The sequence below is a fragment of the Astyanax mexicanus genome, chromosome 16, assembly GCF_023375975.1.
Source record: "Astyanax mexicanus isolate ESR-SI-001 chromosome 16, AstMex3_surface, whole genome shotgun sequence".
Lineage (NCBI taxonomy): Eukaryota > Metazoa > Chordata > Actinopteri > Characiformes > Acestrorhamphidae > Astyanax > Astyanax mexicanus.
This window is the reverse complement of record NC_064423.1, coordinates 10375553-10447641: the sequence shown is the minus strand read 5'-3', so window position 1 is coordinate 10447641 and position 72089 is coordinate 10375553. Positions and strand designations below refer to the sequence as shown.

At 39.5% G+C, this 72089-nt stretch overlaps 1 protein-coding gene across 1 annotated transcript; it reads right to left on the bottom strand.

Annotated features, from left to right (window-relative positions):
* Positions 1-16831: 16831 nt before the first annotated feature.
* minar1 (membrane integral NOTCH2 associated receptor 1) lies at positions 16832-69751 on the bottom strand. Its single transcript, XM_007237229.4, has 4 exons — positions 69484-69751; positions 66691-68978; positions 47327-47581; positions 16832-19558 (listed from the first exon to the last, which is right to left on the bottom strand). The coding sequence occupies exons 2-4, from the start codon at positions 68932-68934 to the stop codon at positions 19361-19363; spliced, it is 2697 nt and encodes an 898-aa protein (XP_007237291.3). The 5' UTR covers positions 68935-68978; positions 69484-69751; the 3' UTR covers positions 16832-19360.
* Between the last annotated feature and the right edge of the window lie 2338 nt (positions 69752-72089).

The following is a 72089-nucleotide window of genomic DNA, read 5'->3' as shown; positions in this document are numbered from 1 at the left end:
CCACAGGAAACAGGGCAAGGATGTGACATAGTCCTGACATAACTCCTGAGGATCATCAATGTGTTTTGTGGTCAGTGTAATTAATCGTAGTTAATTTATGGGGAGGGCAAAGGGCTAGTTTGGTTTGGGTAGGTTTTTTTTGTCCCCTTAATAAATGAAATCATAATTTAAAAAGTGCTTTTTTTATATTTACTCAGGTTATATACTGTATGTCTGATACTAACGTTTGTTTGATAATCTGAAAAAAATTAAGGATGACAAAAATGCAAAAACAAAAGAAATCTGTAAGGAGGCAAAAACTTTTTCTCACCACTGTAGATGGTCTACAAACACTAAAGCCTACATTAGATTCCTCTTCTGAAAGCCAAGAACAGAAAGCTGAGGCTGCAGTGTGCACAGATTCACCGACACTAGACTCTGAAAGATAAAAGAAACATAGCTTATTGATGAATCTAATGAATCTCTATTTACTCTGAAATAAATACAGTCTGAATTTGGTGCCAACAGAAGAAACCCATAGAACCATCCTTAGAATCTGGTGTAATAGTTTATATAGTAACTATGATACCACTTTGGTCCCACAAATAGAACATAATCTCATTATATATAAAGATATCATCCATATGAGACACATGCGTGACCACATGTCCTAACAAGACATCAAAACAAACGCATGTGTGTGTGTGCTTGTTTGTGTGTTTAGACAGGCATAACCAGAAATACATGAATACAGATGGTCCTCTATAGCGTCCAATCTCTTGGCTCCAGCGTCCAACACAGCCGCAGCATCCAGGAATAACTGAGCGAAACGCATTTAGATTGAATATTACCTTTAACAGGCGGAGATGCTGGAGGACAGATTAGGAGGAGCGAGAGCACGGAGAGAAGATAAAGAAAAGAAAAAAAACAGGACAGAGGAATGTATGTGGTGAGGTAATGTAGCACAGTGAAATGTGTGTGTGTGTGTGTGTGTGTTTCTGTGTGTGTGTACTGACTGTGCAAATCCCGCCTCTCTTCCTGTAAAGAATAGAATAAAAGGGAAATAGAGAGCAGAGACGTGACGGGGTGGTAAATCAGTGATCAGCTGAAAAGAATCGAGATGAGCTGCAGAAGAAGAAGAAGAAGATGCTCAGAGAAAAGCACACAGCTGAGACTTCACTGTCTGATCTGTAGTCAGTTCTATGTATATATGATAATAATAATAATGAAAGTGATGAGACAGATGATCTCTGTGTGGGTTTATGTTAGCTTAACCTTTTCTAGAGCTCTCCTGGAAGAAGGCTGTATTTATTTGGGTTTATTCTAATGTTATCAAGAGTTTATTACAGGTATAGACACAAATTTGGGCAACCCCTGACAATTTGAGGATTTTTCTTCATAACTCATTGGCTGTTTGGATCAGCGACTTCAGTTAAATACATCATACATCAGACGAACACAGTAAAGTTTGAGAAGTAAAATAAAGTTTATAGGATTTACAGAAACTGTGCAATAATTCTTAAAACAAAATTAGGCAGGTGCACCACAGGTCGGGCGCCCCCTGCTGTTCGGTTGCAGAAAGCTGTGTAACCCCACCCATCCCCATAGGTTTCAATGGCAAAACAGACAACTTTCAATCATGTTTTTTTTTCCCAATATACTGTAATTCTACCTCCATTATTTAAATGCAACTGCTAGTGTAACCTCTGCTTATGCTGTCATATTTTTATATCCCCACAGAATTTGATTTTTAAAACGTTATTCAGCTCTATTCAAAAAAGTGTGGTTACTGTAAAAGGGCTGGGTTAAACCAATCATTGGTGGGACCAATGACTGTATGGGTGGGACCATAGACTGTGTGAGCTCTGTGGAGGCAGCCCTCAGGGGCGGGGTTATTTAAATGAGTAGGCGGTCTCTCCACAGTCTTTCTCCCTCCTCTGGTCTCTACTGCTCAGACTCGGGTTTCAGGATCGCCAACATGGCGAAAGATTTTGGCTTCATTTTCATTGAATGAATAGGATCGGCGACACGGCATCCATCTTTTTTACAGTCTCTGGGGCATCCCAACATAAAAATGACATCAATATTAAGTAGATCCTCCTTTTGCAGAAATAACAGCCTCTAAACTCTTTCCATAGCTTCCAATAAGAGTCTGGCTTCTGGTTGAAGGTATTTTGCACCATTCTTCGTTACACTGAAAGAAATGATGAGTAAAATTTACTTTTAAAAAGTTTTCTGCATTTGCTGTTTTTTTAACGTGAATTAAATTTCAGATAAATTTAAGTACTTTTAACTCGCTTTCAAGACATAAATGTTACATAGAGTAAATAAGTGAACTTCATTTATTTTCTGAATCAATCCTTTCTTTTAGTAAACTTTACTTATTTTCTGCATACAATATTACCTAATTACAATTACTTAATTTATACAATGCTAATCAAATACTTTATGATGCACAATATATTATAATTCCTAAAATTTAAATATTTTAGATAAAAGACACTTTTAAATATTTACATAATGTCAAAGATTTATTTTGTAAATAGACCAAATCTCACTGTCTCAACACATGGGTGGCATGTACAGAGAAGAAAATATTACGTGCCATCCATGTGTTGAGACAGCATAATATGTGTATTTTAACTAAAAATATTTAAATATTTAAATGAATATGTTTTGTATCATAAAGTATTTGAGTAATATTGTATAAATGAAGTAATTTTAATTAGGTAATTTTGTATGCAGAAATTAAGTAAAGGTTACTAAACGAAAGGATTGATTCAGCAAAAATAAACTGATCATACAGCCCCACAGCATGATGAACCACCACCAAATTTTACTGTGGGAAGCAGTAAAGTGTTTGTCTTGCAATGCTGTGTTCTTTTTCCACCATGCATATCTCCCTCCAAATAGCACCTTTGAAATTTTTTAGTTTCATCAGTCTACAGCACCTTATTCCAAAATGAAGCTGGCTTGTCCAAATAGGCTTTAGCATACCTGAAGCAACTCTGTTTGTGGCGTTTTTAAAAAGGAAAAAAAAAAATCATGAAAATGTCCAGGGGTGCCCAAACTTTTAAATCCGCTCTACAGGAATTGAGTACAGTGTGTGAAATTCACAAAGGCAAATGAGTTCGAATTGAGTTTTTTTTTTTGTTTGTTTGTTTAAATGCTTAAATGCCTCAATTTTAACATCTGAAGTGTGCACACAGTTTTGATGATGAAAATGATTGGTGAGATACAGTTCTCATGGTTGACTAGGATCTCCATCCAGAGCTGTATAGATGTATTTGAATGTGTGTGTGTGTGTGTGAGTGCTGCTCGGTTTGCTCAGTGCTATATTAGGCCCCTGACAGTGAGATATTAGCTTGTTATTTAATATTAATATCAGCGCTGTCATACTCCCACTGGGCTGCATTATGATATTACTAATGAAAGAATAACAAGGCTGAGCTCAACCCACACTGAATCAAATCAGACGCGCGAAGCTGAAGATGATTAAAACAGCCTAAAGAAAACAGCAGCAAATGAAACTCTGACGAGGGAAATCTAAAGCTGTATTAACTGAACTGCCGGCAGACACCGATTAGATATTTACAACAGCGTGACAACAGGTTACACGTCCCCTTAAAGCTGCACGCAATATCGATTAAAATTAAACATTTTTAATATTTAATTATCTGTTGCATCTGAATGCATAGCACTGCTACCATGACTGATGGAGCTCATAAAAGTGCTGTGATTGCTTCAGACAACTTTTGCTTACATAAGGTTACTGTACACTGTGTATATTCAGCATTTTTGCTGTATATTTTAGATATACACTCTCACTGATCGTTGACTTTACGTTTATTTGAGTATATTCTAATGTTATATAGAGTTTATTACAGGTAGACACTCTATCACTGATCACTGACTTTATTAACGTTTATTTGGGTTTGATATTCTGATGTTATATAGAGTTTATTACAGATAGACACTCTCACTGATTACTGACTTTATGTTTATTTGGGTTTAGTATTCTAATGTTATATAGAGTTTATTACAGGTAGACACTCTCTCACTGATCAATGACATTATTAATGTTTATTTGGGTTTAGTATTCTAATGTTATATAGAGTTTATTACAGGTAGACACTCTCTCACTGATCACTGACATTATTAATGTTTATTTGGGTTTAGTATTCTAATGTTATATAGAGTTTATTACAGGTAGACACTCTCTCACTGATCAATGACATTATTAATGTTTATTTGGGTTTAGTATTCTAATGTTATATAGAGTTTATTACAGGTATACACTCACATATCTGTGAAATTTTGCTTTAGATAACGTTGGTTCAATAGTTCAACATGTGGTCTGTGTAGTCTTGGGAGACTTCGTTAAACTCATCTTCAGAAGTAACACATCCCTTTTTTCAGTCACAGGCAAAACAGGAAAGTGTAAAGATGCAAGACATGAAAAATGCAGATGAAAAGAGCTGACTTTGGCACTTTGTGGTGTAAAAAGTGGCTTTGTTCTGCTTCACCAGAGGAGCTGAAGAGATTTGGGGTGTTTGATGATCAAAGTGAGCCTGAGTGAAGGTGGGCTCAGTTGGGGTCTGAGTGTTCGCATATTCCACACACACTAAACACTAATACTAATATACTAATATATATATATACATATACTAATACCTGAGTAATGAATATGAATATTTTGACAACAGGTTGGTCAAGCTGGTTATACTTGTGGACCAGTGTGGTCAGATTTGCTGGTCAGACATGCTGCTCAACCAATCAGGTTGGTCATAGTGGTTGACTAGCTTGGTCAAATTGGTAATACAGGTAGGCCAGGTGATACATAATGCTTGAACAAAACGGATTGATTTTTTTTTTTGAAGTTTGATAGGACTGTATCAGCTGAAGTAGGTCTTCAGTTTTTAGGAAATTCACAGCAATTTTGGGGGAAAATGAAATATGTTTAAAAGGCACCTGCATTAGAGAGGCCAGATCGCTCAGAGATGAGTAAAATCTCCCTGATGCATTAAAAAGCCCTTCACCGGCACTCTTTATCACAGTAATGTGCTTTTTATGTCATTTTTGTACTGAGGTGAGAAAGTTCCCCAACAGAAAAGTTCTGCTCAAAAACTGCTTATGCACCATTTCCTGCACTTCACAGTTTCAGCATGAATATATAAGTGCTGTGATTGGAGGCTTTTTCATCTAGTGGAATCAGTTCAGGATGTAATTTTAATTTTCTCCATATTTGTGATAGTGTAATTCTTGTGCCTTATATTACTGAATAACCAGCAGTCTGTTTCTTCTGTATTTTACTAGTAATAAACTCTTTATAACATTAGAATTCTAAACACTAATAAACATAAACTCACAGCCTACAGGATGCTGCCCGCAGGACGCTGCCCACAAGACATGGCCCACAGGACACAGACAACAGGACACTGCCCACAGGACATGGCCTACAGGATGCTGCCCATGGGACATGGCCTACAGGATGCTGCCTGCAGGACATGACCAACAGGATTCTGTCCACAGGACACGACCCATAAGATCCTGCCCACAGGACATGGCCTACAGAATGCCGACCATAGAACATGGTCTACAGGAAACTGCCCACAGGATGCTTCCCAAAGGACACAGCCCAAAAGACACAGCCTGTATGACACTGCCCACAGGACATGGGCCACAGGACCCTGCCTACAGGATGCTGCTCATAGCACACGACCTACAGGACAAGGTTCACAGGACACAGCTCACAGGAAGCTGCCCAAAGGATATCGCCCACAAGACACAGCCTATAGGACACTGCCCATGGGACATGACCTACAGGATGCTGCCTACAGAACATGGCTTACAGGATGCTGCTCACAGGACACGGCTCACAGAATGCTGCCCACAGAACCCTGCCCAAAGGACACAGCCCACAAGACACGGCCCACAATACACAGCCAATAGGATGCTGCTCACACAGGATACTGCCCAAAGGACACACCCACAAGACACAGCCTATAGGACACTGCCCACAGGACATGGCCTACATGATGCTGCCCACATACACAGCCCACAGGTCTCTGTCTACAGAAAGCTGCCCACAGGATGCTACCTGCAGGACATGGCCAACAGGATGCTGCCCACAGGACATGGCCCATATGATGCTGCCCACATGACAAAGCCCACAGTACACTGCCTACAAGAAGCTGCCCACAGGATGCTGCCCACATGACACAACCTACAGGACACAGCCCACAGAACACTACCCACAGACACAGCCTACAGGACACTGGCCACAGGACATTATTGTCAGGATTGGCATCTATTTTCAATGTATGACGGCTAATTTCTTTAAGTGGTTCAGTATGCTACTCGGATTTGTCAGTATATCTTCATTGAAAGGCAATTAATTCCAATATGAGCTCTTAATAAATCTCCCAAATATGGTGCTGAAGTCTCGTTGCAGATTTTCTGTCCAATCTGCAATTAATCTGCTGTAATTCATATTACTACAGTGATTATGCCTCTTTATCATTCCTCCCTGTTACTTCTCTCCTTTCATAAATCCATGCACTTTTGGACGGGCACCAAACAGGCCCCGTCTGGAGGCCCCACCCAGCGCAGCGTGGGAATAAATTTAGCTGAAATAGTGCAGCATAAGCAGGAAAATGTTCTCACAGAGTCGATGTGCCGGGTCACTACAGCCAGGGCCATTTATTTCTCCTTTATTCAAAACACGTATAAACAAATTTGCAGATGAATAAATATTGCTGCGCTGTTTATTTTTCCGGTTTATCCCCTGGATATAATACATAATACACACCTGAGTCTATTTGCATGCTGAAGACAGCTGCCGAGGATTACCTGTTCTAGCTGTTCTACCTGTTCTAGCTGAGAAGTCTGCAGACTTTTATTAGAACTCTACTGGCACCATCATCAGTGGCACAATGCTCGCCTTAATTTAGCTGCCATATCTTCTTTGGGCCCTTTGGAGGGCTCTTGCTAATTAGATTACTTTTTTTTTTCTCCCCATGAATAATAATAAATATGCATGAGGAGCTGTGGATTACTCTTAGTAAGTAGGCCGCTTTCAGACTCCGACACTGTGACCCAGATATAGAATGAAGTGACAAATGAATCAACTCTTCAACCAATTATGCCACTGAAGGTAATGTGGGCCAATGAATGCTTCAAAACACTCTCAAGAGGCCTGTTTGAGTGACGGGATCCAAACCGTAAAACTGGTTGGATGGACAGAGCGCTTTTTCTGGCAACCCATTATATGAAGGCTGTGTTGTTTCTGGCAGGAAACCGCAACATATGCACAAGACGCAAATAAAAATAGAGCTAAAGCGCTTTCTAATCTGCCCGCCTGCCAACTGCTGTCTTTTCTTCACAGCCCATGTTGGTGTGTAGTGTTCTGAGGTAAAGCAATAGAAAATAAGGATTCAATGCTGCCAATTCTATGCATTTTTAATTAATAAAAGAAAAAAAATAAACTGGCTGTTTAAGCTTTTACTTGTAGTTCATTATTTTCCCCATTCAGTTCTGTATGTAGTCACTTTTATCAAACCCCATATCCCTTACATATTACAGCCAAACCCCTTAAATATCACATTTCCATCAAAATCACAACCAAGCTCCACAAACCATAACCACACCCCTAACAAATTACTCCCCTATCACAACCATGCCTCACAAACCATAGCTACACTCCTCAAATATAACATTCTCCATTACAAATCACAACCACTCCCCACAAACCAGAGCTACACCCCTCAAATATCACAGGTATTTCACAAATCACAACCACACCCAACAAACAATAACTATACCCCTCAAATATCACAGTCCCATCACAAATCACAGCCACAATCCATAGCTACACCCCTCAAATATCACATTCTCTATTACAAATCACAACCACTCCCTAAAAACCATAGCTACACCCCTCAAATATCACAGGTATATCACAAATCATAACCACACCCCAGAAAACATAGCCACACCCCTCAAATATCACAGTCCCATCACAAATCACAAAAATGCCCCACAAACCATAGCCACACCCCTCACAAATTAAAACTACACACCTCACAACTTAAAGATCCACCCATGAAAACCCATAGAAACACCATAAAAACATGTTTGGCCACACCCCTAAAATAGCACAGCCACACTCCTCAAAATCACAACCACACCCCTTAAAATCACAGCCAGACCCTTTAAAATCACAACACCCCTCAAAATCACAACCACCCCCTATAAATTACCACACCCCTCAAAATCACTGCCACCCCCTAAAAATCACAACCACACCCCTCAAAATCACAACCACCCCCTATAAATTACCACACCCCTCAAAATCACTGCCACCGCCTAAAAATCACAACCACACCCCTCAAAATCACAACCACCCCCTAAAAATCACAACCACACCCCTCAAAATCACAACCACACACCTCAAAATCACAACCACACCCCTCAAAATCACAACCACACACCTCAAAATCACAACCACACACCTCAAAATCACAACCACCCCCCTAAAAATCACAACCACACCCCTCAAATTCACAACCAGCCCCCTAAAAATCACAACCACACCCTTCAAAATCGCAACCACACACCTCAAAATCACAACCACACCCCTCAAATTCACAAACACACCCTAAAATCACAGCCAAATTACAAGCCACACCTTTCAAAATTACAACCACAGACACACCTTTCTCAAAGTTTGACCACACCACTAAAAACACACAGTCACACTATATAGTCTAGTTAGACTACAGAGAAATGTATTTTTTATATTTTAATAGATCCAGTGACAGAATATTCTCAACAACCGTGAACTAGCAGAGTGGAGAATCCCTCTGGTTCAGATGAAGAATGAAATGTCAGACTGTTTGCTGACATTTCTGCTAAAAGAATTCTGAATGCGGGCAGGTGAAATCCTGCAGTGCTCAGTCATGTACAACAAATCCTGAACTTTGATGGAAATGTGTATAGAGAAATACCTGCATGTGTTCACTATGGAGGATATATATGGGAATGCTAATGCTAATACAGTATATTGATGATCTCACTGCTTACTGTCAGTGCATCCTTGTTGTTGTGAGGCAGAGAAATACAGATTTTAAAGAGTTTGTGTAAGTAACTAGAGAATACTGTAATAACTGATAGTTTGACCTATATTTACACAGATTTAAAATCTGCCATAAAAATGAAAGCTTAAAAAAAAACATCAGACAAAGACCTGCTGCCTTAAGGTTGTTTAGTGTTGGAGATACATCTTGTGAATTTATCTCCACTGATTCAAATCAAATCAAATCAAATTTATTTGAATAGCGCTTTTTATAACTGGTGTTGGCACAAAGCAGCTTTATAGAAACATGGTCACAGGACAAAGAATCAGACAAAACATTAAACATAGAAAATACAGAATACAGAACCGGCGTGGTGGTCTGAAAGTGAGAGGTATGTTTAGGTAAATTTCTGGCATATTGCAATCTTGGCAACACATGCGCTTGGTGCATGTACACCCCTGCGCATTACAGTCCATATTTACACATGGACTTACAGCAGTGCACAAACACAACTTTTATATCAACAGTAAAAAGAATACACAATAAAATATAACATTGCTGTTCCCATAAATGACCTGCTTGCACACCTTCACAGCGTTAATGCGCAGAAGTGGTGCACCAATAAAATATCAATCCGCCAAAGTCACAGCACACCTGACTTTTAAAGAGAATGGCAAGTGACACACTGATTGGGTTATTTCACATTACACCAAAAACACGAGCCTAGTAAGGTGTACTTTTCCTGTCGTTATGACAGCAAAGACACACTGACACACCTTTAATCAAACTCCATGATTGATGGCTTGCCTATAGATTAACTATAAAATTAAGCCCTTTTTTTCTAAATAATTCCCTTAGTTTTACTGAAATATCCCAAAATTTGAACTGCAAGAATTATGTACTAATTCAAGCCAAAGCTTTGATTACATTAAAACACCTTATTTTCTGCAAAATTAGTTATAAAATTAGTATTTTTTATTCAGATCACTATTATATATCACCAGTGAAAGGAAGCAGTTTATAATTTTACAAGGTGAATATCAATACCTAATAGCAAAATACAGAACTGCAAAAACACTTCATCCATATAAATATGAAATTTTGTGGATCTGAAAAAAAAATAGAATACAAAAAAAATAGTCTGAAAAGCGCCTGTATTTTTTTCTTGTTTTTACCATATTTTCACCATTACATGTTCAATTGAATTAATTTAAAATTATTTTAAAATTATTTTTTTTTTCAATTAATTTTGTTAAGGCTTCTAAATAATATTAATTCATAAAACTGCCTCTTAATCCTTTAATATTAGAGTGAAAAACCTTCAAATTTGGTATGTAATTTCAGGTGGAAATAAAAAAAAGTTAACTACTATTTTAATATGATCTCTGTACATTTACAACACAACCTGGGACTTGCCATTGAATTGAATTGTGCAGCCTGGAAAATAATCTAATCTAATCCACTGTTTTAAAATGTCAATAAAATTAATTTAGTAATGTATTATATCATTAAAATGTAAATGTAATGCAGAATGAGCATAAAAAGAAACAGAAATATGTTAGCTGACGTTTTCTATACTTCTCCTGCCTGCAGTAGCAGAGGCGTTTCTGAAATGTGGATTCAGCTAAAGCTCAGCGTTTGACCTTGGATAGAGCAGATCCGGGGGTATATTCCCTCACTGTGGATTTCTCCATATTGACTGAGGCTTATAGTCCCGGCGGAGCGTATCTCTCCCCCTCTGTATTGCAGTGTATAAATCCCCATCAGCAGCAGACAGGTTTATTACATGCTGAAGCTCTGACTGCTTCACACTGCTCTGCTGGTTAGCACTGTGTAACGATGCTCAAAGCTCCACAGCAGGGCTTAGAGGATGAAGAAGAAACTGGGATTGGTCTGGTAGATTTAGTGATAGGTATGTTTTTGCTGTTTTCATGCAGCAATTTTGAAATCAGGAACTGCAGAGGCTCTTGGTAGGTGAAAAAAATATTGGTGGTGTTTTTTTTCTGATAAGAAATAATTAATTTGATCTTCTGAAAAGAAATTGGCAGGGAATACTTTGAATCACTACAGTAACACAGTCTTAACTCTGTTTGTGTCATCTCTACCAGTTATTGAAGACAGCATTGATTTAACTCAACCAGATATTACCATTTCTACCAGTGTTTGAGGACCGAGTTAACTCAACTCAACCCAATTGTGTCATCTCTACCAGTGGTTGATGACCGTGTTAACTCAACTCAACCCAATTGTGTCATCTCTACCAGTTGTTGATGACCGAGTTAACTCAACTCAACCCAATTGTGTCATCTCTACCAGTTGTTGATGACTGAGTTAACTCAACTCAACCCAATTGTGTCATCCCTACCAGTGGTTGATGACCGAGTTAACTCAACTCAACCCAATTGTGTCATCTCTACCAGTGTTTGATGACCGAGTTAACTCAACTCAACCCAATTGTGTCATCTCTACCAGTGGTTGATGACCGAGTTAACTCAACTCAACCCAATTGTGTCATCTCTACCAGTTATTAATGACTGAGTTAACTCAATTCAACCCAATTGTGTCATCTCTACCAGTTGTTGATGACCGAGTTAACTCAACCCAATTGTATCATCTCTACCAGTGTTTGATGACCGAGTTAACTCAACTCAACCCAATTGTGTCATCTCTACCAGTGGTTGATGACCGTGTTAACTCAACTCAACCCAATTGTGTCATCTCTACCAGTTGTTGATGACCGAGTTAACTCAACTCAACCCAATTGTGTCATCTCTACCAGTTATTAATGACTGAGTTAACTCAATTCAACCCAATTGTGTCATCTCTACCAGTTGTTGATGACCGAGTTAACTCAACCCAATTGTATCATCTCTACCAGTGTTTGATGACCGAGTTAACTCAACTCAACCCAATTGTGTCATCTCTACCAGTGGTTGATGACCGAGTTAACTCAACTCAACCCAATTGTGTCATCTCTACCAGTGGTTGATGACCGTGTTAACTCAACTCAACCCAATTGTGTCATCTCTACCAGTTGTTGATGACCGAGTTAACTCAACTCAACCCAATTGTGTCATCTCTACCAGTTGTTGATGACCGAGTTAACTCAACTCAACCCAATTGTGTCATCCCTACCAGTGGTTGATGACCGAGTTAACTCAACTCAACCCAATTGTGTCATCTCTACCAGTGTTTGATGACCGAGTTAACTCAACTCAACCCAATTGTGTCATCTCTACCAGTGGTTGATGACCGAGTTAACTCAACTCAACCCAATTGTGTCATCTCTACCAGTTATTAATGACTGAGTTAACTCAATTCAACCCAATTGTGTCATCTCTACCAGTTGTTGATGACCGAGTTAACTCAACCCAATTGTATCATCTCTACCAGTGTTTGATGACCGAGTTAACTCAACTCAACCCAATTGTGTCATCTCTACCAGTTATTGACAACAGTGTTACCAGGTTTTTCGAACTATAAGGTGCACCGGATTATAAGGAGCATTATCAATAAATGTATATTTTCACAAATAGTCCTGTTTCTGTCTTTTGTAAGTAGCACACTTCTAGTATACTTCGGTTGGTATGAAAATACATTTTAATATACTGCACTACAATTTTTAGCGTGTTACAAACATACTTTAAATATTTTATGTGACATTTAAATGTTGTTTAGGACTGTGTCCTATAATTTACTTATATTTATATTTTCCTAATTATAACTACAGAGCATTGAAATACATTTAAAACTGTTATATTAATGTAATAACTAAATATATTTTAAAAAGTATTTTACCAATATAGTAATTTACTTTCTAAAAAGTTACATGATACTCTGTACTTTAAGTAACTTACTGTAACAGTCATTTTTTACACACTTTGCTAAAAATGTACAAAAGTATTTTTTAGTATTCGTAAATAAATATTTTAGAAGTTCCTTTTAAGGAAGTATGATCAAAGTTTACTTTCAAACATTTGATGAAAGCATAATATTAATGTACTTTTGATATATTTTAGTACATAAATCTAAATTAAGTACATAAATCTAAATAACTGTTATTTACAGGATATTTAGACATTTCTTAATATGTTTTAAGTACAATTAAGTATATATATTTTTCACCAGGGTAGACAATACACATGACCATTTGGTTGATCTTCTCTCTTTTTCACTACCCTGCCAGATTGGGGTATGTATGTCAACTTTTTGTACTGTGTCTTCTAATGTTGTGTTTATGAAAGTAATATAATAAACACAACATTAGAAGACATCGTAAAAAAAAAAAAAAAAAAAAAAATATATATATATATATATATATATATATTTTTTTTTTTTTACGATAAATTATCAATATTTGTCAAAAACAATTGTCAATTGTTAATATTGTGGGAAACTTTGTAATGTGAAAATCCTATTAATAATAATAAAACAAAATATTAATAGGGTTGGGCGGCTGATTGTTGTCTAGGTTCATTTCAGTCAGTGGCGCACTCGTGTTTCTTACTGCCAAGATAGAAACACACCAGATATTTACCTGAACATTTCACTTCCAAACCCCCACACCCATCAGTGTAGATTTATTCCTAAACTCCTACACTATTTTAAAGGCACGGGCGCAAGGCTTGAAAATAGACTGTTGACTGGGTGTAAGATAGCAATGAGCATGGCAACCCTGATATCTTCATTGGTCCAGAGCTCCTGCATTGAGCTATTTCACAGTATTTACCATCTTAGCATCTAAAACTATAAAATATAGTTAATATGTTCGTTAGACAAAGCAATTTGGAATGTATGGATACCCCCTTTACATTCCACCAGTGCAGTCTCTTTATAAACCATTTTAGAGTTTATTTACTGCGCCTCAGAGGACCCAGTGTCTACAGGCACAAACCTTCATTATCTTTATTGGGCAGAAATACAGTGCAAGTAGAAGCATTTTTAATACTTAGCTGAATCTCAGAAGAATCGTGAGCTGCAAACAATGGACTGCGTGGAGAAAAGACAGCTAAAATAAAAACCTGAATGCTCTGAATGCTTTTGTTTTCACAGTGTGCATCACATCATGAGGTCTGCCTACCAGCTCACCTCTCTGCTCCCCACCTGCTGTTTCTGACACTGCGCTTCTCTAACAGCCCAGAAGGTCCACTCTGATTAACCAACACCTCTTGACAGATTCTTCTTCCAGAAAAAAATTGCACTCAGTTTGTAAGATGATGGTCACGGAATAGACATTTAATTAAAATCACTTCCTTGTTTCTACACTCACTGTCCATTTAATCAGCCCCAAGAGTTTTGATTCAGTTTTAAAATGTGATTTTTTTTTACATATTATACAGATGTATTAAACACAGTGATCTTTTTTAAGCGTTTATTTATTTTATTGATGATGATTATGGCTTACAGCCAATGAAAACTTGGAAAATTAGAATATTGTATTAATAGACCAATTGGTACTTTTGGCAGTGATGGCAGTGTGCCAATTCCTGCTGGAAAATGAAATCCGCATTTGCGGAAAGCACTGCACTGACTTTGGACTTGTTATATCAAGTCTAAAGTCTTACAGCACTTCATGCTTCCCTCTGCTGACAACTTTTATGGAGATGCGAATTTCATTTTCCAGCAGGACTTGGCACACTGCCCACACTGCCAAAACTACCAATAGGTCTTATTTTAATATTCTAATTTTCTGAGACACGGATTTTTAGGTTTTCATTGGTTGTAAGCCATAATCAACAACAATAAAATAAATAAACTCTTAAAATAGATCACTCTGTGTGTAATACATCTATATAATATATGAATTTCACATTCTAAACTGAATTACTGAAAGAAAGTAACCAGTATTCAAATTTTTTGAGATGCACCTGTAAATGGCAAAATACGAACAAGCTAGTTCACACTTAACTGTGATAGAAAAACATTATTTTAATGTACTTACATCTCCATTATTATCCCTCCCTAGTACAGGCCAATGTACTTAATTCGTTTTAGGCACATTATATTTGTAAATACTCTTGACTTGGATTAAAAATCAGATCACATTTCGTTACAGATTTATGCAGCAAACTACGAAATTCCAAAGCATTCCTCAAGGCCCATCCAAAACCTCTTCTTTTAGAGCACATGCTCACTCTCTTCAGTTCCTTGATGTCTTTTGAAGTGTGTGGCAGCCTGGGAATAAATCTGCTGTGGAATCTTGATGCGTCTGCAGAGACAGGATGATACCAGTTCTGAAAACGCCTGCCCCTCTTTCATACTGGTGTTTTACGATGTGCCAAGCCAGCTGCCCCACTTCGAAGGCCAGAGCATTAGATAGCCTACCACATTCATTCAGGAATGGAGGTAGCACTGCATTTGGAAAAAAGTATTAGCACTCATAATTAGTGTTTGAATAGACAAATATTATTCCTGTTAAGGAAAAACTGAAGGGAAACCAACCTTTTGTGCTATATATGAATTGTTAGTATATTAACTGACAAAAAACAAATAAATATTGGACCTACATTGCTGACGTTGACATTGCATTACGTTGACTGCTAAACATGCTTTTATGATTTACCCAAAGACATATTACTTACTTGACAGAGAGAGAGAGTTAAGAAAACCTGAGAGAAGCATTGAATCTATGTTGTGCTTGGGATCTGATGAGAGTTGGGTTTGAATATGGAGGACTTGTGGTGAATTCTTTAATTCTGCCATTGGTAGGAAGTTGACTTTTTACCCCAGCTTCTAGTCTGATGATCCTGGGAGCTATTACCTATGACAGCCAGTCACCTCTATAACTGATATGAGGGGCAAAGGTTTCCTTAGCTTGCCTGGTTGCCAGCTTTATTGGCAATCAAGTATTTAATGGGGCCAGCTGGGATGTCAGCTTCAGTAACCTTTGAGTGAGCAGGATCTACAGACCCTACTGCAATATTGATGGGCAAACAGGATGCAGGACGCCATACAGAACCTCTATGCCTCCATGTCAAACAATTTGTATCTCATTTTGTATCCAGGTTAGAGGCATCCCAACATGGCACTAGAGCCAGTTTTCCCAATAAATTCCCATATATATTATTTTATATTTATTATATATTATATTTACATTATTTATACAAAGTTTCATTTGTATGTGTAAAGATGTGTATTCACCATGTATATGCATTTATAAGAGTTTACCAGCCGTCAGTGTTAGCTTGTACTAAACGGTAAAAATCACGGTTAACTCCGATAGAAACACCAAACTCGTTATTGAAAGTACTCACATCTCCATCATCTGCTGACAACCAGCAGGCCAAAATGGAGGATCTTCAGATGGTCTAGTGGGTGGGGCAGGTGGGGGTTGACAGGTGAGGGGTGGTGCCAGGGTGGTTCCATGCAGGTTTCCTTATTGTGACATCACAATAGTGGAGCCATCCAAACGGCTCATGGAAGCCAATGGTTTCTAACACCAAAGTTTCATTCCATTCCAACGTTTTTTGCTGTGGTATTTTCTTTGTCAACAAGTTTCATTTCCTTGCCATTTTCCTGATAATGTATAGTGTATATGTATAACACAATAACCAGTCCTTCAAAGACTATGAGCGAACAGTAATTGTTTGGTTAAAACCATTTTTTACCCTTTTTAAAAGGCCACATTTTTGCCATTTTATTAAAAGCTCTGATTATTCATCATAATAACCCATAGAATACTAATCTACTCGATTATGTCAGCCCTGAAAAGGACAAAGCATTGAATCACCGACTTACCCAACAGTCTGAAGGGAAAAGGCATGCCGAAAGCCGTCAACAGTCAGAACAATAAGAGTTTTATTAGAATATTATTCCAGTTACATCTCTTTTACATTATGCACTTTGAACCTGAAGTTGTATGTACAGGATCTTACAGTGTACTAGAGCTCACAGTTCCTGTGGTAAAGGCAAAGTCACCCGACAGATTTGTAATCCATCTTACGAAAGTCACATTCAAAACAGCCTGTTGTTAATCAGAAGGTCAGTTGACGATTAGAAACAACAATCAAAGAAAGAAAGAAAGAAAGTGAAGGCTGTTGCCAAAAGTGCTGTGTCTCACTCCTAGCTGGAATTTTTAGAATTTTAGAATTCCCCCAGTCCTACTGATATGCTATAGAGCGAAAACAGACAAGCAGATGCTCTAAAACCACATATGAACAAGTGCAGCGATTTGAACAATAAGTGGAAGTGTCATTTTGGACATAGAGTCACGACTGTAGTGGGTTATTGTTTGCTCTTCTGTTTCAAATTGACAAAAGTGACAGTAAGTGTAATCGTTGAATTCCAGTAAGTATTGAGCAGACTTGATCATTGATTTTAGAGCTCTGCATTGAAGTAAGAAATGCATCGAATTTGCTTGATTCAAATGAGTCTATTACATCGATTCTATTTCATTTTACTTGACTTTTCCAGGTTGGTCCTTATTTCATAGCTGGTGTTGTGTGGTTTGACAAGACAGAATCTTTTTTGAACTAACCACCTGATTGACAGGTTAAGGGACCTCACTTTTTAACATTCAATAGTAAAGAACTTGATTGCAACTGGGCAGGAAACTTGGGGCTACTGGCCTAAGACTTTGCGTACACATGGATAGAAAAGTAAGGGGCTGTGTATTGTAAATTCAAGTGCCACTGAGCAGGGAACTTGGCAACACGGTTCAGGGAATTCAAGTGTCACTGGTAAAGGAACTTGGAGACAAGGTACACTAAATTGAATTGCCATTGGGCAGGAAACTTGGGGACACTGTTCAGGGAATTTAAGTGCCACTGGGCAGGGAACATGGGGACACTGTTTAGGGAACTTAAGTGCCACTGAGCAGGGAACTTGGGGTCTGAACACAGAAAAGGGAACTTGGATGTCAATAGGAAACTAGCTGGTTAATCAGCATGACCAGCAACTTAGAAGAAAACATGAGGGCTACTTGGCAGGGAACTTGGATTCCCCTTGAAATAGAACTTGGGGGCCACTGGCAAGGGAATGGGTTTCCAATGTGCAAAGTACTGTGCACTGGGCAGGGAACTTTGGGGCCCCCTGGCATGGGTCTTTGGGTTCAACTGGTGATTGTACTTGGGGTCCACTGATCAGGGAACTTATAGGCCACTGGACAAAGTACTTTAGATACTTTTTTAAAACAAGGATATAGAGTAGAAACCTTTCTTAAATGTTATACTGTACAGTTTGCTCATGTGGAATTACATTTGAATCAAACAAATTGATCAAGCTGCTGATTATTTGTGCGAACGTGAGTCATAACTGACCTTCTTACCACCTGGCCATTGGTGTCCAGTGCTCCCAAGGGTTCTTTGAGTGAAAGGTTACTGAATGCTACATCCCAGTAAAGACACGTATAGACACAGATGACGTTGTCCTAACTCCAGTCCAAAAACTCCATCCTACTCTGTATATATTGAGCTACTGGAACTGGAAAAAATGAGGAGCTTCAAGTAAATAAAGAGCAGTTCTGAAAGAACAAGGCAAAGAATGATCACAAAAGAAGCAGTAGGCCTACTGAGCTGTTCCACTCGCTTCCTGAACTACGAAGCAAGTATGTCATTGATTTGGAGTTACATGTAGCTCAGCACTAATTAAATAACATGAGTAAACATTAGCAGAGGAATTATTTCACCCTCCTCGTATAATACACAAAGGCCCGTCATACATTCAGTTCATCTGTCACGTTTTCCTTTCTTCAATATATATATAGAGCTATTTCTTCATCTGTCGTATCTCGGTTTCTTGCTTAGGAAAAGAAACATTGCACAAAACCCAAGAAAACGTTCCTGATTTGTAAAAAAAGATAAACCTTTCTCTGTCGCGTCACATTCTGTTTGTGAATTCATTGAAAAATAACTCTCATAGAATCATAGTAAAATTAAAAATATAATACACTTCCTCCGGTGTAGTGTCTATTGCAACAAACATAAAGGTGTCAAGGATTTAAACAGATCCATTTAGTACATTAAATATGGGCTATAAAACGAGAGTACATTATCTATATTCCATAAAAGTGCTCGTCTAACAAATTATTGTTCAAGTCAAATATCGTCTACTGGAAATAAAAAAGAACAAACATCAAAGAGTAAGTGTTTAGATTAGTGTTTTTCCACAACCATCCTGTTAGACACTAAGGCCAGTTATTTAGGTCTTTTCCCCTGAATCAAGCCAAACGTCCTCTTTGAGTGGTCATCCCCCATTGGAGTTCCCGTTAAATCCACAACGCGGCTCAAGCTAGGCACAAAAAAATAAGATCCCTACTAAACTAAACAAGACCGCCTGTGTTTCATTGGTAACGTAGAAAAAAGACCTCAGGACTTCATAGTGCAAATGGGCACCACGATGACCAGTATCACAGTGCAGGCTGCCGCGGCGATCAGAGCACCAATCTTGCACACTTTGGCCCTGCGAAACTCTGCCTCCTTGCGTTTCAGCAGCGAATCGTAGCCTGGTGTGTAGATGTCCTCCATCCAGTACTCCAGATTGTTGGGATTGAGGGACTCCTGGGTCTGTAAAAGACAGAGAAGACATGGCAAGGCTGTTAAAGCCATATTTATGGCACATTTTTTTGAAACACAACACGGACAAAGATAAAGTTGATATAAGTAAGTAAGGAAATTTGTTCCACCATTGGGGAAGAACTCTGTAAGAGAACAGTCTGAATTGATTTGTGTGAATGTTTGGCAAAGCAAGGCGACGTTAACTGATCAACATCACATCTAGGGTGATCAGCACAGGGCATCTGTGAGCTGATGTATAAGAACAGAGTCGCTGCGATTTCCTACAAGTGCGCTGTGATGCTACTCAGCAATGCTGCATCAGTAGCAGTTTGAAAAGAGGCAGTGGCTGACTTCACATGTATCAGAGGAGGCATGTGCTGGTCTTCACCCTCCTTGTGTTGTGGCATAGCGATGGGAATATACAGCTGACTAGCACCTAAATGAATGGGACAATTGGCCTAGCTAAATTGGGAGAAAATGGGAGGAAGAAGCATTCTATCTATGGCTAATCATGTAGTGAGGATAATTAAATTAAACATTTACAAAACTAAATTCAAAAATCAAGTGTATCCCTGTATCAGTCAATGGGATAATAAGAATCTTACTGGTGCCACAACAAGTGGCCCGTGTCTCCAGTCCCACAAGCTAGTTGAACAGATCCCAACAAATCATTTTTTTCTTAAAATCCACTCTCTGGAAAATGCTTGTTGTGGCTCAGAATGATCACGAGAGCTTAGTAATCACAGAAAAACAAACCAGCAAACAGGGAGAAATAATCGTTAAAGTTTGGTGAAAAGCCCAGACTTTTCTGCTGGCATGAATGAGGCTTTTGCTTCTGTCATCGGCAAAAAGAACCGTTCAGCCCTGCCATCCATCCCACCTAAAGCATATTACATTCCTGAGCATAAAGATGAACATAGAATTATAAAATGTATAGATCCCATATTAACTCTAATGTATGTACAACTCCAACAATATAGAATGAAAAAATATAATTTTTTTTTTCATTAACTATGACTTTTATTTGATTGCAGACAAAAAATAGTATGAACCCAAGAAATGTCATGTTTTATCTGGTCAGCTTAATTTTATTTGTTAATATACAAAACTTCCTGCAATTTAGGCCTTAAATACATTTATCAAGCAATAATATCATTAGACATATTTGAGGATTTGGGAAAAGTACTAGTACAAGTCCAAAGCCTGTCAAGGGTCTGTTATGATATGAGTGTCAGTACACTTTTGTAATGCAGTATTAATTAAGGTGCAGAGACCTTAGAGAAGGGGGAGAAATGTAATGGGATGGAGTGCTACAGACTAGTAGCTCTCCAGCCCAGAGGGTTGTTGAACCCAATTGCAGAACAGTTGATCTCAAAGCAGGTAAACCCAAGAAGAAAGGAAAAAAGAAATAAATAAACACACCGCTTCTTGCGCTGGATTGGGTCTCTGGTTGTCAGGGTCGCAGTCTAATACACTACAGCTGCTCCGTCTGCGTTATATTAAGTTCGAAGTCAGTGCAGTTTTGTTTTCCCAGAAAATCTTACAGCACTTCATGCTTCCCTCTGCTGACAACTTTTATGGAGATGTGGATTTCATTTTCCAGCAGGACGTGGCACACTGCCCACACTGCCAAAATATTCTAATTTTCAGAAATACTCATTTTTTTTTAGATGCACCTGTATGTATAGGTTCTCATACACAGTGGCAAATTACATAAACAAGGATAAAATACATTTAAAACTAAATAGACACAGTGAAATAAAAAATTAAAGCATTAAAAATAATTAAAAACTAATAAAATGAAACCTAGAAAAATACTGACTATGTGTGGACTACACACAGTCTGTGAAGGCACTCTCAGTTGCTGGCAGTCACTTGCTTGTAATGCACAGGATGTCACATAGGATAGACACTCGAGAGATACAGGTAAATAAGCAAGTCAAGCAATATAAAATAAATTACCTGGATCTCAGAGTGCTCAGAGTCAGGGTGATAATAATCTAAGATCATCCCGGCTCATCCTATAGAGTGTATGGAGTCTATAATTTCTATAATTCAATCTTTAGTCTTCTTCCAGAGCAGTCGGGGCCACCTTGATCGTGAATCATAAATATGAAATGTTTAATATTCACTGCTCGGTATCCTGTTATGTGGGGAGTATTCTGATTATCTGAAGAGAAACGTGACTTGACTTAATATACTGTATATTAAAGCATTTAAGGTGGATTTAAACTGTGTTAACTTCACACCAATATCAGAAATAGGTGGATTGGTCCCCTTAAAAAAATGGACTTTTATTTTGAACGCTCCTTTCGCATGCTGTGTTTGTTGTTAGCAACTGGCTCTGGTTGTTATGTGGTCTTTCATTTCACTTTGTTTAGGCTTGAGTTTTAGATGCCTGTTTAGAAATGCCCTGCAGTCAGCAGCAGCTTCACTGACCCGAGCTTTTACTTCACTGGGTGTCGGAGAGTTCGCCAGGCTTTACACGCGAGGGCAGTGATGAGAGCTAACAGTGAGAAACAGTGAGAAAAGTTAATTAGGTAGCATCATAGACTGTATATAGCTGGACAGAGCATCATCTCTCAAAAGTGAAGCCACCACAGGTCGGGCGCCCCCTGCTGTTCGGTTTCAGAAAGCTGTGTAACCCCACCCATCCCCATAGGTTTCAATAGCAAAACAGACAACTCTCAATCACGTTTTTTTCTAATATACTGTAATTCTACCTCCATTATTTAAATGCAGCAGCTAGTGTAACCTCTGCTTATATTGTTAAATTTTTATATTCCCACAGAATTCGTTTGTTAAAACGTTATTCAGCTCTGTTCAAAAAGGTGTGGTTATTGTAAAAGGGAAGGGTTACACCTAGCCGCGGTGGGACCAATGACTGTATGGGTGGGACCATAGACTTTGTGAGCTCTATGGAGGCAGCCCTCAGGGGCGGGGTTATTCAAATGAGTAGGCTCTCTGTCCACAGTCTTTCTCCCTCCTCTGGTCTCTACTGCGCAGACTCGTGTTTCAGGATCGCCAACATGGCGGAAGATTTTGGCTTCATTTTCACTAAATGAATGCGAGTAGCAACACGGCATCCATCTTTTTTACAGTCTCTGGGTAATATCTACAATGTAGATGTATGGTATGGACCGTATCATGGTTCAGAGAAGCAAAAATGTAATGTCCCCATATGAGGACGCAGGGTCTCAAGAAGGTAAATGTGATTTAAAATTAAAAACTAGTGGTGTTAATCGGTTAGGACATTTTATCAGATAGATCACAACAACATTCTGTGATTAACTGCCTTTAATTGCACTTGTTCTGCTTAAGACACAAGTTTTTATAGTGGATATTTAAATGTAAATAAAATAATGAACATAAGAAATGTGAAATACAATAATATTTATTTAAAAGGTGGTGCCAATTAAAATACTAGTAAATACCTGTATGTTTAAGGGAAGATAAAAACCAACATGGGGCGATGGAATAAAAATGCATGATAAATTGGATAGAGGAACCTTTTTTTTACTTTATTTTAAACATCTCAGCTTGGTTTGTAAGGATTTTTTTGAATTAGAACTTAATTTGCTGAGTATAAAAATCTCAGGAAGTGTTTGGTATTGCACGCATGCTCACAATGGAGAGATGACCATTCAAATGGCCTAGGGGAAATATGTAACAGCTAGTATTCAGTAATGTGTACACTGTCCCTTTAAGAGCCAGAGTGTGTGTTGTGCTCCTTTATTATATTTTTATGTGAATGTACTTTGGTGGTGCACTAGCTCATGTATGAACTGATAAATAAGCATGAGAATCACTGCCAGAGTAAGTATGAGTGTCCTATCTGCTCCATGTGCTTTGTGTGTCACCTGCCCCAAAGCTCACTATCTGGGTCGGAGCTGGAAGTCTGAACCGAGACCGTCTCTAGAGCGTTATAACTGGACAACTCACACCATTGTGTTGTCTGTGTTGGATTGTTTTAGTGTTTCAGTGGAAAAAAAAATTGTGCATTGGGTGGGGGTGGGGCAGATTATGACAAAAGTTGGGGCGAAACTTGGTGGCGTAATTAATTTTGCGTTAAAAAGATAATAACGCATTACTGATTACAAATTAATCGATGATTCCAATGTTAACGCTTTAACACTGACGAAAGAACATAGAAGAACATTTTGCATGTTTCCATTTATACTATGCAATTATTTGAGCAGCATAGCGAAACAAACGTAATAGCTCTGGACTTCTAAAGGATTAATGTTATCGAGGCCTCTGATGTAAAATGAAGGCTGGGAAAGATGAATGGCTCTGCTGTCCACTTGTCAAACCAAACACAAGAGAGATTACTGAAGCAGCACATTCAGCTCCAGCGGAACGCTTCAGCCGCCTGCGGTTTGCTATTTTAACTGAATTAGGTGCGATAGAGCAAAGGCGAGGGAAGAAAGTGGAAAAGAGATGGAGAACGAGAGAAACCGGAGCATACAGACGAGTGATGTGACTTCTAGAGGTGAAAGACTGATATTGGGTTCAGACAAATAATAAAGGAACAGGCAAACGAAGGATGGCAAGAGTGAGAGAGGTCAGGAGAAGAAAAAACAACACAGAGACGATTCAAAATGAAAAGACAAATAGAAAACAATGAAAAAATTTACCATACAGAGACAAAGGGACTTGGACCAACTCATGCATTATTCCTGTGTGTATCCTGCTTTGTTAAAGCAAATCTTTTTTGTCCACAGAAGGCTTTCTATTAGGGCTTAAGTGTTAACACACGCAATTAATGCTATTGAGTCAACATTTTTATCTCCCTTCAAACATACAAATATATACTAATGTTTTAAATGACACCACTAATATAAATATAACTGTCGTTTGTTGTTTATTTGTTCATCCCTCGTTCCTCCCATTCAGGCCTAAGCATTTTCACATTCGTTAAAGCCAGAGGGTTTCTTTGTCCCAACAGCCACCGAAATTGATGTACATCATTAAGGCAAGTAACTGCATCCACCTAGCTACCACCTAAAAACACCTTAGCAACCACCACAGATATCAGAGCAACCACTTAGCAACATCCTAATACCATGAATTTGATCGTTGTGAGCACCATCAGCTGTGCAACAATACTGCATTTTGTTCTGGAAATGCACTCACACCAAGAGTTGGTCGATATGCACCTAAAATAATATCACGATATTTCATGGTATTTTCGCGATAACGATACTCTTGGCGATATGACAAAAAACGTTAAAAACGACTTAAAAAAATTATTTAAAAAATACACTACTGCACAGTACTACTAATGCACTCCAAATATCTCCATATATCCAGGATTAAAGTAAAATAAATGATACTGCACAGATATAATAATAAATATCATCTGTCTCTAGTAGATATATAATGGGAAATGAGAACAGTGTGAATTTTTCTTTTGCTAAAAACAGCAAAAAAGTAGTACCCTGATGTGATAATTAGTGAAGGGTGATATGGCATGATATTTCAGGGTATAATATCGCTCACGATATTCAAAATGTTGTCGATATTATTGCGTACGATACGATATGGCACACCCTTACTGTCAACGTTTGATAAAATGCAGGTGTATTTTTTAAAAATTGACCATCCAATCACGCTCAGGAAAGACAAATATTGTACATAGAAAGGTGGCCATCTTGGAAAGGAAAAAGGTCTAGAAGATGATTTGTGCCAAATTTGATGCTTTTATCACAAAGTAAACGATTCCTTCCTAATCTGCAGCACTATTGGGCCTGGGTCATGTCAGTGAAGATCACCCTACCCAAACCAACCCCCTCTTCCTTGTATCCATGCACAGGAAGTCCAGAACTGGCAGTGTGATTTTTCCCTCTCTGTTTCTAGTGTTTTCTTCTAAACCACAACTGTAATAAAACACAGCTCCGGCCTCCCGATTGATCGGCTGGCTGTAAGCCTCATCTCTGGGAATGCTTATTTCCCAGAGCTGCCACTGAACCCCAGCTAATTCATCGCCTTCTCTGGAATTCCACTCTCCACCAGAAAATCTATGAGCTCCTGGGGTCAAGCCCATTGATCGGCGGCGGCGGAAGCCTTTCAACAGAAAGGTTTGCATTTTGTGTCCTTGCTTAAGGGCACTGTGAACTTCTGTTGCCTTTTAATTAGCATTACGCTAAAGCCATGCCAATGAGCTGGGTAGAGGATGGTGGAGAATGCTGCACTGTTTGGAACATCTGCTAGGACTTTGACGTCACAGTGTCCTTGTGAAATAGAGAATTTGCTGAAAATAATTGTGTACTTTGTCCATTTTTTTTATTTATTGAACCAAGAAGGAAAGCTGGAAGGACACTAATGATGTCCATGCTAGGCTAAAAGCTAACTACAGTGGTGTAAAAAAGTGTTTGACCTCTACAGATTTCTTTCAGAATTTTTGCTTTTTTTTTCAAACTGACATATTTCAGGTTATCAAATAACTGTAATTTTAGACAAAGATAACCTGACTTTTTTTCTTAACCTTTTTTACATTTTGTTCCACTGTGATGCAAAACAGAGCCAAGATAACATATGTTACATTACATTAAACAACACACTGAATTGCATGTAGAAGCCATAAATAACCATGAAAGAACACTTAACAGAATATAGTGATACCATGTTGTTCAGATTGAGCTCTTTTGTAGCTTCCTGCACAAATGGTTACAATACAGCCAATAATTAGTTGTTATTTATTTATTGCCCCTAAACCTAATAACTTGGTTGTTCCACCCTTGCTGGCAACAAGTGCAGTCAAGCTTTACCGTTAACTGCCAATAAGTTTGCGTGTTTTGGATCATTGTCCTTCTGCAGAACCCAGGTACACCTGAGCTTGAGGTCACAAACAAATGGCTGGATATTCTCCTTTAGGATTGTCTGGTAAACAGCAGAATTCCTGGTTCCATCTATTACAGCAAGTTGTCAAACAGCCCCAGACCATTACACTACCACCACCATGTTTTACGTGTAGTTTGATGTTCATTTTCGGAAATTATATGTTAGTTTTACACCAGATGTAACGGGACACACACTTTTCAAACAGTTCTACTTTTGGCACGTCAGCCATAAGAGTATTTATACAAAGTCCTGTTGATCATCAAGATGTTTTTTGGTAAATGTGAGATGGGTCTTTGTGTTCTTTTTGATCAGCAGTGTTCTTTTCCTTGGAACTCTCCCATGGAGACCATTTTTACAAGTCTCTGTCTTATTATTGAAGTGAAACCTCCAGTTCTATAAATATTGTTCTGGGTTCTTTTCTGACCTCCTGGATGAGTTGTCCATGCCCTTTTGAAATAATTTTGGTTAGGAAGGTTCACCACTGTTCCATGTTTTCTCCATTTATAAATAATAGCTCTCACTTTGGCATGCTGGAGTCCCAAAGCTTTAGAAATTACTTTGTAACCTTTTCAAAACTGACAAATGTCAATGAATTCCTTCAGATCACGGCATAATGTGTTGCTCTTTGAGACCCTTTAGCTGCTTCATGTTGTTAGACTCTATTTAAAGGTTTATTTAAGTGATTTCTTGATTCTACAGTTCTGGCAGTAATCAGGCTAGTAGTGAAATTTAACTGAGCTTTCCAAAAATTGTGGTTAATCACACTTTCACTTAATAAAGTAAATTATCATTTAAAAAGTACTTTTTATTTACTCAGGTTATATTTGTCTGATCCTAAAGTTAGTTTAAGAGGCTGAACAAATATGTAAAAAAACACCACTGTGAGTGTGTATATATATATATATACATATACTAATTACACTAATCTTAACCAAAAGAGCCCATTTTGAGGTTACGTTTGTGTTGCAGACCCTTTAAAAGATGTATAAAGTTCACTACAGCATTCTGTCCATCATTTTATCTCAAATTCTGTTGGACAAAGCAGAAGTCATGCAACAATATATTTGGTCCTGTTCCATAATCTTTGCAATGACATTGTATAATTTTATTATTCTGTAGTCATTTTAAAGTGGTAGTCCGTATTATTTTGTTTCTAAACTGAAAGCAGAAGCATTTCTGGCCACCTCACGTGTCTATTTTTTTACGTCACACATACAGCCTGTAAAAGAGGATCCGGCTCAGTTTTACTGAACGAGAGGGGCTGGTGGAGCAATGGAGACTTCAGAAGAGGAAACTCAGACCTCAGTAGCTCATTCACTCCTAGTAAAAACAAAGTGTGTAGTTAAAGTGAAGTTTCTGACTGAGCGCTCTTTCTCTGTGACTCTGACTGAACATAACCTGGAATCGGATTCATCCGCTCTAAAAAGGAGACTGCATCACACTCGCAACGTTAAAAATGTTTCTTCCACATGCTCTGTGCAATTACCCATCCCATACCCAGAGAGGGCCCTAAATCGCCAATACGGACATCAGCTTTAAAGGACCATTTGGGATTATATTTTATGCAGTAACTCATAATATGATCAGGATATATAATCAGATATTAAGGAAACATGCTGAGTTTAAGCAGTGGCAGTTCCTGACAGCTTCAGCCACTATTTTCTTATTTGAACTGTGTGGTACGTCACAGTGATCTATGTGGGATGTGGCATCCGAATCTGCTCACCGCCATTGCCCTAGTCCTGTTTCTAAACCCCGGGTTGCCAGGTTTAAAGAACAGCATGCAAACAGTGTGCTACAGCCATGGAAACATTCAAGCTTGCTTTTCTGTGAACAGGTAATCACTGGGCTTCAATAAGGTTCATAAACCATAGCTGGGTAATTTATCACCACCATTAGTGCAGTAGAGATGGGCATTTTGGACATTGCAAACATTGTCACTTGCCAATGTGTATAAATCTGGCAACCCTGTATGAGCCTTGCATCTGGGTAGGAGCAAATGGTGCGGAAAACTCTATCCACTGTTTGGAAATTGAACTCCCGTAGCCATTTTACACACTCAATCGCAGTTATTGCTGATTTTTCGTTTCAATTTTACATGCATGCATACAGACTGCCCCTAATGGCAACCCAGCAGTACTGCAGAATTTTCTCAGCCATGAGAACAAGCACTACAGTATCTTCAGACACCCAGAATACACATCCAAAAGGTTCCTAATCCAGCCCTCAAGGAACCCAAACTGGAAAGAGTTTTAATTTGCTTTCCGTTTCCAACACAACTCTATATACCTGCAGCATCCTGATTACCTGACTCAGGTGTACCAGGATTTGGACTGGAATGAAGAAAGTGCTTTGGCCCAAGGCTGGACTGGCAAACTCTGCTACAGAACATAAGCTCCACTCTTGGAATGAAGTTCTATTCGTTGACCTGAGCTGGAAAGCTGCATATTTCATGAATAAATCCCATTAAAATTTTGTCACTCATGAATAGGTTCAATGTCATTGTCATTTTTGGTGCATTTGCTAAACTGATTTTTTTGGGAGCTGATATAAAACCTATATAGAACAACAAAAAAAAACTGTATTTTTCACACTATAAGGCGCACCAGATTTTAAGGCACACTTTCAATAAAGGTCTATTTTTAGGTCTATTTTCATACATAAAGGGCACAGGATTATAAGGCAAATTATGCAACATTAGTAAGGAACAGGGGCATGGTGGTGGTGGTTGGGTAACTTAGTTAAGTAAAGATAAGCTAAGTAAACAAAACTGTAATTCTTAAACAATAATTGCTATTGCTATATAAGTGCTGGATGTTAATCTACACAGATTCCTCTCCTGAGAAACTGTTTATTTGGATGAGTAAAGTTCTTTCATTTATTTACAGTAAGTTTAGCTTTCCAGATTTCCATTAAGGCTGGGTGCAGCAGTATTTGCATTAGCATTAGCGGCTAACTGCAGCGCTAGAACACAGAGGAACCCTACGTGTTCCAGTACCCTACGTGTACCAGGGCGATATTAACTATTGGTTTATCTAATGCAACTTTATCTAATGTAAAGTTGTTTTAACATTGCAAACACGCAGACTACAGTCTGATATACTTGCCTCTGAATAGTGAAATAACTAGCGCTTAGCACTGTTAGCAGTAAGTGCTAAAGCTGCTCCAGCAGTGCTAGCGGGGGTTAGAAGCAGGCTATAGGCTGTTAATACTCAGATCTAAATGGCGAAAGAGCTAGCGCTTAGCACAGTTAGCAGCTAATGCTAATGCTGATTTAGCCTTGGCACTGAAAAACTACACTGAAACTCCTATTTCTATTTAGAACCATTTCAAAGAGTTTTGGAAGAACCATACACATTTACTCTATTGTATATTAGAACCTTTTATTCTTTAAATGCCGCCATCTTGCATTTAATATTAGATTTTTAAACAGGACTGCAGGTGTGTGTGACATTAAACTGATCAATTGATTGTCAGTTTAACTTTTTGTTTTCTTATTTAAACAGTGCAAAATAGGGTTGGGTTAGCAGCTAATGTTAATGCTGCTGCACCCAGCCTTAGTGCTGGAGAAGATTTTGTGAAAATTCGTCCTCAGACAAAATATTGGAAATCTAAGTTTACTGTTAATAAATGGAAGTGTTTTACTCACCCAATTAAACCGTTTTCAGGAGAGAAATTTGTATGGATTAACATCCTGTGGTCATTTAACTTTGAAAGAAAATGTTTTTTTAAGAATTACAGTTTTTATTGTTTACTTCCCCCAGCTTCACCGTTAGAAGGGAAACATGGCAAAAAATATACAGTACTGTGAAAACATATTACCTTTTGTCTTTGCTTTTTTGTCATACTTACATTTGTCAGATTATCAAACAAAATTTAATATCAGACAATGATAACCTGAATAAATAAAAAAATGTTTTTTTTAACTATTTTATTTTTTTTATTTATTTAGTGAAACACAGTGAGAGCTATTATTCACAAATCATTTAACAGAGTTAACATGGAACTCTGGTGAACCTTACCAGGCGTGACCAGCCTATCGTAATTTACTCCAAAAGGGCATGGACCACTCATCCAGGAGGTCACAAAAGACCCAGAGCAACATTTAAAGAAAACAGAAAGACACACCCACCTCAGAACTAGTTTATAAAACATTTTAACATTACATTTTCTTTTACAGTTAATAGTTCTGTACTCAATCATTATATAAGCAACCTTTGAAAACATTTCAATGAATAGCTCTTCTAAGAACTACTATTGAAAATATGATTGTGGGTGTGAGAAATGTTTCTTAACAACTTCTACAGTATATTAAAATTTCTAATCAAAACACCATATTGGAACTTTTTATTTATAGGGGCTTTATTTCATTGTCTTTTAAATTGCTTAAATACACTAAGTTCACACTTCTCAAAAAGAAAGAAGGCCTGTCTATGGAAGCTAATTTTCACATTTCTCATCATGTAACACTCTCCAACTCATTTCAAGCTCTGCACATATCACGAAAACATTACAGCTATTAATTGGCAATTATGCTCAGCTATGAAGAAATGAGCTGGTTTGATTCCAAATACCCAGCCTGCTGCAAACCATTATTAATGTAAATAAGTGTCTCAACACTTTTATTTCATATAATTCTGATCATTCTGCTCATGTTTCTTTCTGTTGTTTGGTTTCTTTGGCATTCAGTCTTAGCATGAATAGATCTTTATAATGCTTCTTCAAGAATTTCCAGGTAAAGGAAGTGGTTGTATTACATTTTAGTTTTAAACTGGCCTGGAACACATTTTAACCAGTCATTTCTTGCAGTGTTTAATGGAGAAACATTTACTTTATAACTAGACTTTAATTACTCGCTATATGTTCATTTCTGCTTGTTTTTTTTTTTTTTTTTGGCACCAAGATAGGAGCGGGTTAACTTACTGTATAAACGTTTATATATAAATTAAATATGTGAATCAATTTTAAGCAGTCAGTTATCCTAAGAGTACTGGTTTATTATATTTATAGTATCAGTTAAAAGTTGGGCACATCCTTTAATAATAATATTGGCTCTTTATTTGTATTATTTGCTACATTGCAGATAAATATAATAAAACCCATATCGTTGCTGTCCAATAAAAAACATTGTAAACTTTCAGTAGAAGTCAATGTAAAAAGACTTTATTTCAGGTCATTTTGAAGTATTTCTATTGGTTGGTTCATCAATAATTTTTGGCACAGTTTAAGGGACAGTTTGTCTGTTCAAATTATGTAGTAAACTTAAAAAATCGACAAAAATGGAGATAAGTGTTTTTTATTGTACAGGGACAATATGCAGTTACTTACTGTAGGTAGTAGACAAAAAAGTGTTTAGCCTTCACAAACACCCGACATAAAAACCCAACCCAGGTGGCTTGGAACTAGTTAGAGTGCAGAGTGAAGGAAAAGCCTTTAACAAGAGCTCAAAAATCACCTCTAGAACTCATTTAAGACAGTTAGAGAACCATTCCAGGTTGTACCTCATGAAGCCAACTGAGAGAATCAGCCAAAAATGCGGAACATTAAAGTTGGCGTCAAAGCAAACAGTTCTACTTTGAAAATCTGAAGTATAAAATTTATTTTCGTTTGTGTAACACTTGTTTAAAGCTGATGTCCGTAAATTTGGGGATTTGCGGGATTTAGGGCCCTCTCTGGTGAGAAAGGGTAAATGCACCATTTTAAACTGGGTGGGTGTGATGCGGTCTCCTTTCAGAGTGGATGAATCCGATTCCAGGTTATGTTCAGTCAGAGAGAGAGAAAGCGCACTAAGTCAGGAACTTCACTCCTTCGTTTCTTTGGTTTAACTATGAGTGAATAGTTAGAGATACTGAGCTCTGAGTTTCCCCTTCTGAAGTCCCCATTGCTATACCAGCCGCTCGGGTTCAGTAAAACTGAGTCGGATTCTCTTTTAGAGGTTGTACGTGTGACGTAAATACGCAAAGGCGTGTGACGTGGCCAGAAGAACTACCTCGAAAATCGACCTGACAACCCAGTTTTTAGAATTAATATATTAGGCTTAGCAGGGATCGTGGTTTTAGTACACTGGTACCATTAAACACAATATTTTGTCCCTTCTTCACTCGGAAATGCGTGGACTGCCACTTTAACATGTGTCTGGTATTGTACTTAGAAAGCTGCATTCACCACTAACCAGGTGTATAATCAACCTTTAGGTTTAAACAGTTACTAGAGAAAACATGGACGTTGCGGTTCTAATCTGTTCTGTTCTAATGTCCAACCATATTGCCAAATTTGCAAGCAGGGTCTACACAGTGAAGAGAAAAAGTGGAGCCAGATACTTCCACTCATCAAAGGAACCATATACCGTATTTTATGGACTATAAGACGCATCATATTATAAGGCATATTATCAATGAACGTATATGTGGCACTCTAAAATAGTTAAGTGTGTGAAAATAGTAGCCCCCTATTTTATTTTTATGTATTGTCTCCTTCTCATAGAACTACTGTTAAGGTTCCTATTGTTATTTAACAAGGCAATATAAGTTTCGCCAGTAGAGGGCGCTCGGTGACAGGCACCAGGGTCTAATACTCTAACCAGCAGAGAAAATTGGTCAGTACCTGGTGGAGCAGTTAGCAGATAACACACCGAGTAGCTCCTGTAACCTGCTGTTTCTGTGTTTTGCAGGTAAGCTGAGTGATAAATTGTAGATAAAGTGAGAGTTAACAGTATTAGTGACTCGTTAGAGTTTTTTGTTGTGAAAATGTCAAACTTGTGGTCGAAGGAGTCGTTTTAATGAGTTTCAGAGCTGTTTTAGGTTTGAAAGCTAATCGGTAGAAGCTAAAGCTAAATGTGAATCAGACTGAGCCTTGTGCTAAGCTATGAAGAACATGTGGTCTTATACTTGAACTAGTCTAGTTATTCGGCTAGAATTTAAGTCTGTATTTTCCATTTTTGCTATTTTTGAGCTAGTTTTGGTTTAAAGCTGCACTATATATGTTCTGTTTACCAGATTCGGTGTAAATGCTTTCTGTTAATTAATTAATATGGAATATAGGAGATATAAGCTAAAAAGATCTTCATTTAAAATGGATTTTGTTTAAAATACAATTCATAGGAGCAATTGAGTTAAGAAGGGATTAAAAATTGACTAAAATTGTTGTTAAAAACACAATAAAAACTAGAAGCAGAGTAATAAGAGTTCATATTGATACTTAGTTACACAGTAAATGCATTCTGGTGATTTAGTGAGTTTACTACTGTGATGTATGTGGAAATAAAACTGTAAATATGCAGAGACATTAATGTAATTAGCTATCATAAGAATTATACTGTAATACTGTTTTTCTATTTGGGTTTACTATACATGTGTATTATGTCACTGTTTCTGTAATGCAGAGGAAATTGGTCAGTACCTGGTGGAGCAGTTAGCAGATAACACACCGAGTAGCTCCTGTAACCTGCTGTTTCTGTGTTTTGCAGTGCATACACAAAAATAAATATGTTGCACCGGAGATGAGTTGGCCCATCATTTTCAGAAGTGTAACATATTTTGGCGAGCCAGCCAGGAGGAGGCGCTGGTGAGTCAACCCCATCACCAACCTCCTTCCTTCCCAAAAGACGAACCATCAAAAAAAAAATGGAAATCATACAGCTTCTGCGCGATCAAGTGAGTGCAGCCTTGTGGCAGCTGGATAGAGAGCCTCTCATGGATGTCTGCAGGCGACTGAAGTGTTCCGGCCTGGACAGCGGAGAGCCTCAACGCAAGACCAAGAGGACACTCATCAGGTTAGCAGAGAGCATGTTTGATGAGATAGAAAAAAGTGAAGAAGAAGAGCAGGTGGAACAATTTTATAAAGACATAGCCACATACATCCAGAGACTGAGTGAAAAGAAATGTCAGTCAGAAGAGGAACCCACAGTTAAGGAGTGTGAACCTCAAAAAGACCTCAACACCATTCCACATGCCATTTTAGTCCAGACAACCGATTATCCATCCAAAACCCGACCAGAGCCAACCCGAACTCTGCAAGAGGTAACTTTAAGGAGAGAGTTTAAAATCTCTGGGCAGATTGGAGAAAGTGGGCAGAAGGATAAGTTGTCTTACCTCAGTTTAGTCCGTCAGATTGAGAATGGAGTTGAAAAGGGACATTCAGAGATTGAAATAGTTGAAGCAGTAATTAGGGCCATTAGTCCAGGAATGCCCCTAAGAGATATGTTGGAGATAAAACGTGGGCTCACACTTAGCAAAGTGCTCACCATATTAAAGGGACACTACAGAGTAGACAGCCACACTGAGCTTTACCACCAGCTTCTCAATATCTCCCAAGAACCCAAAGAAACAGCCCTAAATTTTGTCTTTCGTTGTATCGAACTCAAAGAGAAACTGTTATGGAAAGCAGCAAATGAGGAGACTGATGAACTGTACAGCAGAGCCACAATTCAGCGCAAGTTTCTCCGCTCCATTGAAACTGGGCTGCTTAGTGACTCCATTAAGTATCAGCTACTGCCCCTCCTGAGTGACATGACCATAACAGATGAGGAACTGATCGAGAAAGTCAACGAAGCTTCAAAGCTAGAAAATGAAAGATCTGAGAAACGAAAAAGGTCCACTGCAACTAAGATTCCCAAGGTACAAGAGCTCCAAACAGAATGCCAGACAGCCCCGACACCTGTTCAGAGCCACTCCAAACCCAGAGAATCACCCACTGCAGTAGCCCTGAAAACAGTTAAAACCAAAGAGACCAAACCAGACACGCAGCAGATCATAGAAGAACTCCGCAGGGAAATGAAAGAAATGTTTCTAGCCGCTATGGAAACCAGTCCCCCCACTAGAGCACTAAAACAAAGACAAAAAGGTTGTAGAAAGTGCAGGGAAGAGGGGAAAGGAGATAACTGCACACACTGCTTTAAGTGCGGTCGAGAGGGCCACTACTCTCGTGGATGCCGAGCACCAAGGCTGTCGTCGGGAAACGGGGAGGGACTACTGAGGTGGGACCAACAGTAGTCCAGAGCCAACGGTCCCATAAACAGCCAAGCTTACCACCCTCCTCCGATGAAATGACAGCTACCACCTTATCAGCTGTAACTGAAGTTCGCTATCTACCCCCCCAACGCAAGTCAAGATTAGTAAGCCTAGTGGGAAACCGCTGTACTGTAAATTGTTGTATGGACAATTATCCAGTCAAAGTATTGTGGGACTCCGGGGCACAGTCCAGCATTGTGAATGAAAGCTGGCGGCAAGACCACCTTCCCCACACAGTGGTCAGACCTGTTTCAGAACTGCTAGAGAATGAGACGCTCACAGTGTTTGCTGCGAACAACACTCCCATCCCGTACATTGGCTGGATAGAAGTCAGCTTCAGACTGGAGAGTGATTTGTCCCCAACCAGTGAACTGCGAGTGCCAATACTGGTATCCAGTGACCCAGCTGTAGCCAGTGAACCTATCATCGGCTACAATGTAATTGAAGCTGTTGTCAACAGAAAAGGGGTGAAGACTAAAGACGGAAGAAAAGAACTTACACACTATGTAAGTAAAGCCTTTGAAATAACTGCTCAGACGGCACATAATGTTGTCAAGCTTGTGCAGAACAGCAGCAAAGACTCAGAGACAGGTGTGGTAAGGACGGGAATAAGGAGGGTGCCTTTACCAGCTAAACAAGTCACCACAGTGTATGCACGGGCACATGTTACTTCACAGGCTGTAGGCCAAGACATGTTTTTCGTTGCTGATGTATCCAACCCACCACCAGAGGGCATTGTGGTCAATGATGTATTGTTACAAATTCCAGACAGAAAAGTGCCATACGTACCCATCCCAGTGACTAACACCACAGACCACACCATTTATCTCAGGAGTCGTGAAGTGATTGGACATCTTGAACCAATAAAGACTGTATACGCAGCAGACATCCAGACAAAAGTAAATGAACTGACACAAGAAGACAAAAAGAATGCAGAGATAAAGTCACCTAACCTGAATAACACACAGTCACACGAGAGCCAACCGAGACCAAAGTCATGGGATCCCCCATTGGATCTTCAACATCTAACAGAAAGTCAACAAGCAGCTGTGAAGAAGATGTTGAGGGAGGAATGTGAGGCATTCGCCTATGACAGTGATGATGTGGGCTGCATCCCATCTCTTAAAATGCATATCACTTTGCATGACACAAGTCCTGTGAAAAAAACCTACATGTCGGTTCCAAAACCTCTTCACAAGGAAGTCAAGGAGTATTTGCAGGACCTGCTTAACAAAGGTTGGATCACACCATCACGGTCTCCCTATTCGTCACCTGTAGTGTGCGTACGCAAGAAAGATGGCACCCTTCGCCTTTGTTGTGACTACAGGGAGCTCAACCGCAAGTCTGTTCCGGATCGGCATCCTATACCAAGGATTCAGGACATGCTGGATACACTGGGTGGAAGCGTTTGGTTTTCAGTGCTGGACCAGGGTAAAGCGTACCACCAGGGTTTCTTGGATGAAGAAAGTCGCCCTTTGACCGCCTTCATCACACCCTGGGGGCTATATCAATGGGTTCGCGTTCCTTTTGGTCTGAGTGCCTCACCTGCTGAGTTTCAAAGGAGCATGGAACACTGTATGGCAGGCCTCAGGGACACCATTTGCCTACCATACCTGGACGATAACCTGGTGCACAGCAGCGACTTTGAAGAACATCTCAAGCACCTTCGCCTGGTCCTCCAGCGTTACAGAGAGCATGGTGTGAAGCTGACCCCAAAAAAATGTGAACTGTTCAGGAAAAGTGTGAAGTTTCTGGGCAAGCTAGTGACAGGGGAAGGTTACACGATGGACCCAGCAGAGTTGGCCCCAGTGATGGCCTTAAAGGAGAAAACACCTGCAACTGTTGGAGATGTGCGTCAAATGCTTGGTTTTCTCTCTTATTATAGGCCCTTCATCCCCAACTTTTCTCGTGTAGCCCATCCACTCTACAGCCTGCTTAGTCCTCCCCCCTCTGAGAACTCTGCTCCAGTCAAAGTTAACAAGACTAAAACAGGGGTGAAGAAAAGTAAAGGCCATTTACCATCACGCATGCCTATTCAGTGGACTAGCTCCCACCAAGAGACATTGAACCAGCTCATAGATGCACTTACTAAACCTCCTGTGCTCGGGTACCCCGACATCACCGAACCCTTTGTGTTACATTGTGATGCATCACAAGTTGGGCTAGGTGCTGTCTTATACCAGCGGCAGCAAGGCAAGATGAGAGTTATAGCATATGGTTCCCGAACTCTGAGTCCGGCCGAGAAAAAGTACCACCTGCACTCAGGCAAATTAGAGTTTTTGGCAATGAAGTGGGCCATTTGTGAGCGTTTTCGGGATTATTTGTACCATGCTCCGTCATTTGTGGTGTACACAGATAATAATCCGTTAACATATGTGCTCACCACCGCAAAGCTCAACGCCACAGGCCACAGATGGGTCGCAGAGCTGGCCAGCTATAACTTCACCATACGCTACCGTCCGGGTAAGACCAATGCTGATGCTGATGGGCTGTCACGGATGCCACTGGACATTGACAACTACATGAAGAGCTGTACAGCTGAGGTGGGACAGGAGGCCATAAGCGCATCTATGGAGTCTGTGGTGGTGGAGCAAAAATGCCCTTCTCAAGGTATTGGTGTTGTCCAGGTTGGTGCTCTGAAGTTGATGAGAGATTCTGGAAGTTCACAGCCTTTGACACCAGACCAGATTCGCACATCCCAGGAAGCAGATGAAGTCCTTTCAAGAGTGCTCTGGTACAAGTCACAGAATAGAAGACCAAGTAGAGCTGAGGTGAAGTCTGAGCCTCCTGCAGTAGCTGCACTGCTCAGGCAGTGGTTGAAGCTTCACGTTGACCAAAACGGAGTCCTGCGTCGAAAAACAACCCGCAGAGAGCAGCTATTGGTCCCTAAAGCTTATCGTCCTCTGGTATTCAAAGAACTTCACCAAGACATGGGCCATTTGGGGGTGGAAAGGACGCTCGACCTGATTCGAGACAGGTTCTACTGGCCTCAGATGGCAAAAGAGGTTGAACACTTTGTTACTGAAGAATGTGAGTGTCTTAAAAAGAAAAAGCCAAGTAAGCAGACCTGTGCACCTCTGATCCCGATCCAGTCCACGTACCCATTCCAGCTGGTCTCCATAGACTTTCTCCACCTGGAAAAGTGTAAGAACGGCTATGAATACATACTAGTGGTCATGGATCACTTTACCAGGTTTGCACAAGCTTACCCGACAAGAAACAAAGCAGCTAAAACGGTCGCTGACAAGCTCTTCAATGATTTTGCACTCAAGTTTGGCTTCCCTACTAGACTACACCACGACATGGGTAAAGAATTTGATAACAAGCTCATGGCAAGATTAAAAGAACTTTCAGGCATCCAGGGCTCCCACACAACAGCCTACCATCCCCAGGGGAACGGACAGGTAGAGAGATTCAACCGTACCTTGCTGTCCATGTTACGAACTCTGGAGGACAAGGAGAAGGATGATTGGAAAGAGTCACTGGCTAAAGTTGTCCATGCGTACAACTGTACGAAGAGTGAAGCAACAGGGTATGCCCCATATTACCTCATCTTCGGCCGGTCTCCACGCTTGCCCATCGACCTGCTCTTCAATCTAAGGGAAGATGAAGCTCATATGGACTATGATGACTATGTCAGCTGTTGGAAACAGAGAATGCAGGAAGCTTACAAAGTGGCTTCTGAATCAGCTACCAAAGAAGCGGCAAGAGGAAAAGCATATTATGACAGGAGAGTTAAAGGGAGAGATCTTCAGCCTGGTGATAGAGTTCTTCTCCGAAATCTCACTCCTAGAGGTGGACCCGCTAAGATTCAGTCCTATTGGGAGAACCAGACCTACAAAGTGATGGGGAGAAAAACAGATGACAGCCCTGTGTATAGGATCTGCCCTGAAACTGGTCAAGGAAGAGAAAAGGTGGTGCACAGGAATCTCCTACTTCCATGTGACTTCCTACCCCTTGAAAAGCCACCAGCACACACTGTTAAGCCACACAAAAACACTCCAGCTGTTACAAAGAAAAAGTTGAGACGTACGAGTACACCACAGCAGCAGCACCCAGAAAGTGGTGACACATCGGATGATGACTACAGTGGTACTTACCAGTGGTACCTCAGGCCTGTTCCAGAGAGGCAACAGAGGCAGACTCTACTCAATCCTTTGGCAGAACCATTCCAGCCTGAACCAAGTCCTAATGTTCAAGAAGAGGATTTGCCACTACAGAGCGAAGAGGACATACCCAATCAGATACCAAGTCCTGGCATTGACCTTGAAAGCTTAGGGACAAGTAAGGCAGTGATTGACAGTCCAGGTTCAAACAGAGGTGAGACTGACTCTGAGAGACAGCGACCCAAAAGACAAAGTCAGAAACCAAAGGTACTGAGTTATGACACTTTAGGTCAGCCAACTTTGGTCCAGAGAGATGCTAAGATAACTAAGGCTCATGTAATTGAGAGTAATGCATTTTGGAGACCATGGTCTGTGGGACTATGTTAAATCTATAGTCAAATGTAGTTGGTAACCAGAAATGTCAGGAGACATTTAAATTTGTGGGGGAGAGTGTGGCACTCTAAAATAGTTAAGTGTGTGAAAATAGTAGCCCCCTATTTTATTTTTATGTATTGTCTCCTTCTCATAGAACTACTGTTAAGGTTCCTATTGTTATTTAACAAGGCAATATAAGTTTCGCCAGTAGAGGGCGCTCGGTGACAGGCACCAGGGTCTAATACTCTAACCAGCAGAGAAAATTGGTCAGTACCTGGTGGAGCAGTTAGCAGATAACACACCGAGTAGCTCCTGTAACCTGCTGTTTCTGTGTTTTGCAGGTAAGCTGAGTGATAAATTGTAGATAAAGTGAGAGTTAACAGTATTAGTGACTCGTTAGAGTTTTTTGTTGTGAAAATGTCAAACTTGTGGTCGAAGGAGTCGTTTTAATGAGTTTCAGAGCTGTTTTAGGTTTGAAAGCTAATCGGTAGAAGCTAAAGCTAAATGTGAATCAGACTGAGCCTTGTGCTAAGCTATGAAGAACATGTGGTCTTATACTTGAACTAGTCTAGTTATTCGGCTAGAATTTAAGTCTGTATTTTCCATTTTTGCTATTTTTGAGCTAGTTTTGGTTTAAAGCTGCACTATATATGTTCTGTTTACCAGATTCGGTGTAAATGCTTTCTGTTAATTAATTAATATGGAATATAGGAGATATAAGCTAAAAAGATCTTCATTTAAAATGGATTTTGTTTAAAATACAATTCATAGGAGCAATTGAGTTAAGAAGGGATTAAAAATTGACTAAAATTGTTGTTAAAAACACAATAAAAACTAGAAGCAGAGTAATAAGAGTTCATATTGATACTTAGTTACACAGTAAATGCATTCTGGTGATTTAGTGAGTTTACTACTGTGATGTATGTGGAAATAAAACTGTAAATATGCAGAGACATTAATGTAATTAGCTATCATAAGAATTATACTGTAATACTGTTTTTCTATTTGGGTTTACTATACATGTGTATTATGTCACTGTTTCTGTAATGCAGAGGAAATTGGTCAGTACCTGGTGGAGCAGTTAGCAGATAACACACCGAGTAGCTCCTGTAACCTGCTGTTTCTGTGTTTTGCAGTGCATACACAAAAATAAATATGTTGCACCGGAGATGAGTTGGCCCATCATTTTCAGAAGTGTAACATATATTTTCTGGTTTATTTTTTTATACACAAGGTGCACCAGGTTATAAGGCGCATTTTAAGTGACAATAGTAAGGAACAAGTTTATCGCCACGGTACCCTTTTAATTAATCAGGATTCGTGCTTGGAGGCAGCGCTTGTCACAGTTAGTAGCGATTAGCGCTAGTAAATGCCGCCCAACAGCACTAAACTGAGAAACCCTGAGTGTTCTGGTAATCCAGGGCGCTATCAGCTAGCGGTTCATCCCACGTAGCTAGTTTTAGCACAGTAATCATGCAGGCTACAGTCCAGTGTTGTGCGTGAACGAGTTCAAAAGAACGCGTTCATTGAACACGCTCATGTTTTCGTGAACGTTGAACTGAACGCAACACATTTTTTTTAAAGAACTTGAACGTGAATTAGTTTACATTATGTGTCATAAACAGCAGACATCACTGTAAATGAACGTTGGCTAGTAAATAACATACTGGGTTGCGCACAACATTACCCGTGATGAAGCGCAGAGGACTGGAGCGTGGAGGACTGGAGCGAGGGGCGCAAGGGTGAGAGAGAGAGAGAGGGAGAGAGACCAATGACGGGAGTGAGAGAAAGTGCTGCAATAAAAAAAAAATGGCTAGTGGAAGTGATGGCACGGAGACAGACACCGATTCTCCTTATGAACATTTTCATCACCTGGTAAGAAACCCACAATTACAGTGTGATGAGCAAATGTCTACAATGAGCAGTTTCAAAGAACGTATAGTGATTTCTAGCTTGTAGTGTGAAAAAAAGTATCTATTTGAATATCTCACGAAAAAAGTAAAATGAACTGAACTTTGAACTAGTTCAGAATTAAAATTGTGAACTTTGAACGTGAACTGTTCACTTTGAGCATGTATGAACTGAACTTGAACTAGTTCAGAAAAGCTGTGAACTGGCACAACACTGCTACAGTCATATATACTCACCTCTGAACAACGAAAGAGCTAGCGCTGCAGTTAGCGGCTAATGCTAATGCTGCTTCAGCCAGAAGAGATTTTACTGAATAGCCTTAAAAAAAATCATACTCACAGAGATTTTTAGTGCTCATGATGTCTACACATGTGGACGCCAGATCCTAGGAGGGTAATTATCTGATACACATACAGACAGTACTAACTTAGCAGCTCATCTTTATCATAAACACACACACTGACCAACAGCACCACAGTTAGCTTCTTTCACTTCAGTTTAACCAGTTAATAATTTTTAGCCTGCAGAATTATCTTACTACACTGAAAATTCTTCAAACCACAACAGCGTAAAGAGTGCTGTTTTATTGTGTATGTGCGAACTGCAAATGCTTCTGCATTTTCATTCTTAAAATTCTGTTAATTATACACTTTCTTAGATTTTAACATTTTAGCTTATTAAAGACCTAAGTTCCTAAGTGTCCATGCTTTTCTATGGCCATTGGTTTACCAGCATTCAGGATTTTAAGCGAGTAGCCGTCAGGCACACAGCAGGTATTAGCCGTCTCTGTCTCCACTTAGCTTAGAGTAATCTTGCATCAATGGTGCCAGTGTGCAGGAGGGATTAATCTGATTTCCTTTTCCTTTGGAAAGACCACCTCAATTTCATTCTAAAGGAAATTAGCAATCAATAGGACTACAGGTAAGCATGTGGTTTTGTTTTGCTAGCATCACCACGGCTTAGCGGAATTGCAATTTACAGGAAACAATGCCAACAACGTGTGTCACATTATGAGGAAGACGCATCTGGATTTGTAAGGAATCTGTCATCCAGAGTAAAAGCGTGTTGTACTTTGTAAAAAAAAAAAAAGGGCTAGTTAGATTTTATCAGCATTAAGGGTTTGGGAGAATGAGCACAGATGCTAATTAGAAAACACAACAGATTCAGCAGTGAAAGGAGCAGGAATTATTAGAATTATGATTAATTAAATCTTTGCTTTTAGCTGACAAAACAAATGACAACACACTGTAATTTGTGGGAATTGGGCCAACATTGTGTTAAGCCGATGCTAAACACCACAAAAATGACAAAGGGCAACAAAAGAATACTGTATATAAAGGCTGAACACAGACTAGAACCACCTCAGAAACCCACTGACTACAAACTAAACACAGACTAGAGGAATAACAAGAGTGGCAGTGGTGAAATCTAGGATTTTTTTAGAGTAAGTTTATGTTAATTTTAAATGTATTGTAATTGAACACCACATAACACCATGTAATTTTAAAAATAATTAAAATCAATTAAAAAAAGTTAATATTGTGTCAAATGTTTTACACCAAAAAAATAAAATCTGCAGAAAACAAATTTGAGAATCAAAAGGAATCAAATGCAAATTCAATACAAACAAAAAAATATCTAAAATATAAAATTTTTAAATATACTTTTAATATATTTAATATATTTTTAAATATGCTTTTTTTCTTGTGCTGCTAAAGTCTTTTGCTTCTGGAATCTCTCGTTATAATATACATATATCCTGTTTTTCTCCCCAATTTAACTATGCCGATAATCACACCAATGTACACCATGTGCCAGGTGTGTCGTGATGCTCGTTGCTATCTTACACCCCGTCAACAGTCTATTTTCACACCTTGCAACCAGTATCCTCTGCTGAGACACGCAAAAGTGATGCCCTGTTAAGATATCAATGTGCCTGGGGCACCGAGTGGTCCAGCGGTCTAATGCGCTGCCACTATGAGCGGGAGGTCGCAGGTTTGAACCCCCGCTCATGCAGCTTTGCCATCAGCTGCCGGTGCTCAGAGGGAGCAAAATTGGCTCTGTTCCTCCTGGGGTGGGTAGATGGCGCTCTCTCCCCATCACACTTAAGGTGGCGCTGGGCGGCACGAAGCGTCTGTGAGCTGATGAATCGGAACCTAGCCGCTGTGCTTTCCTCCGAGCGCGCTGGCTGCTCAGGCAATGATTCATCCGCAGCAGCTCGAAAAAAAGGGGTGATTGACTTCACACGTGTCGGAGGAGGCGTGTGCTCGTCCGCATCCTCCGAAGGTCACGGGCGTCACCGGTGATGGGGACGCACAAAGGGGTGGGACATTTGGATATCCAAATTGGGAGAAAATGGGGAAAAATCTGAAATAAAATAAAATAAAATAAAAAAGATATCAATGTGCCAAAGTCAGAGCTTACCTGCCTCTAAAAGGGAAAGACAAGTGACACACTGATTGGTTTATTTTTCGTTACACCCAAAACACACCCATGTTTATTTAAGAGAACAAGTACATGGTTTTGCACGTTTTGAACCGCACAAGGCATATTTTCTGTGCCCTTATGATACCAAAGACATACAGCGACACGCCCTACAATTAGCTGTGTGATGCACAGTTGAATAGTGCGCTATAGATCCCTAACATAGTGCCCACTGTGGTGCTATGAAAGACACCAGGCAGCCAGCTAATATATTTTGGTTTGATTTAGTAGAGCGTGTTCTGAATGTTCACTTACATAATGTTGAAAAAAATCTAACCTTAATTTGTCGCTTGCTGCTCTGTCGTTGTGTTGCTTGATGCTTGTAATCAAATCTTGGATATAAATCAGCAAATTGTCTTCTGATAGAAGATAAACAGACACATGTAGTTCTTTCACCTAATGCAGTGTTAAACACAACCGCAAGAAACCAACTTAGCTTAGACGCTAGTGACTCGTCACCAGCCTGTGTGAAAGCATTCTTAGTTTATACTGAAGGATTACAACAGACATCATATATTCGTTTTTTTAATGCTGTGCTGCACATAAAACTATTTGAGACTAACTGTCATTCATCAGAATAGAGCATGAACCAGCCAATGAATACATTTGCAAGCCAATGAAACAGTAGCTTAGCCCTGCCCACAAAAAAAATGGAAGCTCAGGAATTAAAGCCTGGCAGGACTCTAAGCCATTGGAGGCAAAGTTTTTTTTAATTTTTTTATCAAATGTAAGATAAAAAAAAATAAAAACAGGCTTCCAATACAATGGACATGATTTTTGTTTAGTTAATTAGATTTATCTGGACTTTATGTCAGAGTATTAGATTCCTTATTTGTGTGCATTACAGGCAAAGAAACAGCATTTCTATATTTTTCCATCACTGGAATATAACTCTGATCTGAAAGGGTTAAAGAATACATCAACATCAAAATTCCTGAATTATAGTTCAGGACAAGTTAGCCTCATTGTCCTAGTATCTCAAAACCAGTGGCAGATGCCTTTCTTTCAAGGAGGGGAAGCTCAATTTCGGCCTACATCTTAAAATGTGTCGGTTTATTTATATACGTAAATTCTACCCTCCCTGAGATAGTTTCATCAAGAGGCATGGTCAACAGTACATTTTATTTGTTACAGCACTTCCAGTTAGCCAGCTCACTTTGTCATACCAGGATAGCAGAGAAGACCTGTACCTTTTCCCCACCTTTTTGCCCTGCTGTTTACCTCTAAGTTTCAAATGGCTTCACCAAAATCCTGTCCACAGCATTAAAACTGTCTACCATTATGTGCAGCTTGCACTGGCGCGAGGGTTGTTTGAAGTGTGGCCGCCTGTGAGTGCTTTGTGACCATGAAGGGGCTCAGCAGCACCCGCTGGACAGAAACTGCGATAGAATTCAGAAAGAGTGATAGAAGTCAGAAAGAGTGATAGAAGTCAGAAAGAGTGATAGAAGTCAGAAAGAGTGATAGAAGTCAGTCTCCAAACACAAGCAGTTACAAAAACACCAGAAATAGAAGCTTGATTTGTCGCTAGTCGTTTTTAACAAAGAAAATGCCCCTAAGAGGATTAGGAAAGTCTCCAGTTCAACTCAGAACAGAATAGAAATTAAATGCTCGCAGCTCAGATATTTACACCAAAAGATCGCTGATTCGCTCATTCCGCTGTCAATCAAAAAGGGATTCGGCCTCAGACAGATCATCTAATCATCATGCAGAAGCTGAGTGTCCGGGCCAGCCGAGGTCGGCCCACTGCCCCATAGACCCCCAGAGACGCTGAGCGTCCCATGGGCGGGACAAAGCCCAGCATTTATCCAATGTCTCGTCTCGTTTCGCTGCACGCTTTGTTTCGCTATTGAACTCTGTGGACGCTCAGCATCCGCATCTGTTTAAAGCAGCACTGTGAAGCTGCGGGAATGAATGAGATGAAAGCCGCGTCGTTACCAGTGATAAGAAGCTGATTCTGAACAAAAGTTGAGCGCGTTGTAGCGCATATTTAGTCAATGACAACAGTATATATTTGATCACTTATTTTTTGACATTTTAGGGGAAGATGAGTTTCACTTGCAGTCTTAGAGCAATCGCCTGGACTATGCTGAAGCCTAAAGGACTAAAGGATCACTTTCTGGTGTTGCCCAGAGCCCAGAACTTTCCTCCCTCTGCCTGACAAATTTCTGTACAGTATTTCTCGCGGGAACAGCTTCAGAAATAGACTCCTTTAATGTTGTACTCTCGCAATCAAGCGCAATACTCAGCAACTAAAATGTTAGCCCACTTTCCACCCACACACAGAAACGAAGACTGTGGCAGAACCGAATACCAGAACCAGAAGACACCAGCTTTGGCCTTGGTATCTCTGCTGCAGCACTTATGTAGCAGGATTTATGAGGTCAGCAGGCAGCAGTCTTGACTGTGTCATTGTTTTTTTTTTTTTTTTTTTTTTTTTTTAGGTTTCAAGGGCAGTTCAATTGGTTCAATCAAAGAAGCTGTCCTTCTCAAACATTGACCGTTTGCATAAATCAATGGAACAGAGATGAATGATTACATTTTGTTTTAACAGGATCTCAAGAGCACTGCCTCCTGCGTTTTCTGCACAGGCACCTCTGGGGACGGCTAAAACTGAACCAATATTGTCAGAGACGAATAACATTGTGAGTCTTAATCTAAAGTAAACAGACCTTTCTGGGTTCGACGTTGGGTTTAAGGCGCAGAAATTTACCAGGATTACTAGACTTTTGCCAAATCTCAGAGATTTCTCAGCGAGTCGTTCGGTGATTCAGGCTACAGAATGACCTCTAGGCCCTCTTCCAAGTGTGGCAGCAGGACATTGATTCAGTGCAACCTCCCATACAAAGCCCAGAAGGCCTGCCAATGTCATTAAAGCTCTCTATCCCCTCGTGCCGCCGCCTTTGAGGCCAATCCAATCTCTGCGAAACGCTGTTACAGCTGGTGGTAAACACCTGTGACATACAGATCACTTCAGATCGACCTGGCCAACCTGCCAGCCAGGATTCCAATCAACCAGAAACAACCCCAGCGTCCCCAAAGGACATTCTCACCTGCAGGTCCAGTGCACTGAGTTTGCTCTTGTCTCCTGAGTTGCGTTTGAATTCCTCTATGGTCCAAGAGGGCTGCGGACGCTTGCCATCGGGCACGCCGGCCAATCGCAGGTCAGTGTAGAGGGGGCTGCCCTTGACGTGGGACTTGACGGAAGGGGGGAAGTGGTGGGGGCTGAACACCTGCTCGACTAGGTAGGAGTCCTTGGGAGGCTTGGAAGAACGGTGGGCCTGGTGGGCATCATACTGTCGATCTGTCTGTTGAGAAGAAACAAGAGAAACAAGGGAGATATCTGTGAATCCTTGAAAGGTACTTTATTTCAGTAATGCAGTTAAAAAAAGTAATACAGCTCTGGAAAATAAGAGACCACTTAAAAATGAGGAGTTTCTTTGATTTTACCTAATTAAAAACCTCTGGAATATAATCAAGAGGAAGATGGATGATCACAAGCCAACAAACCAAGCTAAACTGCTTGAATTTTTGCACCAGGCGTGGCGTAAAGTTATCCAAAAGCAGTGTGTAAGACTGGTGGAGGAGAACATGCCAAGATGCATGAAAACTGTGATTAAAAACCAGGGTTATTTCAACTTGACTTGTTTTCTTTGCATTATTTAAGATCTGAAAGCTCTGCATCTTTTTTGTTATTTCAGCTATTTCTGCAAATAAATGCTCTAAATGACAACATTTTTATTTGGAATTATGGAGAAATGTTGTCTGTAGTTTAAAGAAAAAAAAACTTTGTTAATTTTAATCAAACATATACCTATAAATAGCAAAATCAGAGAAACTGATTTAAAAAACTGAAGTCGTCTCTTGAGAGAGCACAATTGGCCCTGCTCTCTCTGGGTGGGTAGATGGCGCTCTTTCCCCTCATCACTCCAAAGGGTGATGTTGATCAGCACAAGGCTGCACCTGTGAGCTGATGTATCAGAACCGAGTTGCTGAGCTTTCCTCCGAGCACGCTGTGATGCTACTCTGCAATGCTGCTGAGTAAAAAGAAGCGGTGGCTGACTTTATATGTGACGGAGGAGGCATGTGCTAGTTGTCACCCTCCTGGTGTGTTGGGGCATCACTAGTGAGAGTGGGAGTCCTAATGAGTGGGTTGGGTAATTGGTCTTGTAAACTGAGGAGAAATGGGATAAAAAATAGAAATAAATTTATTTAAAAAAAGGAAGTCTTTCCATCCAGTGCAATGTTCAAAAATAAATGTAACAATCTTTCAATTACACGATTTAGCTGTTTCTAATTTCCGATCTCTCACAGGTTTCACTTTAAAACGAGCCGTACAGCCACTGAGCCAAGAAAAGGTAATAACACCATCAACACCAGTAAGATGGACTGGACTAACAGCAGTTGTTGTATCAGCTATAACAACAGTCTAACCACCAGGGGACGTGACACTGAAACATTAGTGCTGCGCTCGCAGAAAGTATTCCTGTCTCTACAAGCATGAGCCTGTTGTCCATTATGCAGCATAATATTTGTTTTTAATATCTCTAACTCAGGAGTTTATTGCCGTCCTAAGGGACAAGTGAGATACTGCAGACCAGGCCTGAGGATGATTTCATTCCTGTAGACCAAACCGAGCTTAACACACAGCAACACTACACACTCCTGCTTCAATTACTCTGATTCAGTGGTGGTTTGGTTCTGGGAAAAGTGGAAAAAAATGTAAAATATTACCTTATACAGTTTAACCAGCAAGAGTTGAAACAAATCTGTTACACTGACAAGAATCTAATGGAGGGAGCCAAGGACCAGTGCTATTATACAGTATAAGGTGTCATATACTTTGACAACTGTACTTTCTTTTAGTATTTAAGTGATTTTTAAGTAAAGATTTGGGGTACATCTCTCGATAAATATTAATATTAAGATTTTATGAACAACTTTAAGAATGATATTGCTTAAAGGTCTCATTCCATCGTTTTTAAATTAGTTTTAATAGAGCACAGTTTTGCTCAAAATATTGCAATGCACACAACATTACCTACCAGAGATCAAAAGAGGACAAATTGTTGGTGCACGTCTTGCCGGCGCATCTGTGACCAAGACAGCAAGTCTTTGTGATGCATCAAGAGCCACGGTATCCAGGGTAATGTCAGCATACCACCAGGAAGGACGAACCACATCCAACAGGATTAACTGTGGACGCTGTAAGAGGAAGCTGTCTGAAAGGGATGTTCGGGTGCTAACCCGGATTGTATACAAAAAAACATAAAACCACGGCTGCTCAAATCACGGCAGAATTCAATGTGCACCTTAACTCTCCTGTTTCCACCAGAACTGTCCGTCACCACAATAAATTATTGTGGTCTAAAACCAGGTGTTTTAGTTTCATTGTCCAACCTCTCTATATATAAGTTAGCAAGTAAAAGGTCCTGGATACACAATGTATTCCGACACTATTTATCAGAGAAGATGTGAAAGGAAGCAAATTAAAGTGAGTAGACAGCCAACTGCAATGAGCTGAATAACAGGAGGACTGGAAACAAATTGTGAACACGGAGGGAACCAGCGACATGCCAAGGGATTTAAATTGCAGTGTAAATTGGCCTGCTTGACTGATGAGAATCAGCTTATTGGTTTCTGGAGAAGATGGATATGAAGCAGCAACAAAAACGAGACTGAGGAGACAGTAAGAGCCTCAGTGCAGGCAATGACTGAGAACTAATGAGAAAGACTTATTGTCTGGATTCCTGCAATATATGAGATCTGGGCGCCAAAATGCAGACTACACAATATACCCGCTACAATGTTCTTTCTTCACTGCTTGGTTGTTTCATAGATTACCAACAACTTGATTGTGTTTGTACATAATAAAGGAAATTAGGTAAATACTGTCCCCTCCAAAAGTATTGAAACAATGATGCCGATTCTTTTATTTCTGCTGTAGATTAAAAAAAACATTTGGGTTTGCTATTGAAAGATTAATATGAGATAAAAGATCAACTTTTCAGCTTTGATTTCCAGGTACGTTTCAGAACAGATAAACTTTTTTTATTAAAGTGAATAAGACTTAATATTTAGTTACAAATCCTTTGCTTGCAGTAGCTGAATCATGTCTGTGATCCACTGACATCACAAACCTTCTGCATTCTTCTTCTGTGATGCTTTTCCAGGCTGCAGTGGGTTTTGGATCATTATCTTGCTGCATGGTGAAGAAAGATCTCCCAATCAGTTGGGTTTCGTCTTTCTTTAAATTCACAGACAAAAAGTTTCTGTAGATGTCTGAGTTTATTGGACATAAATGAATATTAATAAGCCCATCCTAGAATACACCATGCATGCCCATGGCTGCTATGGCTTTCCTTGGTCTACCTGTTCATCATCTGTTGTATCATTTACAGTAATACACCAGTGACGACTTTCTTCTTCAGCACATTTTAAACAGTTATTCTGGCTTTAGACAATATTTGTGGTCTAATGGTTCTGATTGATTTTCTATCTTCTCTCAGCTTCAACGTTGCTTGTTTTTCACTCAGACTTTTCATGACGGTTACTCCTCTAACTATGAATGCTCAGTCTGCACAGATAAAACCCAAATCGGAAACTGAGTGTAGACATTCAGCGCTGTTTATTGTTTGAATAATTAATGTATCAGGACACACCTGAGCAACAAAACACACCTGACAGTCACATGTTCCAATACATTTGCTCATTAGAGAAATGGGTGAGTTCAGTTCTTCTAAACTGTGTATCAGTTCCAGATATACAGTAAATACCTGGAAATAAAAGCTTAAATATTGATCTTTTGATCTTTTCAACTTCTTTGGTTGACCATGGGAGGCAGGTTCTAAGTGGAATCTGTCCTGGAAAACAGCTGTATGGTCTTGACCAGTGTGATGCAGCTCAGAATCATTGTATAACCCAGGCCATCTTTTTAGATCCCAGAAAGATATTTGCCATGAGGTGCCATGTTAAACTTCCAGTGACCAGTATACGAGCATGTGAGAGCAACAACATCAAATTGAACAGGCCTGCTCACCATTCACACCTGAGACCTTGTAACTCTAATGAGTCACATGACACCAGGGAGGGAAAATGGCTAATTGGGCACAATTTGGCCATTTTCACTAAGGGGTGTATCATAAAAGAGAGAAGAATGAAGTGCTGTAATATTTTCTGGGAAAACACTGCCCTGACTTTGGACTTGATATAACACAGTGGACCAACACCAGCAGATGACATGGCTTTTTTTAAATTACAGTTTTCATGCATCTTGGCATGTTCTCCTCTCCTTCACCAGTCTTACACACTGCTTTTGGATAACTTTATGCCTTTACACTCCTGGGGCAAAAATTCAAGCAGTTCAGCTTGGTTTGATGGCTTGTGATCATCCATCTTCCTCTTGATTATATTCCAGAGGTTCTCAATTTGGTAAAATCAAAGAAACTCATTATTTTTAAGTGGTCTCTTATTTTTTTCCAGAGCTGTATGAGTTTCACATTATGAACTGAATTAATGAAATAAAGTAACTTTTCAATTATACAAATAAAGATACCATTCACCTACTCAGTGTTAATTAGTGTATATAACATAGGCTCCATGCTGAAAAAAAAAGTTTGGAGAAAAACTACATTTCCTAAAGGTTGTGGTGGATACGAGGATGCTGACAAACCTGACATGCGTTAGAGAACATCTCACACCTTCGTGACATTTTGCTCAAACATCAGCTCACCTTTTGTTCCAGACTGCTGTAGCAATGAGTTGTACATGTTGTTCTCTCTGCCAGCTAACCATCAGAATTCACAGTGCATGCACCCTGTGTCAGATTAGCTTTTAATAAAAAAGGTTGGTTTAAATAAAGTACTATTGTTATTTTTGTGACCTTTTGGTTTTGGTGTATTTTGGAAAGGCTCTTAATGAGTCTTCACAATCTCACAAAGATAAAAATCACCTTTAAAAACAGACCAATTTTCTAGGAAAAAAAATTCAATGATGTTAAATAGAGGTCAAAAAATATTACAAGCATTTAACAAGAAGAGATCAAAATTGCACATCAACTTAAAAGAGGCACAAAGTACAAGAATTTTGACTGGTTAACCGTAAAAGAAAACTTCTCTACAAATTAACAAGTTAAGTAGTTTAAGAACTGCAGAAACTTGGGATAAAACACAAGAAAAACTGGACAGTTGAGACACACAAACCCTTCAAACAGTTCATTTGGCATAACTTTGGGCATTCCCAAACCATCCCCTGGGGTTACACTTTGTGATCAATTTACATACTGCTATCCCATGACTTTTGGCATGTCAGTGTAATTGACCAATAACTAAATCAACAGACAAATATAAAATGTTTTGCTTAATATAATTGGTGCCCTTCCTTGCTTTATCATGAACTAAAAACTAGCCAGTAGGCAATACTTTGTGTATTTTATATAGAGTGGATCTTATTCACACTCGCAGATTTATTTTGTTTTGTTTTTTGTCATACTGATATTTTTCAGATTATCAAACAAACTTTAATATCAGACAAAGATAACCTGAGTAAATATAAAAATGCACTTTTTTTAATTGATAATTGTATTTATTAAAGGTAAAAAAAAAAACAATCCAAACCAATCTAGCCCTGTGTGAAAAAGTGTTTGCTCCCTAAACCAAAAAGTGTTTGTGCCCCCCTTGGTGGCAACAACTGCAATCAAGCTTTACTGATAACTGGTAATGAGTCTTTCACATCTCTGTGGAGGAATTATGTTCCACTCTTCTTTACAGAATTGTTTTAATTCAGACACATTGGAGGATTTTCCAGCATAAACATCCTGTTTAAGATCATCCACAGCGTCTCAATCAGACTTTTACTAGACCACTCCAAAAACTTCATTTGCTTTTTTTTTAAGCCATTCGGAGGTGGACTTGATTGTGAGCTTTGGATCATTGTCCTACTCCAGAACCCAAGTACACCTGAGCTTGAGGTCACAAACAGATGGACGGATATTCTCCTTCAGGATTGTCTGGCAAACAGCAGACCCTGAAGCAGCAAAGCAGCCCCCAGATCACTACCACCACCATGTTTTACATTCAGTATGATGTTCTTTTTCTGAAATTATGTGTTAATTTTGTGCCAGATGTAACGGGACACACACCATCCAACAAGTTATACTTTTCTCTCGTTAGTCTAAAGAATATTGATCTAAAGTTCTGGGGATCATCAAGGTTTTTTTGTTGGTAAATGTGGGATGAGCCGTTGTGTTATTTTTTTTGGTCAGCAGTGTTTTTTGCGTTGGAACTCTTCCATGGAAACCATTTTCACCCAGGCTCTTTCTTATTATTGAGTCATTAACACTGACCTTAACGGAGGCAGGTGAGACCTGCAGTTTAAAATTCTTTTAAATGTAGTTCTGGGTTCTTTTGTGACCTCCTGGATGAGTTGTTCATGCCCTTTTGGAATAGTTCAGGTCGGCCGGCCACTCCTGGGAAGGTTCACCAGTGTTCCATGTTTTCCTTATTTGTGAATAATAGCTCTTACTGGGGTCCCAAAGCTTTAGAAATGACTTTGTTTACTCATTTGTTCAGATTGAGAGATAATGTGTTGGTTTTTGAGATCTTTTATCTGCTTCTAGTTGTCAGACAGGTTCTATTTTAGTGATTTCTTGATTCTACAGGTCTGGCAGTAATCAGGCCTGATTGTGGTTAGTAGTGAAATTGAACTCAGCTTTCCGAAAAGTGTGATAAATCACAGTTCATTTATGGGTAGGCAAACACTTTTTCACAGAGGGCTAGATTGGTTTGGACAGTTTTTTCTTCCCATCATTTAAAAATGGGTATATTTGTCTCATATAAAAGTTAGTTTGATAATCTAAAAATATGTAAGTATGAAAAAAAAGCAAAAATAAATACTTTTTAATGCCACTGTTTATATAAATAACTGCATTAAGTTTAATACTGCCACTGGCCAATCAGAGAGGAACTGCAGTCACTCACTGATTGCATGTAAGCCCATATTAGCAGCAGACTGTCAGCATGCAATGGAAAGCATGAATATAAGATTGCAGGATACAGTTGGGAAAGGGATGAGAAAATTACACACTGACTGTTTCACATAAGAAAACAGCAGAAAACATGTCACGAGAAACTCGCTAAAAGCAAAACAGAACAACACCCACAGACCTGAGGACATATGCTACGGCAAGTGGTGAGTGGGTAGGCTGCAGGATCATTAAATCTTCATGACTGTACAGAACTTACAATGAAACCTGAATCATTGGCTGTTTATGTGGTCATAAAAGTCAAGGGGGCACTCATAATTTGCTGCCTTTTACAATCTGGAATCATTTTCAGGTCATAGGCCAAAAAAATGGTCCAAAATGGTCTAAAATGAAATTTCATCATATTAAGGGTTCCCCCCAGAAGTGTGCCTCAGGCCTGGCTATTGGGTTATAACTGTTGGTCCTTTTTATTTCATATTAGCATCATGAACAGAATTTGGAGTAAAGACCTATAACCACAATTTATGAACAAAATGAGAAATTAGTAAAAGTAAATTATACCACAGTTAGTTCCGACCCTGCAATGTGATTGGCTAAGAGGCGTTTTATGAGTGACATTATCAGCTGGTAATGCACTGTAACCGAAGCTCTCCATGTATTACTCCACCACATACAGGAAACCTAGCAATGATACAGCGCTTACAAACCAAATGCGATGAAGTCGCTGGGAGCTACCATAGGCACAGTAAAGAAACGCCATGTCTCCAATAGGCGGTTAATACATATTATACACATTATACACACATTACACATTATACACACATTACACATTATACACACATTATCAGCCACCAATGGGAATTGTTATTATTAAAATAAAAACTTATGCATATATGTTTTCAAGCTAATATAGACTTTTTTAAGCTGAATTTAAGGTGGCCGAAAATAGGGGACCCTTGTAATTCCACAGGGCTTGCTACTGGGGGACGCTGGAGTAAACAAATCTTTAATTCTTAAAAAAAAAAAAAAAACATTTTCTTTCAAAGTCAAATGAGCCTTGGACTTTAATCTACACAGATTTCTCTCCTGAAACCTGTTTATTTGAGTGAGTAAAGCTTTTACGTTTATTTACAGTAAGCTTAGATTTACACAATTTTGACTAAAATGGCCGATAATAGAGGCCACCTTGCTAACCAAGCAACAATGCAGAGCTTACAGCACAGCTACAAACAGAGCAGCAATGGAAGTATTTTAACTCAAGGAGTGTTTATAACCAAACAGATCGTATTTTCTCGTCTTCTTTAACTCAAAATATTTTAATAAACCGTGATAATGGAACTGTGGTATAATAGCTATAATAAACTTGAGGTTTGTGCTATAACGTGTAATATTGGCACTGTTGTGTTGCGGTCGTAGAGCAGCACCAGCAGATGACATGTCTCTCCAAACCATCACTGATCATCAGTAAATTTTACATTTCATTTGTAAAATCAAGGAATCAGAGTCTGGAGGAAGAGTGGAGAGAGACACAGTCCAAACTGCTTGAGGTCTAGTGTGAAGTTTCCACCAATCAGTGATGGTTTGGAGAGACATGTCATCTGCTGGTGTTGATCCACTGTGTTATATTATGTCCAAAGTCAGTGCAGTGTTTTCCTGGAAAATCTCACACCATACATAAATATCTGAATTTATTTGACTTCATGAACGTTTTATAGGTATTTTCCTAACTGAACTGTGTGAGCTAAGGTTTTTTGGCCAAATGCAGGCACACCCCCTGCTTAAACAAGTAAACACCGACTGTCCAGTTCCTTTGGAAGCTATGCAAACCATGCCTTGACACTGCCGCCACCATGTTTAACAGATGGCATGACATGCTACAGACCTTTAACCTTTCTTTCCTTCTCAAAACACTCGCCATGCTGTCGACAATACACTCATTCATCAAAAAAAAGAACAGATTATATTTTTCTTCCATTTTTACAGTTTTCACTCTCTCTCTCAGTCTCTAATTGGTTGGTTTTATCTAAATATCCTTCACTTGCCTCATCAACTCTTTGGACTACAAATTGAAAGTTATCATGTTATCATAAATTTTGTGATTTGTGATATCTGCGAGTGTCTGTCTTGTGTCTGGCCTGTGTGACACCTTACATAAATATCTGGATTTATTTGACTTGGTCATGGACATTTTAGGGGTCTTTTTCCTGTCTAAACTGTGTAAGCTATGGTTCTTTGCCAAATGTATTCACACCCCCTGCTTATCTTTATCTCTCTCTCTCTCTCTCTCTCTCTCTCTCTCTCTTTCACTGTATGAGAAAATCTCCAGTGAGGTGTTACTCTACACTTTACCAGCACTGCCTTGCCTGGGCTGAGGTGTAAATTAAAAAAAAGCAGCATGAGGGACCACAGAAGGCGGTGGAGGGAGATGCGGTGGGGGTTGGGTTTGCGGACGATAGGCCAGCTCAGCACTCGCGCCGAAGAGCCGGCCGGGGCTAATCAACATGCAGCACAGAGCCCAATCTACTGCAACATATGCTGAGGATGTCAGGTAGAGCCCATCTGAAAGGAGAAGAGGGACTTATAGATAAAGGTTGTTCTAAGGGCAGATCTGCCTTCAGGGCCGCTGCAGTTTGGAAGATGTTTTGAGGGAGGCGTGAGAGGAAGACTCTCTGAAGAACACTCCTGTCCAACCCAAGGATAAGGAGAAGACAGTATGGTGTAGTAATGCCAATTTACAGAAAAAGAAATGGAAATCTGTGATCTCCAGATGAACTCCAGAGCTGTCAGGCACCGTCTTGTACTAGTAGATATCCAGAGGCTGTTCTGCATAGGTCAATATCATAAATAATAATAAAACTAGGACAAAATACAATATTCTGAACTACTTTGCAAAGCCATCCTGCTACTACTGGATAAAAGGTAGGCAATAAGCAATGGTCCTACTAGTTTTGATTGCTATTAGGGAAGGAAAAAACAGTATTATGATGGTATGTTTAGGCACTGCTGATCATTTGAATGATTTTTTCTTTATAAATCATTGGTTGTTTGGATCAGCAATTTCAGTTAAATAGATCATATAGCAGATGGACAGTGATATTCGAAAAGTAAAATTAAGTTTATAGGATTTACAAAAAATGTGCAATAATTCTTTAAGCAAAGTTCAATTATTGGAACACAATATTTGTTTGTTAAGCTCATTGACCCCTAACCTACAAACACAGGTGAATCCAATTATGAGAAAGGGTTAAGATGCCAATTACAAGTTTTTCTTCTCTTTGGATCTTCTCTAAAGAGTGGCAACATGGCAGCCCCCCAAAAAATACAACTCTTAAATGACCTGAAAACAAAGATTGTTCAACATCATGGTTTAGAGGATACAAAAAACTCAATAATCTCAGAGATTTCAGCTGCAGTTTCCACTGTGAGGAACATAGTGAGGAAACGGAAGAACCACAGGCACAGTTCTAGTTAAGGCCGAAAGTGGCAGATTAAGAAAAATCTCAGATAAGCAGAGGAGAAGGATGGTGAGAACACTCATAGTCAACCCACAGACCTCCAGAGCTCCAAACACCTACAGTACATCATCATCCTGCTGCAGGTAGAGTCACTGTGCATCGTTCACTATTCACTATTCAGCGCACTTTACACAAAGAGAGGCTGTATGGGAGAGTAATGCAGAAGAAGCCTTTTCTGAGCACACGCCACAAACAGAGTCGCTTGAGGTATGCTAAAGCTAAAAGCACATTTGAACAAGCCAGCTTTATTTTCAAATAAGGTGCTGTAGACTGATGAAGCTAAAATGATTGAAGTTATTTGAAGGGTGTTTCAGTTTCATTGTCCAATCACTGTACAACTCAGAGAGACCTATAGTATTTCACAAAGAACAAGAAAAAGTGAATTTTAGCTATAGGACACTTTTAAGTGCGTAAGTATAGTCAAATAATCACACTGCATATCCTTATGGTGCAATCTTAGGGACACTATACAAACTCAAATTCTGAAATCAAATCCTGCGTTAATTAATATGTACATGTTTTCGTGACGTGTATCGTCAAGTTTTGGCTGCTCTTGGGTTCTATTTCTGTCTGTTCTGCCGAGTGCTCTTCAAATTTGGACAGCTCTGAGCGACAGTACGCCCGTCTGTCAGGCTCATCTCGCGGCAGCCTCGCCTCGGCTCCAGGAACAGTTTGTGTTTCAGCTTGTGGAGCAGCGCAGGCTTGCTGAGGAGCGGATGTTGTGTTCTGAGTGAGGCTGGAGATGACAGCTCGCTCGTGTCTTCACACACACTCCGACAGCTCAGCTGCTCACTGCAAGCGTTTGGCTCATCAGCTGAACAGAGCCGGAGCCTAGGGCTTTTAGAGGTCAGAGTAAAAGACTGAGAGTGTGTGTGTGCGGCTGTTTGTTTTTGTACAATTACAGGAGGAAGTTGTAAGAAACATACTGGAACATATTACTGGAACATATGTACTGGAACTAGTGGTGTCAATTGATAAAAACGTTTTTTATAGTATATATAATATAGATATTTAATAGTATATAAAAGAATGTATGTAGGAAATGTAAAAAGCAATTATATTTATATTAGTGGTGTCAATTAACCCTTTGAACCCCAGCCTATTTTGGTGTGTTTTTTCTCTCCGTTTTTGTCAGTTCCCCTTTTCACTTGTTATAACACAGTTATATCACTTTTCTTTATACCAGAAGACATTAAACTGCTCAGAAATGTCATAATTTGAGATATAAATTCTTCCAGAAGTTGTAAATCTTCATGGAATTCATCATGTTTTGATCAAAATTTACCCAGCACCTGTTTTTTTATTTTTATATATAGATATATGTTTTTTTTTTTTTTGCATATTTTTGAATGGACCAACTTCAAATCAATTCACACAAGAGTTTTCTTTTCAGTAATAGTTAGATTAGAGTGTATATTAGTTAAAAGTATAAGCAGGGATATAACTAAAATGTGTATTTTAACTTAAAAATTATGGCTTTATTATGAAAAAAATATTTTTATAGCATAGATGGGATCTGGACTCACACAATGCAAAATAAATTACATCTCTGAAGGATTTTAATAATTATATTATATAGTAAAGTTTATAGTTAGAGACTGGGGGACAGGTAAAAAATGCTATTTTTTCAGTGTTCTAAGTAGTTTTTATTATGATTTTTTAGTTACATATCTTACTTTTGCTATTAGTCAATGTTATTTTGAGTGCACATTTATACATGTAATTTCCGGGGGAACAGAAATGGCACCAGTTTGGCATACAAAGTGTGACTATACCATGACTTTTTGCATATCAGTTTATATTACATATGAGACACGTTATTGTTGCGTATAGAACTTACAGCTTTCAAAAGAAAAAGACCAGTACTAAATTATCAGTTCCTCTGATTTTGCTATTTATAGTTATATGTTTATATAAAATAAACATTGCAATTTTATTCTATGAATTACTGACATTTCCAACTAATTTTTAATAAAAAGTTTGTCATTTACAGCCTTTGTTTGCAAAAAATTAGAGATGGTCAAAATAGCAAAACAAAAAAAAAAGATGTGCTTTCAGACCTCAAATAATGCAAAGGAAACAAAAAGTTCATATTCATAAAGTTTAGAAATCAATATTTGGTGGAATAACCCTGGTTTTTAATTACAGTTTTCATGCTTCTTGGCATGTTTTCCTCCACCAGTCTTACACACTGATTTTGGATAATTTTATGCCACTCCTGGTGCAGAAATTCAAGCAGTTCAGCTTGGTTTGATGGCTCGTGATCATCCATCTTCTTCTTGATTATATTCTAGAGCTTATTCCAGAGCTTCCAGAGTTTATATTCCAGGGCTAAAGATTAAGTATCAAAAGGATAAAAAACAGTGTAAAAGACTGATGAAGAGCATGCCAACATGCTGTGCTTAAAAGAGTGATTAAAAATCAGGGTTATTCCATTAAATATTGATTTCTAAACTCTTAGATCACTAGTATTGTTGTTTTAATAGAATGTGAACTTGTTTTCTTTGCATTGTTTAAGGTCTGAAATCACTGTGGGCCCTGTTGTACACCCAGTGCAAGGCGCGCCATGATCTGTACTATGTTACACCCCGTAAAAAGTCTATTTTCACACCTTGCACCTGCTCCAGAGTTTAGGAATAAATCTACACTGATGGGTGTGGTAGTCTGGAAGTGAGGAGTGTTCCGGTAAATTTCTAGCATGTTGCTAGTTTGGCGACATAAAAAACAGGTGTGCCACTGACTGATTAAAACCCTGACAACAGTCAATCATCACCCATGCATACCTACGCAGGTGTGCTGCAGAGTGCAAACCTGGCTATTAACTCAACAATAAACAGAAAAGAATATAAAGAATAAAATAACATTGTTGTTCCCTTAAATGAGCTGCAGGCATACCTTCATAGTATGAACAAGCAGGCCAGCAAGACGTGCACCAACAATTTGTCCTCTTTTGAACTCTGGTATGTCACCCATAATGTTGTGTGCATTGCAATATTTTGAGCAAAATTGTGCTCTTACTCTGCTAATTAAACCTTCACACTCTGCTCTTACTGGTGCAATGTGCAATTAATGAAGATTGGCCACCAGGCTGCTCCAATTTAGCCATGAAACCTCCCACACTAAAATGACAGGTGTTTCAGTTTCACTGTCCAACCCCTGTATACCTATACACAGTAAAATGGTCTATAGCTGTATATATAATGAACTATTATTATTATTATTACATGTAGGAAATTGCACGTTATATAAATTAGAGACGCCCTGATAAAACAAACTGTGTGTCCTGCACATCTATGTAAGTGTGTGTGCAAAAAAGAAGGAAAATAAAAAGGAATAGAGAAAGAGTAAGAAAGAAAGATAGAGAGAGAGAGAGTGGGAGAGAAAGAGAATGTGATCAGTATGAGAACAAATATTGTGAAGCCACGTTTGACCCACTGTTGTCCTGTGGGCTATTCTGCTGCCGGACTAAATCATATCTGTGCACAGCAGTGATGCACTCTGAGCCCCCTTTAAACTGTAACGCAGTGAGTAAGTGAGGACCCTCAAGACCCTCTACAAAAACAGCTTTCCTTCTCTAAACACTTGTTCCAATAAAGAAGAACCAAACAGGGTATTATCGTATTACATAAGCCTCGCCGAAGCATCCGACGCTCCGTTAGCCAAAAACATCCATAAAGCACAGTGTGGCGAAACTCAAGTTATTAGCTTCTCCCTGCTGCATTACAGTGTGAGAGTTTTGATTAAGTATCGGTTCCCCGAGGTGCCATTCAGAAAAATGAATCAGAGGCTGGGAGACTCCAGAGAAAGGATTTATGGCAGTGCAACACTCATCAGCTCCCCAAAAGATGAGAAGCGCGAGAGGGGGAGCGGTACAGGAACTGGCTGCCCTCCACCATTCGGGCAATCGGCCAGATGGAGAGAGAAAGAGAGAGAAAGAGAGAGAGAGAACAAAGAGAAATAAATGTGTTCTAAAGGGTAGGAAAAAATGAATATCTGCATAGTTGTTGTGTCAGTTAATTACTGCTCCCTGAATACTGCACATTTCTAAAGCTCTCAGTGAACAGAAAAACTGGTAGCTGGTTACGGATGGTCTAAACTGGTCTTTAATGATCAAGGTCGTTTAACTGAACAGTCATAATCAACCCACAGACCAGCTCCAAAGACCTACATCATCATCTTGCTTCAGATGGAGTCACTGTGCATCGTTCAGCTATTCACTATTCAGCGCACTTTACACAAGGAGAGGCTGTATGGGAGAGTAATTAATGCAGAAGAAGCCTTTTCGAGCACACGCCACAAACAGAGTCACTTGAGGTATGCTTAAGCTTAAAGCACATTTAGACAAGCCAGCTTCATGCTGTGGAGCTGTGTGATCAGTGCAGGTACTGGGAATGTTGTTAAAGTTAAGAGTCACATGGATTTCAGTCAATATCAGCAGATTCTTGAGAACAATGTTTGAGAATCAGTGAGAAAGTTGAAGTTAAAGAGCCGGGGCTGGATACTTCAACAAGACAACGACCCTAAACACTAAACACTGCTCAAAATCTACTAAAGCATTCATGCAGAGGAACAAGTACAACATTCTGGAATGATCATCTCAGTCCTCAATCCAGACCTGAATATTATTAAAATCTGTGGTGTGATTTAAAGTGTGCTGTTCATGATCAGAAACCTGAATCAAACCTGACTGAACTGGAGATGTTTTGTAAAGAAGAATAATGCCAAATACCTTCAACCAGAAACCAGACTCTTATTGGAAGCTATAGGAAGAGTTTAGAGGCTGCTATTTTTGCTCTTTTTTTTCTGTTGGGGTGCCCAAATGTATGCACCTGACTAATTTAGTTTGAAGAATTTAAACTTAATTTCAGTTCTCAAATATCACTGTGTTCACAAATATCACTGTGTTATGATACATTTAATTGAAATTGCTGATCCGAACAACCAATGATTTACAAGGGAAAATCATAAACATTATCAGGTGTGTCCAAACTTTTTAATACCACTGTAACTTCAATGTTTTATGGCAATCCTCTTCATAAGAAGCTTTAAAAAAATGCCATAGGTTCATCTCAGTAGCTAGCTTGCGAACTTTCCAATTCCACCTTAAACAGTGCAACAGATGGCAGAGGCTGCAGCATTCAAGGTGGAAAGAAAAATAAGAGTTAATAAAAGGTCAATTTAGATCACAGAAGATCACAGACATATGATGCTCTGAAGTTTACTAGTTAACAGCAGTTAGGTTGCTGAACTTTATCACTCCACTGCTATAACGGTTGTCTCAATTCTTAGAAGGAAGATTTACACTGTAAAGTAACAAAAGGTGTGTCAGATAAAACATGGTAACTGAATAATTCACCAATACTTAATATAAAGATTAATGAAGCTGGAGAACTAGAATAAATCAAGAATAACTAAATAATATATAGTCTTTTGGTGGCACCAACAGCACAAGGTAAAGGATTAGTGTGTAAAGGAAAGAAGTGTCTATGTAGGGAGAATTGAATAGAATGTGTTTAAATTTGCTCCGTATTAAATCTAGAATCAGAGCAAATTAGATGTAGAGAGGATGTGTCTTAAAATTTACCACATTTTTTGCACTATAATGCACAATTAAAACCCTTTCATTTTCCAAAATACCGTCAGTGCGCCTTATGTATGAATTTTACTGGTCAGCGTAAGCTCTTTTGCTATTCAGAGATGAGTATTATCAGACTGTAGCCTGCTGCTAACCCTGGCTAGCACTGCTGGAGCAGCACTAGCATTAGCCACTAACCGCACTAAGTGTTAGCTCTTTTGCTGTTCAGTGGTAAGTAGGGTTGCAGCGGTAACCGGTTTCACGGTATACCATGGTATTAAAATGCGCGGTTATCATACCGTGTGTGTTTGCTTATTACCGGTAAAACGCAAGCAAGCGGAGAAACTCACCCGTGCATGCGCAACTCTGCTCCGCTTCAGCTTCTCAGCACACAGCGGTGAGAACAGCAGAAAGTGCATCAGACTAAACAAATCTCCGTCCGGCCAAAAAAAGGCTAAACTAAAATCAGCAGTGTGGGACTATTTCAGAGACCCGCCGAACGCACCCGAGGATGGTTATCCGATTTATAATCAATGTGGCCGTAAAGTCACAGCTAAAGGTGGACATATGTCAAACCTGTTCTCCCATCTCCAAGAACACCACCCCGCCGTGCAGCGCAAAGTATGTGTTTAGTTTATAATTTTAATCTGAACATAAATAAAATCTCTTTGTAGTCGTGCACAACCCATGTGGTAAGCGCCCGCAAAAGCGCTGAGTTATCCGAAATTTGGGCACGCAGGTACAGGCGTGAAGTGCGTGCTACGATGGATTCACGTGTCCGTGTAAAGGTGCTCGCCGGACTGGATGTGAAAGACGCCATTCATTTACATGCGTTAATTTTCAAATTCTGACGTGCCTGTTTTTCATGTGTTAAAACCAGACTCAGAAATAAATCCCCTCTATCTGGTTATATACCAACTTGGCAGTAAAACGGACGTTTACAACAGTTGTTGATCAGACACTGACCCAGGCTCAGTTTATCAGATATTAAATAATTTAAACTTAAATAATTGTACTGAATAGTTTAAACACAGGATCTTTACTTCTTAGAGGACATGTAATGTGTGACACGTGTGTGTGTGTGTATATATATATATATATATATATATAATTATATACACCCTTAATGACCTTAAGAGTAGTGGAAAAACCTGGTTTCCTTCACCTAATGGTGTACAGTTTATTTTTTTTAAGGAGACATTATCTATATAGTTGTTCCAGGTTTCTACAATAAATAGTTAATTGAACAAAAAACCTTTGTTGTAATTTCTTTAAGGGTCAGTTTAATAATATATGTAACAAACTGTGATACCGTGATACCGCGGTATTTTCTGAGACGGTTATCATACCGTGAAAATCTCATACCGTTGCAACCCTAGTGGTAAGTATTATCATACTGTAGCCTGCTGCTAACCTTGGCTAGCACTGCTGGAGCAGCATTAGCATTACCAGCTAACAATACTAAGCGTTAACTCTTTTGCTGTTCAGAGGTGAATATTATCAGACTGTAGCCTGATGCTAACCCTGGTTAGCACTGCTGGAGCAGCACTAGCGTTAGCCACAAATTCCACTAAGCGTTAGCACTTTTGCTGTTCAGAGGTGTAGCCTGCTTCAGACTGTAGCCTGCTTGTTTATTGTGTTAAAACAAGCTACAAGGGGCGAACCGCTAGCTAATGCTAAGGCTGCAGCCTTTGTGGAAAAATACAATATAGAGTTTTTGATGTTAACTGGAGATTTTTGTAAATACGTAAATACAAGAAAAGTATTAAATATAACAGTTTTCCAGGTAAAAGAATATAATAGACAAAGAAAGAGGGTATGTGTGTTGTTAACTCACATCAGATAATAATTCATGCTAATTGAATTTACTGCTAATTAACAGTTATTAGTTACAGAGAAAAAAAATGAAATAGGATATTGTTACTGTTGGTCAAGTTAACTTTTAATAGAAAAGTCCAAACTATTTTGAAGCACTTCTATTGGCCATTTCATTCATCATGAATTTCTGATACAATCCAAGGAGTAAATGCAAGATTTCCATTACGTCAAATAGTGAAAAATGCTAAAACCAGACAAACAAGATTTTGCCTGACAGCGATGATGTAACAGTATATCTGCTGCCTCTCAGCATCCTTCCTGCCTCTGCTTTGTTGAGGCTTATACACAATTGGCCCAGAGCCAGACAGCGGAGGATAAGGGCCAGGCGGAGCTCAGCTAACATGTCACTCATTTCAATTGAGGAACCATACAAGCCTGTTATCTTAGCATTAGAAACACAGGGGTGCTTATACTCGACAGCTCAGAACGTCACAACTCGGGTCAAGATCCTATTTCAATTACCTTTAGAGGCCGCTCTGCGAGATGTCATTACAAATCACTTGTCTTTTTAACACTCGGGGGACCTTTCCAAGGACGTGACAATAATTACGTTCCCTCTCCACACTTGCTGAAGTGGAGAAAAGCAAAGCACTGAGTCAGAAACCTGGACGTCCTCCATAATCTTTATCAGTTCATTTACATTCAGGATTTGCGATGCTTCGCTGTCTTCTCTTTAAGCCGGTGAACGCGTTAACCCTGGAGATGGTAAAAGCTTTACGGCTCTACGCCGACAAATTGTCCTAAAGCCTTACGACACCAGCGTGCCTAATTTCAGCGAGTTTATCTTTCGGCTCATTGTGGCTTTACAAAGACAGGTCCATTACTCTCTGAGCTAATAAAATGAGTAAGGCATTGTTGGTTATTCAGTTTAATTAAATACTGCAGCACAAGAAAACAACAGCAGCTTCTTACCATCACAGATTTACAGAAAGGTGAAAATGTCTGCGTGGACTGTTTTACGGGAATATGAGAAACCTGGCAACACTAGATCAAAACATTTGTCATTTTGGAAGAACAGTGCTGTGTCAAACTCCCAATTTAAGCTTAGCTTCAGAAAAGAGTCATATGCTTTTCTCTGTTTCTATATTGTAATGTAATGTAATGTGCTTTAAAAATAGGTAGGGATGCACAGAATGTCTGGCCATTAAAAATATTTGGCAACCAGAACTATTCAGATAAAAATGGCAAAACGTGCCAAAAAGCACTTGCAGATTTGATATATGTTTTTTTCTTAAATACAAACAAGACAGAAATGCAGTGCATATTGGCCTTTAGGTAAATGTTTAGTTTACTTTTGTTTAGTTTCAGTTTCTGCCAACAAAAGTCCTTTTGGTGCATCACAAGCTATAACTCTTCCACATGTTGACTTTCTTGGAAAATGAGCTTCCACAATTAGCACTTTATTAATCACACCAAGCAAATCGTGAATGCAGCAACAAAAGAAAAACACAGCTTTTTATCGATTACCTCTTTGGATTTCCTGTGTCGCTCCTTGCCTTCTCCATGCCTGTCCTTCTCTTTAATTTCTTCCACTGGATGACTAGAGTAGGAGACAGTTCTCCAGTCTCTAGGTGAGTTAGTGATGCTGGCCACTTTGGACTCCGTGGCACTGTTTTCCTCCGTCAGCGACCTAGACGACCTGCGGGTGAACATGCTCTTTTTCAAAGCTTTCACTCTCAGGCTTTCGCTGCCGCTGGCATCCGAGCAGCACCACTCCTGGTTTGTGTCCACTTTTACATTGTGCCCTGTGGTGTGGCACTGAAACACGTGAGGTGACAGGTTCACGTCCGCATGCATCTGCGGAGACTTGCCACAGTCGCTGGATTTACCGTTTGCTTCAGGTTCTTGAATCTTCTCATCCAGCCTCGTGAGCTTGGACAGGACCTGGGAAATCTCACCACGCACTCCTGAGAGGGACTCAAGCTTCTTCTCGATCTCACCAATCCTGAGGACCAGTTTGCAGACGCTTGCCTTGAGCTCGTCATCGGAGTTCTCCAGAGAGTGGAAGAGGCGGTCCAGCCTGATGGCAGACTTTCCCAGTTTGATGGTGTTGTGCTCGGGTGAGCTATCTCCATCCGACTTGCCAACCTGAGAGAGTGAACCGTTGCTGTTGTAGCAGGACGACTGGGTAATTCCAAGGGATCCACATACGCTCATATCATCCAGAAAGCGAAATATGTCGCTAATGTCATCGCTTATCATCTCACATTCCTCCTCCACTTGTTTGAAAGAAGGCCTCTCTCCATACTTGCTGAGGATGCTGTAGTCTTTCAGTTTCCTTTGTTCAGACTGCTCTGTCTGTGTCCCTACACTAAGGCCATCGTTTAGGTTAGCAGCCTGGATCGATGGGCAATTGATACTCTTGTCCTTGAACCTCTTACCGCCTTCTCTCTTTTCAACACTGGGGCCACAAGCAACAGAGGACATCTCTTTCATCTTGGGTCCGTTAGACTTCTTGGAGTATCCTGCCGGAGAGGCTGTGGACTTCTCTTTGGCACACTGGAAGTGTTGGTCGTTGTCCATGGTGCTGATGTTATGGCGGTGATTGTCTTTTGGCACCTTGCTGTTCAAAAAGGACCTCTCAAAGTCAGGGCTGTCCTCCGTGTTTAGGCTTAAACTCTTGACGGGCCAAGCTTGTTGCCTACTTGGCTTCCCAGTAGTCCTTCTGGTGTTAACACACTCTGTGACCGTCGTCGGCCCAAAATACGTGGACGCCTGCAAGTCGTCTAGACTCTCGTGCTTCGCTCGAGTTTTGTTCTGAATTGGTGAGTTGGCGGGTTCGAAGTAAGGGTTGCTGTACGGCAGCTCGAAGCTGTGATTAAAGAAGGTGGGCGGCTTGTGCAGCTCCCTCCTGTGGTAGTCTCCACCGCCTCTGGCACTGGACCTGGACTCTGTAGAGACCACGTGGGGCGAAAAGGCAACAAGGTTGTGAAAATCTTCCTTGAAAATATTCCGCTTTTGCACGCACGAGTGCACAGTGAAAGGCTCTGAGTTGGGCAGGAAAACATCTTTGCCGTTTGGGTTGATGTGCAGGGACTCCTGGTCGGTGGTGGACTCGCTGTCAATGTCCATTGGAAAGTAGGTGCTCTGCATCTCGCATGGAGGAGGACTGGCACTGGGGTACTGAGGCAGATGCTGTAACTTATCCAGTGATGCTGCTCTACATTTCAGATCCTTGTTGACTCCCAGGAGGAAATTGGGGTCTGAGGTTGGTATGAAGGGCTGACAGTTGTTGCACTCTGATTTAGGGCAGGGCGACACCCGAGAGACGTGATGAACTCTTCTCTCCGGGAAGTCATATGTCCTGTCACAGTCGTTATACTTGTAGACGTCTGTGTCAGACCTGCAGGACTCGAAGGACTGGTTCTTATGAAACTTGGGTCTGTGACTCATTGGCAGCTTGTCTTTAGCCATGCCACCGTTCATCTGGATGAGGTTGAACATGGTGACGATATCCGCCGCTACCATCAACTTCTTGGACTGCTGGTCTTCAACCGAACACCTCATCTTGTCCTTAAAGAGTGTGGCAGGGAAACTTGGGTCCAGGCATGCTGTGTAGAACAGCAGGCTCCTCAGCTTTGCCAGGTGGACCAGGTCGAAGCGAGCACACAGGGATTTGCACAGATCCTGATATGACACAGTGCTGTACTTGGTGTCTAGTTCCTCCAGAATTCGGACGAGGAAAAGGGAATACTCTGGCACTGCATCCATTACTGTGAGCGCGCCGATTCTTATCTTAGAGAAGAGATGATAACCTGCATGTGGGGAGACAGAGGATTAGTGGCTGGAGATTGCTTTTCGCTACAGCTAGATATCTGCAGATAGATATCATCTTGAGGCGTACTGTATATCAAGCAGTAGGTCAAAATATATCATGAAAATGATTAAATCTGATTCTGAGACATACTTGTGAACTCAACCAATGATAGATAGATTTAACACTCAATATAGAATGATAGAATTAATATTGCTTCAACAATTTTTTTTTTGTTCAATTAGTCTATTTTTGACTTGCAAAAAGGATTAAATGCATGCATACTAGATTTACTCAATGCATAAATGAAGAAATAAATAAACTGAAAAAGAGTTATTTGCTTGCTGGTGAATGGAGGGGTAAATAAATACTGTAACCATCCACAGACACCTTCTCCACAGCACTGAATTAAACACGTTCGATATGCAAACAAATAAAATCTCGAGCGCGCATTCAAGACGCAAACTCAACTAACAGAGGGAAAAAAGCAAAACAAACGAACACACCTATTTTTCCATTCCATCTGGGCGTCCTAAGGATCGGGAGAAGTGAAGCTCAGTCCGTATGCGCGCGCTGGCGAGTGATGCTCGTCCGTCCTCCCGCGTGCATTTCATCCTTTGGCATTCCTGCAGTGCGATGGCAATAAATAAAGCAGGACAAGTCCAGTCGGTCACATCCTTCAGCTCGCGCTCTCGCTCGCGCTCGCTCTGTCTTCCGGAGCTGCTCGCTCGCTCGCGATTGCTCTCCAGAGTCCCGCTTGTTTTGCGCAGGGGGGCGGAGGGGGGTTAGGCTGGATGGGGATGGGGTGGAGATGGAGGTGGGGGAGGGGGCTGGATGATGGGGTGCGTTGGGGGGCTTTGTTTCCACCTAGAATGACGTAATCACACCTTAACATTCCCACAAAACGCACGCACGCATGCACGCGCGCGCAGCGAGTCAGACAGAAATCGATCTGCACATACAGATCCCCCCGCCCTCCTCCTATAGCGCGCGCCTTATAGCGCATTGAATTCAGTGCAGTTCGGGTTCGTTTTATGCAGCGCGCGCTTTCCCCGCAGTTATTGTCCAATATTATATGAGATGAGCATCAGAGAAAGAGAGAGAGATGCTTTTGTTGGAGTAACTGTGTATACTGTTTAAGAAAGGGCTTTCTACTACACTGTAAACATCTGCTGTAATTTTACAGTAAATATTTACATAAAAATAGCACAATCTTCCTACGCTGTCAAACAAAATCCTGCAAATTGTACAGTATAGGTTTACAGCAAACTTCATGTTATATAGTGTGTATTTATCTTGATATCTATTTTATTCTACAGCTCTGGAAATAAATTAAGAGACCACTTCAGTTTCTGAATCAGTTTATCAGATTTTGTTATTTATAGGTATATTTTTGAGTAAAATGAACATTTGTTGTTTTATTCTATAAACTATGGACAACATTTCACCCAAATTCCATATAAAAATATTGTCATTTAGAGCATTTATTTGCAGAAAATGAGAAATGGCTGAAATAACAACCTCAAATAATGCAAAGAAAACAAGTTCATATTCATTTGGTGGAATAACCCTGGTTTTTAATCACATTTTTCATGCATCTTGGCATGTTCTCCTCCACCAGTCTTACACACTGCTTTTGGAAAACTGTATGCCACTCCTGCTGCAAACATTCAAGCAGTTCAGCTTGGCTTGATGGCTTGTGATCATACATCTTCCTCTTGATTATATTCCAGAGGATTTCAATTTGGTCAAGTAATAAAAACTAATAATAAAATAAATCAAATGGTTTATTTTTTTCCAGAGCTATATTTATATTGTATTCTATCTTTATATTTATTTATTTTAACATTTCCTCTGTTGAGTATGACTGGACAGAATCCTTAAAAAATGCAGATAAATAATTGTAAAATTATAGTAATTTACTTTGAAGAAAGATTACTGTATTATTGTAGAATAAAGACACTCATGTACTGTAAATTATTCTCAGAGTGCTGCAGTTTTTTTAGAGTAAATTTGGCATAAACATTTAATAATACTGTATTATTTAAAATAATTATGCCCATTATGCACATAAAGGATGTCAGTGTTAAATTAAGTAATATTTACTTAAATTATGAACTAAACTCATCCCAAACAAAGTCAGAGTGCACTGTTGTTTTATCTTATAAAAAAAAATCCAAAGATTAATCACAACAATATTGTGTGACTAACTGTAATTAATCACAGCTAAGGCTAGGTGCAGCAGCATTAGCATTAGCCACTGCTGTTTGTTTCTTGTATTTTGTCAGCACTAAAATTTTGTGTTCATTTGTTTATATTTCCTCCGTTAGTTTTGATAGTGGTTGTAGATCTGCTTTTGCTAAAAAAAAAAAGAGATGGATCTCTGGTTCAAAGGGTTAAATCACCCACAGGATGAAGGTGGGTGACTCGTCTTAAAGCTTCAGACATATACTGTACTAAACTAAGCCACCAATTAGACAAAGTTTAAAACAACAGGGAATTTTTCATCCCTTTGAGGCCAAAATAACGAGGACACATGAATCAGCTGAGCTGTCTGACATTTAGCTTCAGGACTGCACAGTCAGCACAGCGCTGTGATTAGCGGGTTGGGTCATCCTCCTCATCAACCGCCTGCAAAATCAACACCTTAAGAGGAAATGCCTGCGTTCTCCCTTAAAAAATATCATGCTGGAGATTTTTTTACACAGGAAAGACTTTAGAGCAAACAAACAAAAATAAATACTTTAATGTGTTACCACTAAATTTACATTTTGATTTAAAATTAATCTCCTTGCCACTGTGTCACCATAAAATTGGCATCTCTGTGGTGCTGCTCATAAGAGTCGTGGACCTGTTTTTCTCGGTGAAGCTGTTTTGTGACAACCTTTGTTGTAAAAAGCGCTATAAAAATAAAATTGAATTGAATTGAATTGAATCCAAATATTAGGGCTAATATTACTTTCACAAGTACAATCAAAAAGTAATGAAACTAATTTTACTCAAAATATTTGGATTACCTTCTAACAAAGTAAAATAAATGGCTGAAATAACAAAAAAAGATGCAGGGCTTTCAGACCTCAAATAATGCAAACAAAACAAGTTTATAATTATA

What these genes read in the sequence shown, in the direction of transcription:
- minar1 (XM_007237229.4), bottom strand. Translation starts at nt 68,934, where the DNA reads ATGGATGCAGTGCCAGAGTATTCCCTTTTCCTCGTCCGAATTCTGGAG. An exon ending in GACACAGGAAATCCAAAGAG is followed by an intron (nt 47,582 to 66,690) that starts GTAATCGATAAA and finishes TCTTCTCAACAG; the next exon opens with ACAGATCGACAGTATGATGC. An exon ending in TCAGTGCACTGGACCTGCAG is followed by an intron (nt 19,559 to 47,326) that starts GTGAGAATGTCC and finishes TGTCTTTTACAG; the next exon opens with ACCCAGGAGTCCCTCAATCC.